The sequence below is a fragment of the Arachis hypogaea genome, chromosome 2 (assembly GCF_003086295.3).
Source record: "Arachis hypogaea cultivar Tifrunner chromosome 2, arahy.Tifrunner.gnm2.J5K5, whole genome shotgun sequence".
In the NCBI taxonomy this organism is placed as follows: domain Eukaryota; kingdom Viridiplantae; phylum Streptophyta; class Magnoliopsida; order Fabales; family Fabaceae; genus Arachis; species Arachis hypogaea.
Window position 1 is genome coordinate 13333967 of NC_092037.1, and position 63728 is coordinate 13397694.

The window sequence follows — 63728 nt, forward strand, 5'->3', positions numbered from 1 at the left end:
TGAAGCAGGCTAGAAAGACTGTTCTCGGCAATAAAAAGACAAAATTTAGAAAGAAAATGGACTATCTATATGAGATACATAGGAGCAATCCAAGGAGCACAGCTCATATAGACATTTTACCCCAACCACAAGGTCCAAACTTGTTTGAGAGAGTGTACATCAACTTCGATGCTTGTAAAAGAGGTTTTAGGAATGGGTGCAGGCCATTTATAGGGATGGATGAGTGTTTTTGAAGGAATATTATGGAGGCCAGCTTCTTTCTGCAGTGATACAAGATACAAATAATCATGTATTTGTCATCATATTTGATGTAGTCAGGATTGAGAACAATTAGAATTAGAAATGGTTTTTGAATTGCCTACAAAATAATTTCGGGACAAACATATTATTTGAATGGCATTTGACGTCTGATCAACAAAAGTAAGCAACCTAGCCATATCTTATATATTTCTATTATGAATTGTGCTTAATTGACATATTTCATTCAATATTGTTGTCTCTATACGGTCTTGTAAGAGTAATGAACGAAGTTATGCCAAAAGCATATCATAAGAACTATGTGTTTGAAAGAATTATTAATTAAGATTTAAGGATAAACAAGTGCAGGGATGTATTTGAGAAGCCACGAGGAGCACAACTCCAGTTCAATATTCAAGGCTGTCAGAGATAGGTTGAAAATTGTAAGTCATAAATCAAGGAAATATATGAGTAAATTTGATCTTAAGGTGTGGTATAAGGCATTCTTTAGTCACTATCCTAAAAATGTTGTTATGACAAATAACATGCGTGAGTCTTGAAATGCGGTTATAGTGTGGGCTAGAGAGAAATTGATTCTGACACTCTGTGAAGAATTAAGGGTTCATCTTATGAAAAATGACCACACATAAGAGGATCCTAGGAGCATATAAAGAAAACTTGGCACCAATGTAGCAAATGAGGTTGGATAAATGGAATAAGCCAAGAAGTCACAAACAGAATGCTCAGTGGTAGGGGTGTCGGCTCGGTTCAGTTCGGTTTTGGACCGAAAACCAACCAAACCAACCTGATCGGTTCTACAATGAGATCAACCATTCGGTTGGCTGCTGTTTAAAAAACCAAACCGAACCAAACCGCCAGCGGTTCGGTTCGATCGATTTTTTCAATTTTTTATCACCTAATAATCAAAATTTAAAATACCATAAAATGAAGTTTAAAATCTTCAATAAACTAGAATAACAAGAGTACATCACATCCAAATCCAATACAAATTCAATTTAATTAAACATAAAACAAAGACAATTAAAAATGTCTAGCAAAACAACAAAAATAAACATACTTTAAACCAAAACATTCACTTTAAAACAAATAAAAACCAAACAGCTACCATACTTAATCTGAATCCACACCAGACTCATTCTCATCTTCTCCAGTTGGTGCAATTTCTACAAAAATAAAATAAGAAAATCAATATAGATTATAAACATAATATAGATTATAAATTATAAACATAAACCATGAAAGGAACTACAAATTTCTTTTTTGCATACCTAATTCAAGTTTCTCAAACTCTTCAATAAGCTCCTCAAAATCAGTTGTCATTGGAAAAGCACGAAGCTAATTTTGTGTGCATATCAATGCCTCAAATATCTTTGGAGTTAAAGAATTCCTATAGTTGTAACAATAAATTTGGTTGCTAATAATACTAAAGTCAAAATGATATTTGTTATAAGAGTATATGCATATTGTTTTTTTTTTTCAAAGAAAGCATATTCATTAATAAACAAAGATGAAACTAGACTACTATAAAAAGGTGCAGACAACCTATATATAAAATAAACCAATAGCTAGTATATAAATTCTTTAGAGCATGGATACAAGCACATTACACTATAAAATTTCAAATTCGACCATTGTTAGTGGACAATTTTAATTCTCTCTTCATTTCTGTCTGTGATCATTCATATACGTATATTGTGTTATAATGCAGCATTGTTGCTTACAAAGTTGCCCACATTAAAATCTTCCACTATTGAGCAACAATAATGAATTGATGACTTAAATACATAAGAATGCACTCAACAATAAGAAAGAATAGCAATGACATTTAATATCAATAACACAAAATAATGCAGTACATGATTTAATGGATGAGCTTAATTAATTGAAGTTAAAATAACTTCTATCTTTTAATACTATTGTTTGTGCATATGTGTATGCATTATCCAATTGTTTGAATAAAAAAGGATCAAAAGCTTTAATAGTTATACTCTTTCACTTTTTGCTCAATCCACCAAACAAGCATCATTGGATTTAAAAACAACATAATCTAACAATGGATTGTATTCTTCCAACAAGCAGTGGATAACAACTTCAACACCTTTGTTTCTCAACATACAATCAGAACCTCACATAACAGTACAACTAGCTAGTTTATTTGCATCATTTAATACTCGCTAACTGCCATACTTTATTTTGAGATAATTCAACACAAATCTACTAAGACATAAGCAACTGATACACAGCTCATAAACAAAATCAAAGCAGCTCATAAACAGAATCATAAGTAATTCATTTTTAAAGCCAATCAACAAAATTTAAATGACCACAAACAATCAGAGACAGTTACACATATATATTCAAAAAGACACTAAAAACAATTATTCAGGTTAAATCAAGTACAAATATTACTAAAAATTCTACTAAATCAAGTACAAATATCACTAAAAATATTGCAGACTAGGATTTTGTTGACAATATATACATTAATTACTGTAAAAAAATTATAACCAAGCACAAAATCTAACCTTCGAAGAAGACATCGTTCTATTGCTTTTTGGGTTTTTGCAGGAGAGGGACTGGTTGCTTGGCCACTGGAGCCTTGCTCGGCGACTGGATTGCTGCTCGGCGAGGGACTACTACTCGGCGAATAGTTTGCTGCTTGGTGACGAATTGGTTGGAGTGCTGCTCGGCTTTGGCTTTGTTGCGACGGCGATGAATGAACGACTTCGAGCGACGATTGGCGACTTCTTTGACAGTGGACAGCACTCTCTGGCTCCCTCAGCCTCTCCTTCTCTCAAGCATGGAGGTCGGAGGTGGAACCGTGAAAGAATGGGAGAGAGAAGTGTTTTGTGGGTGACTGGGTTTAGGGTTCACGTAAAAGGAGAAGAAGAAAGCTAGGGTTGTGGCTGAGTGGCCCTTTTATACCTAGGTTAAAGGGCAACTTAGTAAAAACACACACTACTGAACCCTCACTCTTTGGTTCGGTCCGGTTTGGTTCAGTTTCAGCAAAGGCAACCGAAAACTGAATCGAACCGATCGATTTAGTTCGAAAAGAACAAAAAAATCGGTTTTTTCGGTTTTTCAATCGGTTGTTGAAAAATTTGGTTCGGTTCTGCGATAATTTTCGGTCCGGTTCGGTAACTTACACCCCTACTCAATGGTGTGGTGATAATGACAAGGTGGTATTTGAAGTCTCAAGAAATTTATATAAACTTTGACTTAACCTGAAATATCACACATGCACCTGTAATTTGTGCCAGCTTACAGGTAAGTTGTATACTCTTTCAGTATTCTATTTGAGCAACAATGATAAAATTTAGCTTTAAAATTTTAACATTTCTTTGAGACATTGTGTTTTGTGGGCGTACCGTGTGTTCATGATGTTGCAGCAATATCAAGAGTAGAAGTTAAATTAGCCGAAGACTTTGTGTTTGCATTCTTCACCGTGGAAGCTATAAAAACATTTATGACATTTGTGTCAACTCTGTAAATAGTGAAGAGTTATGGGAATTAACTGAATAATTGAAGCTTGATCCACCCAAAATTGTAAGGCTTGCTGGTAGATCAATGAAGAGAAAAAAAGAAGTAGTTCAACCTCCTACACTAGTCAATGGCAACAAAGTCAAAAGGTCCTTCTACGTTAGCTACAACAACTGTGAAAAAATGGTCACTACTTCAAAATATGCAAGGGAGCTCCTAAAAATTCTAAGTGGTAGCCAAAAAAAAAGAGATAGAAGAAAGTCTGTTTGAAACTTGCACCAGTTAATCAAGACGGAAACAACACTGAATCTGTTTTCAGATGTTGATCTTGCACCAGTGGCTACTCCTCTAATTCAGGTTCAATAGTTTATAGACTAATTTCAGTCAATTTTTATTCCTGTAATTTTAGGTTAAGGGTTATTATAACATGTTTCATGTCTCAGGTTGAAACTTCTGGTTTGACTCACAACAACCCCAAGGCTCAAAAGCCTACTTCAGATGAAATTAAGGTAAGATATGGATGCTTATGTTGTGAAATGTGATTGGTACTTAATAGTTGTTCATATTTTTTGCATCTTGGTTTTTAGTACAGAATCAGACTAAAGCTAAGAAGAATAAGAAAAAGATGCCAAAGAGACCACATGTCCCACAAGATGAACAGAAAAAAATCTCAATCACTCAGTTTGCTCCTCCAATGATAAATTCTCTTCTCCACTCATTTTAGCCTGCTATATTATTGTGCAACTTATTTTAGAGGAACTAATCAACTCTTGTGCATGTTATTGCATAGCAATCTCTAAATGAATCTGCACCACCAATCTAGCCAATTTCCGGATTCAGGCCCAAGCAAAGGACTTTTAGGCTACCTGCCCCTCTAAATCTATGACCATCAAACGTCTATGGACTTACTCAACCTACACCAACTCAGATTCAATCACCTGTAACAATTAGGCCTGTCTCGACTGAGACTCCATCGAGCCAACCTACCATTACATTAAGAAATCCTGAGGCCATTTTCAAAGAAATAATGATTTCAGCAAGTGGAGGAACTTTCTCAAAGTTATTCAAGTTCATTCCAACACTAAATTTCAGGCCACCTACGCAAACTTAGTTATTTAAGATGGTTATCTCATAATTCAAGGAATTTAGTTATTATGTTTTTAAATGTTTGTCTTTTTTTGTTGTTACTCTTAAATTTGAAAAACTGGTATTTAGCCAAGACATAGTTTGTCATACATTTTAAACAAAACCTCACATAATTTGTGAGTTATATTTTGAAAACTTTGCTATTATGAAATGATAATATCTTATCTTTGTATAAATGTGTCATATTATTATGTTTTCTACTACTTTAATTCTTGATTTTGTCAATCAATGATACATAAGTAACTAAATGTGAAAAATAAGGATAATTTAATACACAATCCCTATTAATCCAGGATCATAGTTTATTATAATTTTATAGTCAAATCTTTTCTTGCACCCTCAAATTGTACCACTTACAAACATTAAAATTACACTAACAAAAGCATACTAACATCATGCACTAGTAACTAAACTAAATTTTTTATTATTATAATGCCTAACAAAAATAATCCAAATACTTTTCATATGTTAAGAGCACCATTGTAATTGTTAATATTTTTGCATTCGACCATCTTCATCTCTATCTCTACAATCGTTTTCTCCATTTTTTATTGGGTCTACAACTCTATGTTGTGTGGCCACTTCATCAATACCAAAAGAGACAATATACTCATCTAGCCAAACAAAGTATTTGCAATGTGGTGTGTTGTTCTATAATAAAGATATCTACTGCTAAACTCCAAAAATCACCAAATAACTCAGAAAATCTAAACAAATAAAACATAAAACTTACCTTAAAATAAGAACAAAAAAAAGTCTCCTTAAATTCTGTGAAATATCATATTCGAATAAGATGGCATACATTTCACAAATGCACATTGAAAAAATAAATTTCTTTTTTCTCATCCTCGGCACTCCTTTAAGACTGCTTCCACCAGTACTCATCCAAGTGCTCCAACTCTTCTTAAACCCACTATATCTTTCTCGCGAATGCATGAAAATCAGTATTTGCAGTATCCATATCCACTGTTGTAGAGTCTTCTCACATAGATTGAGGATGAAAATCCTATCCTTTCAATTATTTGAAGAAAGGCTCTTATGAGTGCCAAGCGACGATGTTTGAGTTGTAGAGAGGGGATTTTTAGTCCCTACAACTATTCTTATTGATACATGGTATTTGGCATTGACACATCAGACTCCACCAAACACATCAGACGGGCAACCCGTTGCTAATCGCAGGGGTCGATTTGTCCAATTTTATTGATGGCGGGAGCTTGGTTGAGATTTAAGGATGATTAGAGTGCGATGTCTCACGAAGAAATGGTCAGAGACCGATAAATATATTTACCCATAAATAAAAGAGTAAGATTGGTTGTCAAAGCCTCTATTAACTAGAAGAGAAACGAAACAAGCTTTATTTTAACGTGAAGACAAACAATTTTACAATGAGAACACACATATGTATATATGTATACATTCTTATATTTTTAAAAATGTTAATACTTACCCTAAGTAACATTATTCATGGATTTGTTCGTGACCGTAAAACTAGGCTATTATAGATATTATTAGAGTCAATAATTAGGATAGCAAAACAGATCAAACATATCGAACCGATATATTGAACTTACCCAAAAGATAGGTTGGACTAGAATTTATAACCCATCAAATAAAAAAATATTTGTCAAATATACGAGATTTGGCGGAATGGTACGGGCTGGCCCGTCAAGGCCAAAACTTTTTTTTACTTTAATATAAAAGAATGATTACTATTATAAAAATGAATAACTATACGATTTTTAAAAATATTTTATTTTTATTTTTTTATTATTATTTTTTTTGTTATTAATATTGTTTATTTATTTTATTCTCTTATCTATGTACTCAAATTGTGTGATTTATTTTTTTAAATAAAGATAATTTTATTAATAAAATTATTATGAATAATTTTATTGAAGTTTTTTAAATTTAGAAAAAAACAGTAAAAAAATTATAATATAATTTGATTTTTTTATTTGTATTTAATTTTTTAATTATATTTTTTTAGATTATTTTTATTATTTAAAAAAAATTAAGCAGATTAAGCCGTTGATCCGCCATAAAATAGAACATATTAGCATTTTAAGTTCACTTTAAAATTCGTCCCATTATGTATATATGTATACATTCTTATATTTTTAAAAATGTTAATACTTACCCTAAGTAACATTATTCATGGATTTGTTCGTGACCGTAAAACTAGGCTATTATAGATATTATTAGAGCCAATAATTAGGATAGCAAAATAGATCAAACATACCGAACCGATATATTGAACTTACCCAAAAAATAGGTTGGACTAGAATTTATAACCCATCAAATAAAAAAATATTTGCTAAATATACGAAATTTGGTGGAATGGTACGTGCTGGCCGTCAAGGCCAAAAATTTTTTTTACTTTATATAAAAGAATGATTACTATTATAAAAATGAATAATTATACGATTTTCAAAAATATTTTATTTTTATTTTTTTATTATTATTTTTTTTTGTTATTAATATTGTTTATTTTATTTTATTCTCTTATCTATGTACTCAAATTGTGTGATTTATTTTTTAAAATAAAGATAATTTTATTAATAAAATTATTATGAATAATTTTATTGAAATTTTTTAAATTTAGAAAAAAATAGTAAAAAAATTATGATATAATTTGATTTTTTTATTTGTATTTAATTTTTTAATTATATTTTTTTAGATTATTTTTATTATTTAAAAAAAATTAAGCAGATTAAGCCGTTGATCCGCCGTAAAATAGAACATATTAGCATTTTAAGTTCACTTTAAAATTCGTCCCATTATGTATATATGTATACATTCTTATATTTTTTAAAATATTAATACTTACCCTAAGTAACATTATTCATGGATTTGTTCGTGACCGTAAAACTAGGCTATTATAGATATTATTAGAGCCAATAATTAGGATAGCAAAATAGATCAAATATACCGAACCGATATATTGAACTTACCCAAAAAATAGGTTGGACTAGAATTTATAACCCATCAAATAAAAAAATATTTGCCAAATATACGAGATTTGGCGGAATGGTACGGACTGGCCCGTCAAGGCCAAAAAATTTTTTTACTTTATATAAAAGAATTATTACTATTATAAAAATGAATAATTATATGATTTTTAAAAATATTTTTTTTTATTTTTTTTATTATTATTTTTTTTTGTTATTAATATTGTTTATTTTATTTTATTCTTTTATCTATATACTCAAATTGTGTGATTTATTTTTTAAAATAAAGATAATTTTATTAATAGAATTATTATGAATAATTTTATTGAAGTTTTTTAAATTTAGAAAAAAAATAATAAAAAAATTATGATATAATTTGATTCTTTTAATTTATATTTAATTTTTTAATTATATTTTTTTAGATTATTTTTATTATTTAAAAAAAATTAAACAGATTAAGCCGTTGATCCGCCGTAAAACAGAACATATTAGCATTTTAAGTTCACTTTAAAATTCGTCCCATTTTTTGGACTAATCTTGGCAGGACAGGTTATCCAGTTTACCACCCGTATTAATAATAGGACAATGTGCTGACAAAGACATTAAACTCCATTAGAAGATGAAATACAAAGCTTACACTAATTAGAGAGCAAAATGAAATATGCTTTATAAATATAATCTTAATTTCCAAGCCAATACGTAAATACGAGCTCTGCAGCCTATAGTAGTAATATCCGAAATTCTCTCAAAAATTTTATAGTAGTTTTTTTATTAAAATTATAATAATTTACATTTTCTTTCATTAGCTTAAATTTTTTAAAAAAATAATTTTATAACATAATATTAAAGATTCTACTATAGAAAAATTTAGAGTTTGATTCATATTTTTTAGCAAAAAAAATATATCTATTTAAACTTTTAGAAGAATTGATTTGACACTTTCAATGCCAATTTGAGCTCATAATATACATGAATCCCAACACGATTCACATCTTCTTGTGCAGTAGCGGAATAAAAAAATTTTATAAGAGGGCGGCTAAACTAAATATAAAATAAATTAAAAATAATATAATCAAAATTAACAAAAATATAATTTATAATATATATCAAATTAATAATTATATTATATAAAAAATTAATATTTAACTACATATTTTAATATTTTAATATTTTTAACTTGTTCGGTGATGTTTTACAGAATTAAAATTATCAATTATAATTTTATTTTATTTGGATCACTTTAATTTATAATTAGGCTAGCTTATTATTTTTGCTTTTGTCCAACCCATATTAATTATAAGTTTATTACATATTCAATTATTTATATATTATATTCTTTTGTTTATTTTTTTTTAAATATTACTTGCTACTACTATATTACAATGCATTATAAATATTAAGTTATTAGCATAATATTTTTTTAGCGTCTAATATATTAATATATATTTAATCCATAATACATATATTTTATATAATTAACAATAATACTGCTACTAAATTGTTCTAAAAAACTTAAGTGGGTCATGTCTACTTTAGACCCCATAAATTTAGGAATGTCCACATATCAAATCTAATATTATGTTCGAATTTAAAATTGGATTCGGATATATTCGTAAAATATAAAATTATTTTAAAAATTTTATTTTTATTAAAAAATATCAATAATTTTTTTTTATTCTTTTAAATATGTTTATTTCTAAAATATTAATAAACATATTTTTTTAATAATAAAAATAAAATAATACAACATATATGATTAATATTAATTAAAATAAAATATTAAAAAAATAAATTTTTTTTTAGATTTTTAGATATCTACCTGAAATTCACAATCTGATTCTATTAGTGTGTGGATCGGATCATATTTATAATTTTTTTAATCGAATTCGAATAAATACCGGAAATATATGGATTAGGTCCAATCTATGAATACCTATGCATAAATCTACTCTGCTCTTGTGTACAACATTAGAGTCCTCCTAGTTAGCGATGACAAAAGGGAAAGTCTGCCTCGCCAATAACTCGCCATCTGACGGGCTGGCTCGTCCCACTCTATCTAGTGAGGCAGTGCAAATTCCTCTTTCACTCTGCCTAACGGTAGACTGGCTGGCCAAATCCGCCAAATCTTTTTTTTATTTATAAACTATTAAATATTAAACAGTATATATAATTTTACAACCATTTTAATATATTTATAATTTCTAAATTTACAAACATTAAAGTCTTTATAATTATAAATATGTAATAAACATAATCATAAACCAAGCTTTTTAAACAAAATAATAAAAACTAACATTGTTCAAAGTAAAACAAACATTATCCAAAACATATCATTAAACATCTTTAAATTTATAATTAATCAAACATAAAATATAATACAAAATATAACTTATAATATCTTCAATTATCATTTTCATCCTTTTACAGATCAACATTATAGAAATTTATAAAAAACGGTCCTGATTAAAATACATCTGATCTGCCGAAAAATTTCACCCCACCAAAATCCGCCAAAACTCACAAATTAGGCAATACGAGTTAAGAGAACTTTTTAATAAATTATCTAAGTCAATCCGATAAATTTCAATCTATTTGTCACCCCTACTCCTAACAAAAGATTGGCGCATTTAGCTTACTCATGCTTATTGGAAGAGCAACAGTTATATGGATAGGGTGGCTAATGCAAACCGCGCACCATCAGGTTTATTACTTTAGTTAATTTATATTTTATTGTTCCTAATTTTCTTTCGTTAGTTTTAAATTTGAAGCTGATAGAACGGGTATCTCTACTTTCAGAATAATAGTTGTAACTTATGCCTAATTTGTTTTCCTTAAATGGCATGTCCGGCCGATTGATATCTAAAAATAAGAGAAAAAAGATAAATAGATGTTTAATTTTTTAATTTAAAGACATAAATTTTTTATTAATTAAAAATATAAAAACGTCTCTGATCTTTTAAAATATGAGACATTTAAATTTTTTTATACAAAATATATAAGGATAAATTAGTCTCTCAAAAAAATTTAAATATTTCGCATTTTAAAAATTGAGAGACGTTTTTATATTTTTAATTAGTCAAAATTTTATTTGTCTTTGAGATAAAAAATCAAAGACCTATTCGTTGTTTGTTCTAAAAATAATGACACAAAGGATGAATATAAATAAAGTACACCAATATTTGGAAAAATTGTTTAGCCATTATTTGGAAAGGTTTAGAAGTAATTTTTTTAACTTTTAATTTATGAAAAGTCATAATATTAATGTTTTTAAAATTAACTTGTGACTTTTCAAAAGTTATTTAAAATGCTTATAAAAAAAGTTAAAAAAATTTTATAATAAAAAATTTTTATCACTTTTTTTTTAAATAAGTAATTCTATAACTTAAAAACTAAACACAAAATAATTTATGTATTAACTACTTTTAATATAAATTTTTATATTTTAAAATTTTAATTAAATTATTTATTCAAACTAACTTTAATCCTACATTTTCAGAAGATTAATATAAATTAAAGGTAGACCGTCATATTTTGAGTAATAATTTAAGATTGTTCAAAAGTACATAGTCTAGGAAGAATGATCTCGATGACAATGTTATAGAATATATATTTTTTCATTGTTCTGGAAATAGAAACACACCAGTCAATTCAAAGTTAATCGAGAATCGGTCATCTCATTAATTTGATTTAGACAAAAAATCAATTGCAAAAAAAAACGATCAAAGAATCTACAAAATCAATAAAAGACCTTAAAAAATCTGTTAAAAATTAATTTTAAAAATCCTTTCCTATATATATATATATATATATATATATATAATTCATCCCCAATTAAAACTTTTGAACCTTTAAAATCTTTGAACTGTTTATTCATTCGGTTTAATAATCAGTTGAGTTTTTAGAACATTGTATTTTTCTAATAAATACTTGGAAAGTTTATAATGTTGAAATAATTAATTACAAATCCATGAATCACAACTCAACCACTTATGGTAGTCACATGATGATAATATATATCAAGCTATATATAGCATAGGTTTGGGACCAAGTATCATGATCTATCATAAAAAAAAAAAAAAAAAAAAAAAAAAAAAAAAAAAAACACAATTTTTGTTTGTTTTAAGTGTCCAATGCAATGTAACACATGTTTTAATTGTTACCATATAGAGCAAGCTTTTGATGATGATCACTTAAACAAATGAATAAAAACATTTATGCATTTTTACCCTAGATATGGTGTGGCACCGGCTACAAATACATCCAAAATTTAATAAACATATAATATGAGATTAAGGGGGGAAAGAAAACAAAATGAAAAGGCTACAAAAAAAAAATGATGAAGCATATAGGATGGTCCCCTTGCTAAAATGTGGATTTTTCTTATTAAAATGTGGATTTTTCTTATTAAAATTAAATGTAGGAACAAAAAGATTACACATAACGTTTATCAGAGGATGCACTTATCCGTTGCTTTATTTATGCTTCCATGATTAGGCCGGGACATATATAATAACGGGATAATAATGTCAAAACAAATCTGACCAAAATTTTTCCTAATTTAATAATTCTTTACATAATAATAATAATAATAATAATAATAATAATAATAATAATAATAATAATAATAATAATAATCTTTTGAAAAATCCCTTAATTAAGTCTTGAAAAAACTTATGAAATTCCTAAGTTTGACAGAAGTTGATCAAGTTGATATTTTGATAGAATTTCTATTTTGGGAGGTTTCGAAAGTGATTTTCTAAACATTAGAGAAGTTAAAACATTTTCAGAATTTGTAATATTAGTAAATATATGACACTATTATATAATAGCACCCATGTCCCCCTACTCTTACCACTTTCTATTAGTGCTCTAATTTGATGTTCGAATAAAAAGACATAATACCTACAAGACATAAAAGTGAAGCATATGTGCAAAGTATTGCACGACAAATAGCTACAAGACATAATCACAATTATTTGAAAAGATGAAGATGAATGTATTTGTGCATTGGACATCCCAAACCACATCAAAAGAAGGCTCTTCAATCATTCTGGGTTAGGAAAGTCAATTAATTAATACAATTCTGTTTACCCCATGACATGATCAAATTGATCATTCAATCTAAGAAAAACCAAGATTGACTTGCTTCGGTTGAAAATCTATTCCGATTAAGGGTTTAAGGTTTAGAATTTTGATAAAACTTTTCATAAACCTTTTGTGCAATCTTAAATCAAATTCCCCACAACCACATGGGCAATATCATTAAGAATGACTTAGATTTGAGTATTTAGTTAGCTCAAAACATCGTTTGATTAATATAGCCGATCGATCATATCTAGTGAGAAAATGGCCCTTATTTTTTCTCTCTAGTTAGCTAAAGAAATAACAATGAAATACACATGCTGATAAACAGCCAGATATCAAGAAAAGGATGAAGAAATTCAAAGACACCTAATTCAAAATCACAAGTTTCAATAATCAACATTTGAAAATTCAAAACAGAACCACCAAACATATTGACCCTCAAATCAAGTAAACAAACACTGCAAAAATTGAACCTAAAGTTTATTCTGAGTATGGAAACACTATCCATTATTATTCTTGTTCTTATACATTCTAAGTTGTAATCTACCATACTTTCACTACAGAGCTATACAATGTACACCCTGAGTGCAGAAAAACTAGTTATACAATGTACACTTCTATTCCAATTAAATGGCATCAAGAAAGGGAAAAAAAATTTGAAAGAAATTAATGAATACATCTGTATGATCTATTATCTAAAAATACCTTCCTCGCTGCTCCATGGCAAACCTTTAAGAACATCTCTTAAGGCATAGTAGTGGCTATCGCATTTGTGATCAGTTATCAAATTTCCTGAAAGAATTATCTTCTGGAAATGCTCACCAGGTTGCCTCTTGAAGAGTGTGAAGAAATCAGTACCCTTTTTGGACTCCAAGTTCCTCCGCAAATAGTAAACAGAACCAGGTATAAACAATTCCTCAGGTAACACAGGCTTAGTTTCCTTGACTTTCGTGACAGCTGAATTTTCCTTTGCAGATTTTCGGGGTGAAGGCACCACTTTAGTAACCGGCAACTTCTTAGGACCAGCTGTTGACACAGAATAAAGCAGCGCGTTTAAGTATTATGCAACAAAGGCAATTAGAGAGTGCAAGTAAATATTAAAAAACCAAGAACAATTTTAATGTATAATTTCTTCCTCTTCTTTTTTCATGTGTGATTTTGATGCAATATCTAGTACCAATAACATTTTTTGTTTTAGTTTAAAGAAGTCAAGTATTCATGGCTAAGCATTCTTCCTTTTCTTCTTGGATATTGCATGCACATAAATTTTCATTGACTATAAGAAGTTGAATTAGTTCTTGACATAATCAATTACATGTTAGGGCGACAAACTAGGATGATAGGACATGGAAAACGGGATAAAATATAAATTTCAGGGGATTAAAATTGTATTTCCAGAAGAGGTATAAGGAAGAAACTAAGTTAAAATTTTGCCATGGTACATGTCCTAACTCGTTAATAAAACTACCATGACCATCCAAAGAAATGACAACATATTAGGATGAATGTTAATGGTACAAGATTAGTATGGTAATGTGCCACTATCCTTTCTTTTTTTCAATTCTGATTTATTTTCAGAGAACATTGATTATAAATAAAGAAAGCCACCAACAGCACCAAATGCTTTGATGTTATAGGAAAGGCAGATAGGTTTAAGATGTTGGTATCATAAAATGAGAAACAAATAAAACAAAGTTTTGAACCAGCACTGAAAAATCTCAATAACCTGAACTTCTGATTCGCCTGAAATTTGCATAGTCAGCAAGTTTGTTAGCTACATCTTGCACCGAGTAGACAACCTGCTTGGCATTTGCAACTAAATCTATGACGCTTCTCCAATCTTCTTTCTCAGCTACACTCATCCTGAAGAAAATGCAATTCAATTAAATCTTTTGTTAGGTAACTTCCAAACAAATATAAAGAGAAAAAGAGAATCTTTCATTAAAACATTTTATTGACCGAAATTACAATTGTTCTGAGTGCCTTCCTTAGTTTCCTGTATGTCCAATTCCTTGAAGGCTATAAACTAAATGTTACTCACCAATCAGTTTGAAGGATTTCATTTCGAAGCCTTGATAAGGCACCTACACTCAATCTAGGTATAATATCATCCTGTAAGTATCCACAAACAAGAAGTCCTGTAAATATCCACTAACAATGAAAACACAACAGATAAAGACGAACAAAACTTGGCAAAAGAATGTGATTCATCAGCAGGAGTTGTGTAAACATAATTACTTTTGTGCAGACAAAATATTGTAACAGACGCTATAAAATGCAATCACACACCTGCATCACGACTGTCGTAACAAAGCCAGAGCAGATTTCAGCAAGTTCTTTGGAGACACATGGTGGAGTTCCATATCCAACAGCAGATACAATATCAGGACTAAAACCCAGCTCCTTCGATGATTTTCTGTGGATCATTATTGCTAATAAAGAAGCTATAGCACCTCCTAGAGAATGACCGACAAGTCGTAACCTAAATCCCTGTTAATGAGTTAGTCACACTTTATAGCATGAATAATAACAATAAACTAAGAAATGGAAACCAAAATAGGAATTTAACATCAATCCCACCTGATGTTTCTCCAAACATTTTCTTATGACGTCAATTTCATGATGAAGAAACCAACGAGCAGATTCAGCAGTGCCAAAGTGGGTTGAAAAGCCCTCAAAAGTGACTTCCCGATCACTTGAGGAAAGAATGTCAGTGATAAGGTCATATACAGTTTGTGTGCCACGGATACCTAAAATTACAAGCCTTTTACGAGGATCAACCCCTATATAATAGCTAGGTGTCATTACGCTGGAATTTCTAATGAATTTTATGATATTCCTTTCTCGGAGCATGCTGTTCCTTGCAAGAGCAGCAGGACTGTCCTTATAAGCACTTTTAGCCAATTCAAGATAATAGATGAGATCTTGAACCTGAAATTCAATAATATTATCTTAATAAGAATGGATGAGGCAGTGAATCACAATCATTTCTAGCCTTATGTTAACAATAACAGTATAAAAGCATATAAGTATCTTATAATATCACATGATCTTGTATGTACTTCTGCCTCTAAAATACAGTTTCGGCTTAACTGTTGATTCTGATGATATCTCAATGCCTTTGATATCATCAAGTGGATGTGCAGAAGCTTGACGAAGATAGATCAGATACAAGCCAATCGTAAGGTCACTCAAACTCCAATCCTGGATTCCAAGCTTGCTTTGTTTAATGCAGGCAATGATTTCCATAAGGGATCGTTTGCTTGGTGGGGGTTTGTTTCCAGTTCCATTTACTGCAATATGTAAAATCAATTCAGCATTGCATTACTTTAATGAAAACTGTAACATCGGATTGTCTTTCCTTCACTCATAAAATGTGTGATCATTTTCATTTTTCAGAACAAATAGTTAAGATATTAAGAAATTATATAACACATAATTTAACTAAGTCATACCTTTTTACAGACAAATCATTAGACTGAAAGATACCAACAATGTTTACGGAATATCTCTCAAAGTTAACATACCTGTTGGCATAGCCCATTTACAAAATTGCACAGCTGGTTCTATAGCCTTTGTGAGCCAAGCTAGCTCCAATTTCCACTTATTATTATCTGGGGGATCTTCGTCATCAGAACTGTCTTTTCTAACTTTGTAACTGTTATCTTCCTTCTTCTTCTTAACTTCAGATTTGAAACAAGTCTTCCGCGCTTGTTTCCCTTCTTTTAGCTTATCTTCTTCTACCTTATCTGATCTTGGCCGTTGTAACTGAAGCTGGTAAAAAACGCTATGCATATAGTTCCAACACGGCTCTTCTTTACTGAAAAGAAGTTTGGCAGAATCTGCACATTGTATGACAAATTAATAAATTAACAGACACAGACAAACGAAGGAAGATATTTCTTGGTATCAGTTCTTCAAGAACATTTTGGTAAGAGTGTAGCACATTACTGCATGAATCCCTTAACCAAACTGACTATGTAAATGAATCAAAGATCATCTCACAAGAATTGGCAAACTATGTCATAGGTGTGGATTAAACTATCATAACTGATGACGTGATACGTTAATATGACAAGATTTCTATAACCTAACATAGAGGATTGACATTTGTATTCACATAATGTAAAAATGAACAAAAATTGCATAATTTAACAAACCATACCTAATTTTGAGAATCTAAAATGGTAGAATTCCCCCCGCCCCTGCCCACATTTTGTCTTAACTATGAACATTTCAGCGTTATATAGGTATCTAGTCATAAATCATGTTCACATCACTAAAACATTAAAAATCTGAATCCCTTTGAATCATTCCACTTATGGTTTTTCATTTATCCACCAAATAATTCATCACAAATATCCAAAAACAATTACACTGCTGAATCTTTTAAGTTCCAGAGCATGTAAAAGGTGCGAAAGAGAAACCTATAATTCCTTCATAGCAACTCTATAATGGAAACAAAGAATGCTGTTCTTGTGCAAACAAAAACAAGTTGTGGCCTATTCCGGAAAACTCTATCACATGCAGCATTGAAGTGAAGGATAGAAATAATTTTTCAAAGAAAAAAAGTGAGCTAGAAAAATTAAAAAGAATGAGAAGCAGAAGAAGGAAAAAGAACTAACAGATGTTGCGGAGCAGATTCTTTACGTTCTGGCGATACATTTCTTGAAGAAGATGGAAGATACACAATTGAAGAAACGAATTGATTTAGAAAATCAAGAAGAAGAAGAAGAAGAAGAAGGAGGAGGAGGAGGTGGAAATGGGTTCTTGAAGCACCGCCAAATGAAAAAGCGTAGAGTGGAAACCTCTTGAATGAATTGACTGTGAATTGAAATCCCTGCCGAGTTAACAAGAAACCAATTATTTTTAGATAAAGATTTCGGTTAAATAATTTAACAGATTTAATTAAATTATTATTTAATAATTTTAAATTATTAATTTTGTATGAAATTAATTGTACTTAAATTTTTATTTTATTTTTAATCAATAATTATTAATTAATTAAAATAATAAGAGGCAATTATTTTTTTAAAAAATATTAAAATATTAATTTTTTTATAATAAAATAATTAATCTTTTTACAACATAGTTATTAGTTTTTACCGATAAAAGGGGTCTTAGAAAGACATATATCAGCTGAATATCAAAGAACATAGGGTCCGAGAAAAAATGGTCAGTGGATTGGTGATGGAGGTCGGCAATGATAGGAAAATTCGGTTTTGAGAAGACAACTGGGTTCAGGGTGGTCCTCTAAAAGAGAGTTTTCCAAGACTCTTCTCTGTATCAGGACAACAGGGAGCTGTCATTAGGGACTGTGAAATTTGGGATGGACTGGAGTGGATCTGGAATTTTTAATGGAGGAGGGAGTTATTCTAATGGGAGCTGAAACTTGTCCATTAGCTTCATGAGCGGTTAAGGCCAGTAAAGTTATCCTCTGAGAGCGAGGATAATGTAGTGTGAAAGTTTGATAATAAAGGTGTTTTTTCTACGAAATCCTTTATGGAGGTCATACAGTCAGAGACGCTGTCAGACGAGATCACGAACTATAATTTCACTAGTGCACTCTGGAGAGACTTGGTACCCCCAAGAATCGAGATTTTTGGATGGTTTGTGCTCATTGGTAGAATTAATACTAAGGAGAGGTTGACTAGACTAAGAGTTATTAATAGTGATAATAGGTGTGTCTTGTGTAATAAGGGGGTAGAATCTGTTGAGCACTTATTCCTTCTGTGTGAGGTAACATGGCAGCTGTGGTGTTTTTGGCTGCGGTCCTTTGATAGGGAGTGGGTTATTCTTGGAACCATTAAAGAGCTGTTTGTGAGTTGGAGTGCCATGGCCAACAGACGACAAGGACAGAAACTGTGAATGACGGCGTTCTTTGCAGTGATTTGGAACATCTGGTTGGAACGTAATGCCAGAATTTTCAATCATACAGGAGTAAGTATGGAGCTCATTCAAACAAGGACATTGTCGAGCTACTCTGAATGGCAGGGCAGAGATCCGTTTGGGGGTTGAAAGCAACGCGGGTGATGCCAGGGGATTGGTTTTTTAGTTTCAATAGCTATGCTTTTATGTTTTCTTTGTGTGTTTGCTCCACGTTAATGTGTTGAGTTTGTTATGCTTAAAAAAAATAATAATTAAATTGTTATAAGCATAAAAAATAATGGCCACCAATTAATAATTATTAAATTTTTGTAATTTTATTTATCTTTCTAGTAAAAATGTGAATCTAATTTAATTATAAATAAAAATTAAATTGTCCTTAAATTTAAAAAAAAATAACTATATAACTTTGATCATAGAATTGATTGATGTGCACCAAATTCTGAGTTAATCCATCAATTAAAAGCACATTAGAAATAAAATGAGTTATATTTATCCACATTATTTATAACCGAAACTTTGGCTTAAACTTCGTTTGTGAACTTTACTAAGCCACTATTTTTTAATTTTTACTATGAAATAATTGAAGTGTCTCTTCTCTTTAATCATGTGCATCGAACATTCAGTATCTATATACTATTTCTGTCTTTTGAATAGGGTAAATACGAGTTGCGGGTATCTGATTATCCGTCTGAATTCAAACCAATTTAATTAAATTGGTTTTGGAATTAACGGGTAATTGGATTTAATCTGAACCAAACTAATAACTCTTTCTAATAACTGATTTAGATAACGGTTTTGGGAGTGTAGAACCTGAACCAATCTATAAATCCGACCATATATTAATTAAATAAAAAAAAATTAAAATATATTTATGTCATTTAATATGTTTGGATTTTAATGTCTTTAGTGTTTAATATGTTTAGATTTTAATGTATTTGGTATTTAATATGTTTGGATTATTTCTATTAATGTTACATATTTATTGTATTTACAGAATTTTTAAGATACAAATTTTGTTTTTTTATGAATTTCTGTTTTATCAGATACCCAATTACCTGAACCGAACCAATCCGTTTTTAATCGATTTGCTCGGATTTGGTTTGGTTCGGGTACACATACAAAAAAACGTAAATCCGAACCTAACTGAACCAATTACAATTCAATTGGTTCGGTTCTAATTTTACCTTAAACTCGAACCAACCCAACCCGTGCTCTGCCCTACTTTTGGATGTTTGAAATTTTAGAAGAGTCTAAATTCGCAACCACTTTTATTTTAGGTATCCAAACTAGTTTGGGTTTTGGCCCAGCCCAATAAGAGTCGGAAGTTCATTTAACGAACTAACGACTCGATGAATAATTGACCCGTACGTAAAAGTGACTCGTGTACCACTTCACAAGTTTCCAAGCAGATGGGCTCGAAACAAAAGATCTACCCGAGTACAGAATATAAATAAGGAGAGACCTACTTCTCTCCAAAAGTCCATCATCTTTTACCCTAATTAGTTACCTCATTGTACGAACATTGACTTTAGTATCAGAGTATCCTTGCAGGTGACCCCACCCGCCGACCCACCAATGATCGAGCCAACCTTGCTTCTCCAGAAACTCGCGTTAAAGCCTAAGTCTCTCACCCATCCTTTGCTCTCAACCCGTCAACCATCTGATCCCCCGTTTCGGCAAACAACCGAACAGCTTGAATCCTTATAAGTTATTTCTTAAAATTTTCTATTTGAACTTTCTTAAATTGTTCTTTTTTAAAATTTACCATAGTTCTATTTTTTTAAACTAAAAACATTCTTTAGGGTCTTATCCAAGTTTAACAGATGTAATAGAATTTGACATTTTTTTTAATAATACTACATATTTAATTCTTTTCGTTAACCAAATTTAATTAAATTAGTTTAACATAATAAAAATCAGTTATCTAAATTTTATTGTTTAATTTAGTTAAACTTTAATTCATAAAAAAACTTAAATGTGTAGTATTTTTTTTTAATTTTCACCTAACTAAGACCAAATATAATATATGATCTTTGACCACCAAATATCAAATCCAGACTTTTAGGGCTATTTACCATTTTAGAGCCATTTATGTTCTGGGATATTTTTTGTTTCTTTCCATTGTGTTGTCTTTATAGGATAGTTTTTGAGATTGTAGAATCTATCTTCTAAATTTCTATTGAGATAAGTTTCAAAGTGGTCCCTAAAGTTGCACTCGAGTCTCATAGTAGTCCCTAAACTTAAAAGTTACCCATATTCGTCCTTGAAGTTGCATTCCGGGACTCAGATTCGTCCTTCCGGCACATTCCGTTCACCTTGCACCACCGGAAAGCTGATTTGGACTCCTCCGTGACACGTTGACCAGGTAACGGCTAGCTGACGTGAATTAGTAAACTTTTATGGTGCAATTTGGTCCCTAAATCAAAATTAAAAAATTTAATCCCCAAATTTAATCATGATTCTCTTCTCTATAGTAGTAACCCCTCTCTTTTCTTTTCTTCTCTTCTCTTCTCCATATGGATGTGAAAGAGACTACAAATTACAATTTCATTGAAAGCACGCATATGTTTTGTTAATTAAAAGTCACATACTATGTCTTTGTATTTAACATTTTATGCACTCATTTAACTCTAATTTAATTAAAATGTTTTACAAAATTCAATTTTATATTTTTATATGATTTTACAAAAATCTATCTCTTGTATTTATGGAATTAAAAAGTTACATCATTATTATTATATACTACATTACATTTCCTTTCTAATCTTATTCCAAAATAATCATGCATCATCTTAACTTAACTGTCATTCACATAATATTAATATAAAGTGTTATATTATGGCATTTCAAATCGTATGACATCTTCATTAAAATGACGTGTCTAATATTTTATTATAATTAAATAGGTATTCCAAATTAATTAAAGGTAATATTAGAGAAACAAAAAAAATAGCAAAAATTTACCTAATTTAATATTTATTATGATTTTATTATAATTAAATAGGTATTTCAAATTAATTAAAGATAATATTAGAGAAACAAAAAATAGCAAAAATTTACCTAATTTAATATTTATTATTTTAGTCTCTAATTAATAAAAACCTAATTAAGCAAAATAAATATAATTAACTAATTTAAAACACTAATTTGATTATATTAAAATATTAATCATATCATCTTTTTGTTTGCAAATATCATGCTGACATTTTAACATTTTATATTAGCATTAGAGATAAGTTGAGATTCACAATTTATGAATTTAGGAATCAATTTAATCATTTTTAAAAGTCAACAAATTTTTATGAACGTTCACAATTTTAGAAACTAAACTTTGCCTTATTTCTTTAATTATATATACCACATAATTTTTTTTATGTTATAATCTCACCATCTTTCTTACAGAAAAAAAAAGGGATAAAAGCGGTTAAACTTGTTCAAATAATTGTTGGTAAGAAGACTCTAGTTGTTGTTATTGTTATAAGATACTTCAACTAAAAATAAACAAAAAGAAAAATCTTGTAAATTTGAGAGATGAAGATCTATGCCTATAGAGAAAAGAGGGATTACTGTAGAGAAGAGAATGATTAAATTTAGGGATTAAAATTTTTTATTTTGATTTAGGGACCAAATTGCACTATAAAAGTTTACTAATCCACGTCAGCTAGCCGTTACCTGACCAGCATGTTAAGGAGGAGTCCAGATCAGCTTTCCGGTGGTATCAGGTGGACAGAATGTGCCGGAAGGACGAATCTGAGTCCCGGAGTGCAGTTTCAGGGATGAATATGGGTAACTTTTAAGTTCAGGGACTACTATAAAACTCGAGTGCAACTTCAGAGACCACTTTGAGACTTATCTCAATTCCTATTTCAAGAGTTTTTATTTTTTAAAGCTCATAAACATATAATTCTTTTTTTATAGTTTCATTTATATTTATCAGACTTGAATATTCTTCTTTAAGAACAATTATCTCAAAAAGTAATTATTTGTTTTTTTTAAGTGTTATTTACTTTTTATAGATCTTCAGACTTTGATAGGTTCGTTGATCTTAAAAATTTTAAAGTTTTTAGCCTTTTAAGCTTGAGGTATGCTTTCACATTTTCTAAGAGTTGAAGATCTTGTTATTAGTTTAAATTTGTGAGATTTAACAAAGGAATTTCCTACAATATCATAAATTTGTGAGATTTAATAAAGGAATTTCCTACAATATCATAAATTATCATAAATAACAATTTGTTATGAGTTTAAAAATTAGTCTTAACTCAATTTTTTATTTGACCATTTCTCAAGAACTGTAAAACCTGCAATCACCATAGTCCATATAATGATAAATAAAATCGGATATAGCTATCAGAAATTATTTTTCATATGGAAGATGTATTGGTGTTTTGGCTGAATATTGAGGAGTGAAATATTTTGCTGGAATGTGAATATTACGGTCAACACGCAAGAAACGTGGTATCGCTGTCCGTCAGAAGCGCGTCAGCATTCCAGCAACACACCGTGGGCGCGGTGACGCAGCGCGCATGCAGCTCCCAGGCAACACACAAGGAGCGTGTTTCCTGCATATCAAGCAGGCTTTGCAGAGTTCTGCACCTTTCCAATGTGCTGCAGCAACACAGAATGAACGTGTTGGAAGCTGTCTGTATGCAGGAGACAGCTTCTCCACCCCAATAAACAACAAACGTTGCTCTTGGGTTTTATAAAAAGAGCCCCCCTCAATACATGCATTAGAGTGTGTTAGTGTTAGTGTATGTTAGAGAGAACAGTTGTTGTGTTAGTGTTAGTGTATTTTAGAGAGAAGAATTGATGTTAGTGTAGATTAGAGAGAAGAAGGGTTGCGAGGAAAGAAAGAAGAGTGCTAAAAAAATATATTAGTTTATATTTATTTAAAAAAATAGTACGTAATTATATGACACGCGAAGAACATATTATAAATTATTTGGATCATCCAGTTTATGTAAGTTGATAAGTTATATTCTTTTTAAGTATTTAATTTTTTTAATTTTTGTTATTTAACATATAAAAATATAGTAGAATTATTATTTTTTGTATTTTATGAATATTTTGGAAAAAACATTTTATTTGTAAAATATAATTATATTATATTTTATTTTATACAAGCTTGAATATATAATTTGTGTTATAATTGGAATAATTTTCTGTTATAAAAATACTATAATAGAATATATATTTTATAATTTTGTTATGAATATACTAATGAATAAATAAATATTTAGATTTTTTGAAAATAAATATCCATATCGTCGAACATGTATTTTCAAAATTTTAATAAATTAAATATTATAATAAATATGTAAATATTTATAAAATATATTGTTATTAAATATTAAAAAAATAAATATTTTGAGTTCGGGAAAAAAGTCAATCATTTATATTTATTTATTTAAAAAAAGAAGTGTAAGTATAAATATTTATTTATAATATTTAAAAAAATAAATGTTAATATATAATTTTTTTATTATTTTTCTTAGAATGAAATTATTTTTCCGTGAGTTTAATAAACAAGTTGAATATTAATAAATGAATAAATATTTTTTTAAATAAATATGGTAATATTTGTTAAATATTATAATAAAAATGTGAAGATTCATAACAATATTTATATTGAAGTCGATTTATTATTTGTAAGAATTATTATTTATTTAAACTAATAAATATATTTTTGTGGAGTTAGCTTAATAGGAATTTGATGGTTCGTAAACTGGATTCGTCATAGACGTGAAATCCGATAGTCGAAAACCACTTACGCTCAACAAGATTCTACTACGTTTCTAGGATTGGGGTTATAAGAGGATTGTACCCTTTATTAATTGCTCTGGTGGAAAGGTGGAGGTCAGAAACTCACACCTTTGTATTGCCGGTGGGTGAGGTTACTATGAAACTGGAAGATGTCGCACATATATTTGGCCTACCCATTGATGGAGAGCCTGTGAGCGGACGGACAGATAATAGTAGCAACTTCTTACAGAGCCAGAGCATCACGATATTCAGTCGTGAACCAGATGTCAGTAGTTCTTCAAAGTCCTATATAAAGCTGGGTTGGGTTCGACGTATCAGAGACGCAGAACCGTTGGATACTGAGTAGTCCGTTAGGAGATACGTCAGATGCCAGATTTTCTATTTGTTGGGTTCGACTCTATTCACAGATAAATTTGACTCTATGGACCATCATCGCCACCAGCACCACTCGGTCCATCACGCTGAGGACATCGACTCCGACTATGACCCTAAGCACCACAAAGACGACATATCCAAGGACCACGCATGTCGCGTAAGTCCATTTCATTCAAATATCAAGTCAATTTTGGGCGATCTTTCGACGTTCGCCTCAAGGCGGGATTAGCGACCAATGTGGTCCTTCATAAGCAGGCCGTGTATCGGGATCGCCTAATGGTGTGAACTCAAATCTATATACCTTACGAATCTCTGTCATCTAGTACACATCATGCACATACAACTGTTAATCGAGACGCTGGTTAGCATAACAAGTAATAACATGGTGACATGGTAGTCGTTCCACCTGAAAGTGCCCACAGTCACAGGTCCGTCGTGCAAGATCAGCAACTAACACCTTTCCACTTGTCATTTCGCGTACCTCAAACACCTCATTTTGTTTATCAAACAGGTGCACAACTATATTCCCAGCCTGTTGCATATTTGCTTCTACCCGCTGTTGTGCAAATACGGAGTAAGTAAATCTAGCACGCTTGTGTTCTGAGTCTCGATACTCTTCCGCGTAAAAAGTTCATTTAACCGATAATATGTTGCTCGGATGAGCGCCAACACAAGTAGATTTCGGGCACCCTTTAACACTGAGTTAATGCACTCGACAAGGTTCGTCGTCATATGGCCCCATTGATGTCCCTCGTTGAATGCCAATACCCAATGTCGGAATCCAAAGGCATCGCACCACCTGGCATATGCCTTGCCTCGCTCTTCCAACCTCTTATAGTTGATGTTGTACTCTTCCGTCGTTCTTGAATACCCTATGTTGACAACAAGTTTTTGCAAGTGAGGGATTTTGAATGCCCTTAAGAAGTTGCTGCCGATGTGCCTTATACAAAACATCCACCATGCTCTTGGAGGTTGCCAATCACCTCCGGAACGATTTACTACTGCCTGAATTGACTCATGTTGGTCTGAGATCATACCCACATCGTCTCTTCTAACAACATGCATTCGCAGATTCCTAAGAAAGAAGTGCCACGCATCAGTTGTCTCTCCTTCCACTAAGGCAAAAGCGACAGGCACAATGTTCTGGTTCCCATCTTGTGCAACAGCAACTAGAAGTGTACCTTTGTATTTTTCGTATAGGTGTGTGCCGTCAACCTGAACTAGAGGCTTGCAATGCCTGAACGCCCTAATCTATGGATTGAAACTCCAAAATACGCAATGAAATATTTTTACACTGTGCGCCTCCTCATTTCCGTTATACAGTGGTCGTGTTTCTATTTGGACAATTGAACCAGGCATCTTCTGAACCATTACCAGAGCCACCATGGCAAAGCTTTGTAAGAATCCTCCCAACCACCGAAAACTTTGGCTATGAACTTCTACTTTGCCAACCAAGCCTTTCGGTAACTGATGGTATAGTTGAACCTTGACTAGACTTCCGCTATTATAGATTTCACCTTGATGGATGGGTCAGTCTCGACCAATAGCCTTATAGCCTCAGCAACGGAATCCGAGTCCAACTTGGAATGATCCTGTGAAATCTTTCCCATTGTGCATGTGTGCCTACTGTTGTATCTGCGTATCTCCCAACAACCCTTTTTCTATATCAAGCTGGCTCGGATAAGCCAGTCGTACCCACGCCCAAACATCTTTCATTTTGCATAGAACGTCTATGGCTCAGACTCATACACATTGTAGTCAACTCCTCTAGAGATAGTGTAACTTCTAATTACTACGACGACCGGCTTTCTAGAACTATATTCCATTCCAATCCTGAACTCTCAGTTCTCAGGATCAACAATGCCTACAAAAAGCAGAAATCATCATTCATTAATCAATCCACAATATAAATTAACAAAAACGTATTATTCAGTCATCACATACCTATGTTTGCATATTTCGAAAATTCCAGTGCATGCATGGCGTCAAGATCTAAGTTACGCACAAAAGGTGGAACGTTCATCGGTTGACTACCCGAGGGATGAACCATTACATTCTCCATTGCTGCCTCAACTCCAACATCACCATCCTTGTCTTCATCGCCGGCCTCATAAGTTGTTTCGATGTCCTCTTCGCTATCACTATTCATTCCTTCGTACACTGCAGCTCTATCATCCTCTATATCTAAATCAATTTGAATCTCATTCGCCTCTACATTTTCAAACTCAACATATAGCTCAATCTGTGGCTGTCGCATCTAAGTCTGCCGGTGAATTTGAAACATATTCTGCATACTCGTTTCGTCAATGATCAGCATGATATCAAATTATTTAGACTACCAAAAACTACAACCTGATTCCGGTACAAAATTCTGCTCACTCTCCTTAACATACCGTTCTCCATACTTTGACAGAGACCGTTCTGAAGCTCCATTAACGTCATGGTGCATGGAACCACAAACGAAAACGAATTCTGACACACAAATCTCACTCCCTCATGAGTATTCCGTATTATCTCACCATTGCGATACACTACCAAGTTTGCGGTACCCTCCATTTCACTACCAACACAGTCAAAGAACACTCTCAGCACACTCTTCTTCGCAATGAAAATGGTACCTGATATGGTCATCATTAATACGAGTTATATATCTCGGACTCCTAACCGTTATAGGCAAGCACCATAACTCGTCATCATCCGTTATTACTCGGACTTGATGAGCTATAACTCGGTAACGTTAACATTTTTACAACCGACGTCTCAAAACGGCACAATAAGAAACCGATGATTTATTGCTGAAAAGATAAACGGACGAGAAGCTCTCCATATAAAGGGGGGAGAAATATTTCGTTAAGGTAAGTTTTTTTTACTGAATTCCGAATACTGACTTAAGCATCGGAGTGCCTTTGCAAGTACACTCCCCCCCCCCCCCGTTTTTCATTGCCCGCATTCTTGCATAACAATAACAATAAGAAGCTCGAACTCAGAAGGACAGACGTTCAACATTCCAGCCTATAGCTCGGCCGATCCCGAGGAGTGGAAGCCGATCTTTTTCCCAGGCAAGATCAATTGGCGCCCACCGTGGGGCCAAGGAAATCATATTTTTTCTTTTGGTCCCATCGCTTCCATCTGCATCCATGACTGACGTACCGCCTCCTTCACTGTCCGAACTCATGCGAATGGTAGCTGAGCTGCAACAAGCTAATCAACGAATGGCTGACGAGAACCAAATAATGGCTGCTCAAATTGCCGAACTAAATCATGCTCGGATTGAACACAACGATGCTCGTAAGGCGGAAGACGAGGAGCATCAGTCCCAACCGACTCATGTTTCAGAAATCGCTCGACACAAAGAGCAGCAGCCCGAAGACAAGAAAGAATAGTCCGACGACGTTGTAGGCCCCTTCACAGAAGAAGTAATGAACTTCGAATTGCCGAAGAGGTTCACTCTGCCGTTGACCCTCACGCCTTATGATGGACTCGGAGACCCGAGGAAGTTCATAAAGAAATTCCGATCAATAATGATTGTCAATGGTGCATCAGATACAGTTTTATATCGTTGTTTTCCGAATTATTTAGACGGTTCTGCACTTGATTGGTTGTGTGCTTTACCTGCAGGTTCCATTTTGCGCTTTCATCAGTTGGCGAAGTTATTTGAAGAACATTTCGCCGGATCTGCAATATACTTGCACGACTCCGATTACCTGAACACTATCAAGCAAGGACCAAACGAAAGATTAAAGGACTATATGACTCGCTTCACCAAGATCGCAATCAGCATACCAGATCTCCACCCCGAGGTCCATCTGCACGCAATTAAAAGCGGCCTCCGACCCGGGAAGTTCCAGGAGACGACCGCAGTAGCAAAGCCGAAGACTCTAGCAGAATTTAGAGAGAAAGCAAAAGGACAAATTGACATCGAGGAGCTCAGACAAGCTCGGAAGTCTGACAAGTCACACTTCCGTGAAGAAGATAAGAGCTCATCCATTAAGAAAAGTTTTAAACTAACACCTCGATTCGATTCTTATACGCAGTTTAACACCAAGAGGGAAGACATAATCAAGGAAATCTTGAACTCCAAACTAATCAAGCCACCGAGGAAAGCCGGCATATACCAAGATGCAAAAAACGTGGACAAATCAAAGTACTGCACTTTCCACCAGAAACACGGCCATAATACCGATGATTGTGTGGTCGCCAAAGATCTTTTAGAACGACTAGTAATACAAGGACACCTTGACAAATACATTGGTGGTCACATCCAAAAGCGCGGCCCTAGTTCCACAACAAACGACCTCTCTGAACAACACCGAGGAAAAGAGAAGGCATCTTCAAGCCAATATGAAAGACCACGAGGTATAATCAATTGTATTTCAGGAGGATACGCAAGTGGAGGATACTCAAACTCGGCAAGGAAAAGATTGTTCAGAGCAATATGCTCGGTAGACGGACCGAAACAAGATGTAACAATCACTAATCCACAACCAGAAGTCACTTTCACACATGCCGACTTTAACTCCAACATACAAAATTTGGACGACCCTGTGGTAATCACCCTCCAGCTAGGAGATCTATTAGTGAAAAAGTACTCTTAGATCCCGGGAGCAGTGCCGATGTTCTGTTTTACTCCACATTTCAAAAGATGAAGCTCAGCGACAACATGCTACAATCCACAGGAGGAGACTTGGTCGGCTTCTCAGGAGAACGGGTTCCAATACTCGGGTCAGTGTTGTTACAAACTACACTGGGTGAGCAACCTCTTTCCAAAACTAATGATATTCAATATTTAGTAGTCGATTGTTTCAGTCCATATAACCTTATCCTCGGCCGACCTTTTTTGAATAAGTTCGGCACCATTGTATCTACAGTTCATCTCTGTGTAAAGTTTCCACTGCAGGACCACCAGGTTGTCACAATCCACGGCGACCATAAAGAGGCACGACAATGTTACAACATCAGCATGAAATTCCAAAATCGCTCAACGCAACAAGTCAACAACGTCGGCCTAAACCAAAAGGAGCACACGCTAGCCGAACTGGACCCAAGAGCTGATTTCCTCGATCGCCCAAAACCCTCCGATGACCTACAAAAAGTGTATTTCAACAATGACTCTAATAAATTCACATATGTCGGTACCTCACTCAATGCATCTGAGTTGCAGGCTATAACAACCTTCCTGCAAGAACACGCCGACCTTTTCGCATGGACACCATCAGACATGCCCGGAATCGACCCACATATCATCAATCATAGACTAGCAATAAACTCGTCAATCCGACCAGTGCAACAGAAGAAACGTAAACTCGGCGAAGAAAAAAAGAGAGCGTCACTGGAAGAAACACAAAAGCTCATCAACGCCGAATTTATCAAAGAGATCAGATTCACCACCTGGTTAGCCAATGTGGTAATGGTAAGAAAACAAAACGGTAAGTGGCGCATGTGCGTCGACTTCACTAATTTAAACAAAGCATGCCCAAAGGATTCTTATACTCTGCCATCCATAGACTCTTTAGTAGACAATGCGTCAGGCTACGCTACTTTAAGTTTTATGGATGCATATTCAGGGTATAATCAAATAATGATGCACCCCTCTGATCAAAATAAAACACTTTTTATCACTGATTTCGGTAACTATTGTTATAAAGTTATGCCATTTGGATTAAAGAACGCAGGTACAACTTACCAACGCCTTATGGATAAGGTGTTCGCCAAACAAATCAGCAGGAATATCAAAGTTTATGTCGATGATATGGTCGCCAAAACAAAAATCGAAGATAACCACATCAGCGACCTTACAGAAATATTCGGCCAGATCCGCCAGTACAACATGCGCCTCAACCCCGAGAAATGTGCATTCGCAGTTCAAGGGGGTAAGTTTTTGGGTTTTTTGCTAACATGCAGGGGAATAGAGGCAAATCCAGACAAATGCCGAGCAGTGTTGGACATGGCCAGCCCTAAAACAGTAAAAGAAGTTCAACGCCTCACAGGACGACTCGCTGCACTTTCCAGATTTGTTCCTTGCCTTGCCTCAACTTCTATTCCTTTTTTCCAAACAATTAAAAAGAAAAATAAATTTGAATGGAACGACTATTGTGAGAAGGCATTTTCAAAATTAAAAACAACACTCTCACAACCGCCGATTTTACAAAAACCCCTACAAGGGGAGGATTTATTTCTATATCTGTCAGTTACTGATTGGGCGATAAGCTTGGCCCTTGTTACAAAGAGAAACAAAGTTCAGCATCTAGTATACTTTGTCAGTAAGACCCTCCAGCATGCCGAACTCAACTATCCAAGGATTGAGAAGCTCGCACTAGCACTGATATTCTCGGCGCGACGTCTCCGACCTTATTTCCAGAGCCACGTTATCCATGTCAGAACCGATCACCCACTAAGACAAGTGTTACACAAACCAGAAATCGCAGGTCGACTCATAAAATGGGCAGTCGAACTATCTGAATTCGACATCAGATACCAATCCCGAGGACCGATCAAGTCACAATTCCTAGCGGATTTCATCGCCGAGCTTACAATACCATCCGAAGAGGATCATGCAAAACAGTGGATCTTATATGTGGACGGTGGTGGACGAAATTGTGATCATCAATATTGGCTCTTTGGCATATACACAAAAACTATTGTGTCTCTTGGTTAAATTCACAACTCCGTTCAACTAACGAGCAAGTGTACTGGGTCGTCCAAGTAATAAACCTTACGTGAGTAAGGGTCGAATCCACAGAGATTGTTGGTATGAAGCAAGCTATGGTCACCTTGCAAATCTCAGTTAGGGAGATTAAAGGGTAATTGTGATTATTGGAATGAATAAATAAAAAGGAATAATAAAAAGGGATAGAATACTTATGCAGATTCATTGGTTGGAATTTCAGATAAGCGGATGGAGATGCTGTAGAGCCCAGGGACGCCTGCTCTCCTACTGCTTCTACTCAATCATTCTTACTCCTTTCCATGGCAAGCTTTGTATAGGGGTTCACCATCAACTGTGGCTACTTTCTTCCTCTCGGGGAAATATCCTATGCGGCTGTCACTCGCACAGCTAACCAGTCTGGAGGCATCACCCATGGCTGATGGCTACATCCCATCCTCGCAGTGAAAACTAATGCTCACGCACTCTGTCACAGTACGGCTAATCACCGGTTGGTTCCCTCCCCTACTGGAATAGAATCCCTCTTTTGCGTCTGTCACTAACGCCCAGCAGGTTACAAGTTTGAAGCACGTCACAGTCATTCATTACCGGAATCCTACTCGGAATACCACAGACAAGGTTAGACTTTCCGGATTCCCAGGATCCTACTCGGAATACCACAGACAAGGTGAGACTTTCCGGATCCTCATAAATGCCGCCATCTATCTAGCTTATACCACGAAGATTCTGTTGGGGAATCTAAGAGATACACATTCAAGCTCTTTGTTGCATGTAGAACGGAAGTGGTTGTCAATCACGCGCGTTCATAAGTGAGAATGATAATGAGGGTAATCTGACTCATAACATTCATCATGTTCTTGGGTACGAATGAATATCTTGGAATAAGAATAAGAGAGATTTGAATAAAAGATAATAGAATTTCATTAATACTTGAGGTACAGCAGAGCTCCACACCCTTAATCTATGGTGTGCAGAAACTCCACCGTTGAAAATACATAAGCAAAGGGTTCAGGCATGGCCGAATGGCCAGCCCCCAAAACGTGATCACAGGATTCAAAATACAATCCAGGATGTCTAATGCAATAGATAAATGTCCTATATATACTAGACTAGCTACTAGGGTTTACATGAGTAAGTAATTGATGCATAAATCCACTTCCGGGGCCCACTTGGTGTATGTTTGGGCTGAGCTTGATCAATCCACGAGCTAAGGCATTTCTTGGCGTCAAACTCCAGGTTATGACGTGTTTTGGGCGTTCAACTCCGGATCATGACGTTTTTCTGGCGTTTAACTCCAGACAGCAGCGTGTACTTGGCGTTCAACGCCAAGTTACGTCGTCTTTCTTCGAATAAAGTATGGACTATTATATATTGCTGGAAAGCCCTGGATGTCTACTTTCCAACGCCGTTGAGAGCGCGCCAATTGGAGTTCTGTAACTCCAGAAAATCCATTTCGAGTGCAGGGAGGTCAGATTCCAACAGCATCAGCAGTCCTTTTGTCAGCCTTTCTTCAGAGTTTTGCTCAAGTCCCTCAATTTCAGCCAGAATTTACCTGAAATCACAGAAAAACACACAAACTCATAGTAAAGTCCAGAAATGTGAATTTAACATAAAAACCAATGAAAACATCCCTAAAAGTAGCTCAAACTTACTAAAAACTATATAAAAACAATGCCAAAAAGCGTATAAATTATCCGCTCATCACAACACCAAACTTAAATTGTTGCTTGTCCCCAAGCAACTGAAAATCAAATAGGATAAAAGAAGAGAATATACTATAAATTCCAGAATATCAATGAATATTAATTTAATTAGATGAGCGGGACTTGTAGCTTTTTGCTTCTGAATAGTTTTGGCATCTCACTTTTTCCTTTGAAGTTCAGAGTGATTGGCGTCTCTGGGAACTCAGAATTTCGGATAGTGTTATTGACTTTCCTAGTTAAGCATGTTGATTCTTGAACACAGCTACTTATGAGTCTTGGCCGTGGCCCTAAGCACTTTGTTTTCCAGTATTACCACCGAATACATCAATGCCACAGACACATAACTGGGTGAACCTTTTCAGATTGTGACTCAGCTTTGCTAGAGTCCCCAGTTAGTGGTGTCCAGAGCTCTTAAGCACACTCTTTTTGCTTTGGATCACGACTTTAACCACTCAGTCTCAAGCTTTTCACTTGGACCTTCATGACACAAGCACATGGTTAGGGACAGCTTGATTTAGCCGCTTAAGCCTGGATTTAATTTCCTTGGGCCCTCCTATCCATTGATGCTCAAAGCCTTGGATCCTTTTTACCCTTGCCTTTTGGTTTTAAGGGCTATTGGCTTTTTCTGCTTGCTTTTTCTTTTTCTTTCTATAATTTTTTTTTCGCCATTTTTTTTTTCAAGCTTTTGCTTTTTCACTGCTTTTTCTTGCTTCAAGAATCAATTCCATGATTTTTTTCAGATTATCAATAACATTTCTCTTTGTTCATCATTCTTTCAAGAGCCAACAATTTTAACACTCATAAACAACAATATCAAAAGACATATGCACTGTTCAATCATTCATTCAGAAAACAAAAAGTATTGTCACCACATTAATATAATTAAATTAAATTCAATAATAATTTCGAAAATTATGTACTTCTTGTTCTTTTGAATTAAAACATTTTTCATTTAAGAAAGGTGAAGGATTCATGGAATTATTCATAATCTTTAAGGCATGGTTACATACTAATGATCATGTAATAGATAAAAATATAAAAAAAATGAAAAGTAGGAAAAAAATTTAGAACAAGGAATGAGTCCACCTGAGTGAGGGTGGCGCCTTCTTGAAGATCCAATGGTGCTTTTTGAGCTCCTTTATGTCTCTTCCTTGCTTCTGTTGCATGATCCCTAGTGATTTTGGTGTTTTTATCATTATTTGCTCCCAATAGTTGTGTGGAGGATAATTTATCCCCTGAGGTATCTCAGGGATCTCTTGATTTGCAGCCACATGTTCTACCACTGAGCTATGACGGCTTATATTAGTCTTTCCATCTCCCATGACTCAGAGGTGGAAGCTTTTGTCTTTTTCCTTGTTCCTGCTCATATAGGGAAGAAGAGAACAAGAAAAGAAAGTGGAATCATCTATGTCATAGTATAGAGATTCCTTTATGTTAGTAGAAGAAGAAAGGGAAGAAGAGTGAAGAAGAATGGGTAAGGATAGAGGTGGTGATTTGAGATGAAGAGAGGTGAAGAGAAGTGTTAGTAATTAAATAATTAAATAGAAGAAGAAAAGAGAAGAGAAATTTCGAAAATAATTTTTGAAAGAGAGGTTAGTAATTTTCGAAAATTAAAAATAAGATGAGATTAAAATTAAAATTTAAACAAAAAGAATTTTTGAAAAAGAGATGAGATATTTTCGAAAATTAGAGAGGGAGAAGTAGTTAGGTGGTTTTGAAAAAGATAAGAAACAAACAAAGAGTTAGTTAGTTGATTGAAAAAGATTTGAAATCAAATTTTGAAAAAGATAAGAGGATAAGAAGTTAGATAAGATATTTTGAAATCAAATTTTGAAAAAGATAAAATTTTTTTGAAAAAGATAAGATAAAAGATAAAAAGATAAGATAAAAATTTTAATAAAAAGATATTTTGAAAAAGATTTAATTTTTAAAAAGACTCAACTAACAAGAAACTACAAGATAAGATTCTAGAACTTAAAGATTGAACCTTTCTTAACAAGAAAGTAACAAACTTCAAATTTTTGAACCAATCACATTAATTGTTAGCTAATTTTCGAAAATTTGATATAAAGATAAGAAAAAGATTTTGAAAATATTTTGAAAAAGATTTTTGAAATTTTCGAAATTTATAAAAAAAATGAAAAAGATATGATTTTTGAAAAAGATTTTGAAAAGATAAGATTTTTAAAATTGAAATTTTGACTTGACTTGTAAGAAACAACTAATTTTAAAAATTTTTGACCAAGTCAACCCAAAATTTCGAAAATTTGGAGGAAAATAAGGAAAAGATATTTTTTTGATTTTTTGAATTTTTAATTATGAAAGAGAAAAACAACAAAAATATTCAATGCATAAAATTTTTAGATCAAAACAATGAATGCATGCAAGAATGCTATGAATGTCAAGATGAACACCAAGAACACTTTGAAGATCATGATGAACGTCAAGAACATATTTTTGAAAAATTTTTAATGCAAAGAAGACATGCAAGACACCAAACTTAAAAATTTTTAATGCTTGAAAAATATGAATGCAAAAGTGCACATGAAAAACAACAAAAGACACAAAACAAGAAATCATCAAGATCAAACAAGAAGACTTGTCAAGAACAACTTGAAGATCATGAAGAACACTATGAATGCATGGAATTTCGAAAAATGCAAGAAAAATTTTTAAAAGCATGCAATTGACACCAAACTTAAAAATTGACACAAGACTCAAACAAGAAACACAAAATATTTTTTATTTTTATGATTTTATGATTTTTTTGTATTTTTATTTTAATTTTTTCGAAAATATAGTTTGGAAAAACGAAAAATAAAAAGAAAAAATTTTAAAAAAGATTTTTGAAAAGAAAATTACCTAATCTGAGCAACAAGATGAACCGTCAGTTGTCCATACTCGAACAATCCCCGGCAACGGCGCCAAAAACTTGGTGTTGTTGCCGGATTAAAAACTTGGCACCATTGTGGGTTGGAAACAATTGTTTGAATTGTTGTTCGAAATTGATTGTTCCCCGGCAACGGCGCCAAAAACTTGGTGGACGAAATTGTGATCATCAATATTGGCTCTTTGGCATATACACAAAAACTATTGTGTCTCTTGGTTAAATTCACAACTCCGTTCAACTAACCAGCAAGTGTACTGGGTCGTCCAAGTAATAAACCTTACGTGAGTAAGGGTCGAATCCACAGAGATTGTTGGTATGAAGCAAGCTATGGTCACCTTGCAAATCTCAGTTAGGGAGATTAAAGGGTAATTGTGATTATTGGAATGAATAAATAAAAAGGAATAATAAAAAGGGATAGAATACTTATGCAGATTCATTGGTTGGAATTTCAGATAAGCGGATGGAGATGCTGTAGAGCCCAGGGACGCCTGCTCTCCTACTGCTTCTACTCAATCCTTCTTACTCCTTTCCATGGCAAGCTTTGTATAGGGGTTCACCATCAACTGTGGCTACTTTCTTCCTCTCGGGGAAATATCCTATGCGGCTGTCACTCGCACAGCTAACCAGTCTGGAGGCATCACCCATGGCTGATGGCTACATCCCATCCTCGCAGTGAAAACTAATGCTCACGCACTCTGTCACAGTACGGCTAATCACCGGTTGGTTCCCTCCCCTACTGGAATAGAATCCCTCTTTTGCGTCTGTCACTAACGCCCAGCAGGTTACAAGTTTGAAGCACGTCACAGTCATTCATTACCGGAATCCTACTCGGAATACCACAGACAAGGTTAGACTTTCCGGATTCCCAGGATCCTACTCGGAATACCACAGACAAGGTGAGACTTTCCGGATCCTCATAAATGCCGCCATCTATCTAGCTTATACCACGAAGATTCTGTTGGGGAATCTAAGAGATACACATTCAAGCTCTTTGTTGCATGTAGAACGGAAGTGGTTGTCAATCACGCGCGTTCATAAGTGAGAATGATAATGAGGGTAATCTGACTCATAACATTCATCATGTTCTTGGGTACGAATGAATATCTTGGAATAAGAATAAGAGAGATTTGAATAAAAGATAATAGAATTTCATTAATACTTGAGGTACAGCAGAGCTCCACACCCTTAATCTATGGTGTGCAGAAACTCCACCGTTGAAAATACATAAGCAAAGGGTTCAGGCATGGCCGAATGGCCAGCCCCCAAAACGTGATCACAGGATTCAAAATACAATCCAGGATGTCTAATGCAATAGATAAATGTCCTATATATACTAGACTAGCTACTAGGGTTTACATGAGTAAGTAATTGATGCATAAATCCACTTCCGGGGCCCACTTGGTGTATGTTTGGGCTGAGCTTGATCAATCCACGAGCTAAGGCATTTCTTGGCGTCAAACTCCAGGTTATGACGTGTTTTGGGCGTTCAACTCCGGATCATGACGTTTTTCTGGCGTTTAACTCCAGACAGCAGCGTGTACTTGGCGTTCAACGCCAAGTTACGTCGTCTTTCTTCGAATAAAGTATGGACTATTATATATTGCTGGAAAGCCCTGGATGTCTACTTTCCAACGCCGTTGAGAGCGCGCCAATTGGAGTTCTGTAGCTCCAGAAAATCCATTTCGAGTGCAGGGAGGTCAGATTCCAACAGCATCAGCAGTCCTTTTGTCAGCCTTTCTTCAGAGTTTTGCTCAAGTCCCTCAATTTCAGCCAGAATTTACCTGAAATCACAGAAAAACACACAAACTCATAGTAAAGTCCAGAAATGTGAATTTAACATAAAAACCAATGAAAACATCCCTAAAAGTAGCTCAAACTTACTAAAAACTATATAAAAACAATGCCAAAAAGCGTATAAATTATCCGCTCATCAGACGGCTCTTCAAATAACGGAGGCTGTGGTGCAGGAATTCGTCTGGAGGCCGACGATGGATTCATATTGGAACACTCAATACACTTCGCTTTCGAAGCGAGCAACAACCAATCCGAGTATGAAGCACTACTCGCCGGACTCCGACTCTGTTTAGATCTTCAAATCTCGACGATCAAGGTATACTGTGATTCATTGTTAGTCGTACAGCAGGTAAACGACCTTTTTCAGGTAAAAAGTTCCCCTACTCTCTAAATACTTGCTATTAGTAAAAAAGTTAAACAAAAAAATTTTTCAAATTTGAAATAGAACATATACCATGCGAACAAAATCAAAGAGCGGATATCTTATCTAAGCTCGGCAGTACACAGTCCGAGCTATCTACACTGCAACAGTTCACAATAACATTACCCACTGTTACTCTGACAAACGTGTTAAGTGTTTCACAGGTAACAGATTGGAGGAACGACTTTATACACTATTTACAAACAGGTAATATACTAGAAGGGGTCGAGAGCGATAAAAAGTTCCGACGGCAAGCATCTTCCTTCACAATCCTCAATGGAACACTATATCGACGAGGTTATACTCGGCCTCTACTCAAATGTCTCAACAAGTCAGAAGCCGACATAGCTTTGGCAGAGGCACATGAAGGAATCTGTGGCACACATACAGGAGCTCGGAGTTTAGCATTCAAGATCCTCCGAGCCGGATTCTTCTGGCCGACTTTAAAACAGAACAGCCAACAAAAAATCAGGTCATGCAACAATTGCCAAAGGCACGCACCACTGATACACATACCTGCCGAGGAATTACATCATTCCGACATCAGTTGGCCATTTAACCAATGGGGTTTAGATATACTCGGGCCTTTCCCTACGGCACCGGGCCAGGTAAAATTTCTTATTGTCGGCATTGATTATTTCTCCAAATGGGTGGAAGCCCAACCTTTAGCAAAAATAACATCACAGCAAATGATTTCATTCGTGTGGAAAAATATTATTTGTCGTTTTGGCATACCTCAACATATCACAACTGACAACGGACGCCAGTTCGCCGATCAGAAATTTCAAACTTTTTTGTAGAATCTCAAAATAAAGCAACACTTCGCCTCTGTTGAACATCCTCAAACAAACGGACTAGCTGAGGCTGCAAACAAGGTCATCCTTCATGCACTAAAGAAGAAGCTAGATGACGCCAAAGGACTTTGAGCCGAACTAATACCTGAAGTCCTTTGGGGATACAACACCACCCCACAAACATCAACAAAGGAAACCCCATTCAGACTGGTATATGGCTCGGAGGCCATGATTCCCCTGGAGATCTCCCAGGAATCCATCCGAACTTACATCCACAATCAAGACGAAGCCCGGAGAACCGAGCTCGACATCATTGAAGAAGTAAGAGACATCGCCACTTTGAAGCAACACGCAACACAGCAAACAATCGCCCGACAGTACAACAAGTCGGTTAAAACCAGATCATTTGTGAAAGGAGACTTAGTCCTCCGCAAAACCGAAGCTGCTCGAAAACCACCCTCACATGGGAAGCTCGCCGCAAACTGGGACAGTCCATACCGAATATCAGAAGTACTCGGCAACGGGGCATACATACTCGAATTAATCGATGGAAAAGTATTACCCAATACCTGGAATGTTTCATCCCTAAAGAAGTTCTACAGTTAAAAATCAGGGACAGGCTGGTACTCTTTTTCCTACTACCAAGTTTTTGTCCCAAAGGGTTTTTGCTTGGAGAGGTTTTAACGAGGCCAGCCTACCTGAAAGTTTGTATTCAAACAATTATGAATTTACCACCAACATCATCTAATTGCAGTCAAATTATGCAATTTGTATCTCCTATCATTATCAATTCTCAAAATAACTCGGTAAATACCAATGCTCGGCTATATATGCAACCTGCCATTACTCGGCAGTACATTCAAACAAGAATGATGGACTCATCAAAATCATTCCTGTCAATAAACAAAATGCTTTACCACAAAAAGGAGAGCACTAACTTCCAATAAACATTCAAGCAATTCAAAACCAAGATATCAATGTTTTTTCAAGGACTATCACTAATCTATCAATGTTCAAAATATCTACCGACTTACAAAATAAAACCAAAATACCAAACAAAGTAACAAACTAAACATTTTCTGCTTGATCTTCAGCATTACCATCATCTTCAACCATCTTGCCATCACGCACAACTTTCCCCGGATCCATGCCGGACAGGTCAGCTTCCAGTGCCAAAAACTTTGCTTGTAACAAAGCCCTTTCAAACCCCTCAACAAAAGAATCCAGAATTTCATTAGCCTTTTTCTTCTGCACATCCTTTAATTCAGCAGTTACCTCAATAAGACGAGATTGTACGCTCGCCAAATCACTCTCCTTCTTCTTCAGATCTTCCACATCCCGAGCATAATTATCTTTCGTCTCCTTCAATAACTTCTCGGCCTCAATTAGCCGTACCTGAAGCTCGGCAGCAACACTTTTACTTTTCACTAACTCTTCCTTCAAAACAGAAACCTCCCCTCTATCTGCAGAAACTTTCTTACATTTCAACTCTTGGCTACGCCCAAGACTGGCAAGACGAAGACCAACAACCTACACAAAAGAATACAAAAAGCTTGTAAAAAATTCAAAAAACACCAAGTGAGGCAGAAAAGTTAGCCCATTACCTGCATATACTGACCAATCGCCATGTCTCCAACCTCGTTCGCAAGCGAAACATCGGCCGACGACTGACAATACTCGTCCACTACAGCCATATAAGGATATTCTCTCCCCCAGACAGAAAACCCCTCACTTTGTTCAGAAATTTCGTGAAGCCTTTTTTGGTTACCCATAAAGGCTTGTATCTCCTCGAGAGGAACCCCAAACGACTTCTCCTCAGAGTCATCAGACAGGTCAACAAGATCGGACTTCCTCTTCCTTTTAACAATAACCTTCCTCCGACCTTGCCGAGGCTGGGTAACCTCACCAGTCCCAGCAATTTTCTCAACATTAGAAGATGAAACTTCCTTCTCCAAGTTCTTATTCTTGAAACGTGTCCTCAAAGACGCAGCTGAAACCCCAGGATATTTACCACCTACAAAAAATAAGGAGCATCAGATATCTGAAAAGAAATAGCAACTACATCACAAACAACCCTATCACTCACCTAAATACTTTAAAACAGCATCTTTATCCTCTTCCCACTTCAGAAGCTCATACATTGAAATCAGGTCTCCCCGACCGATGTTCTCAACAAGAAACTCAATCAAACAAGCATTTCTCGGAAGAATAACTTCGGGTCCGAGTATATTCTGAGGTTCCGAGCACCAATATAATGGGAACTTTTCAGCCATATTTTCATCTACGAAAAATGGAAAATCCTTTTCCAAACCCCTAACCTTAAAGTACATCTCCTTGAAATCTTTGAAAGAAGACTTATACAACCTGAAAATGCCAAACCCAGGGGTGCTGTTGAAATTTATCCAACCCCCCTTCCACACCCCTTTGGCTTGGAATACTGAGAAGAAAAGGTCAACAGAGGGTACCTGCTCCAGAAATTCCATTAGAATTTCAAAAGAACGCAAGAACGCCCACCCATTTGGATGAAGCTGCGATGGAGCACAATTCAACTGTTTAAGGATCTGACACTTGAAATCTGTAAAGGGTAACCTCACTCTCAGTTCTTCCAGAACACAGCTGTGCATGTAGAAAAATTCAAAACCACTCTCACGGTGATAAACCCTATCATTTACACTACATGGCAGTAACTCAACCCCAACTCCAGAACCAAGCCTCACCAACTTACTTACATCTACCTCCCTCACGGCAGCCTCATCACAAAATAACGACACCCGAGACCTCACATCATCCCCAACCCAATCGTAAGACCAATCTACTTTATCCTTCTTCTCCTTCTCAAACCCCATCAAAAACACAATAAAACAAACATGCAACCAACAAACAGAAAGAAGAAGAAGGAAGAGAAAAAAAATCACAAAAACGCAGACATAGCCATACCTCTCTTGCTCATTCTTCACAGAGAAGGAGAAAATCAAAATGCCCAAGTTCCAATCAGTAAAAGTTATTAATCAAAATAAAAACGTTTCAAATATCACCATTGCATCAATCACACGAAAGGACGAACGGAACATTGGAAACTACCAAAACATTAATGAAGCACCCACTCATTCTCTCTTCTCAATAAAAAACAAACACGTTGTCCAACGTGGCAAAAACAAAGTCCCTTTAATGAAGTACGTTGAACTGGGGGCCCACTCAGAAATCCACTCAACCGAGTTATAACTCATCACAAAAAGCTCAACCTGCTTCATTAAAAAACTTTCCACAGGCTAAGCTTGGGGGCTGTGATATGGTCATCATTAATACGAGTTATATATCTCGGACTCCTAACCGTTATAGGCAAGCACCATAACTCATCATCATCCGTTATTACTCGGACTTGATGAGCTATAACTCGGTAACGTTAACATTTTTACAACCGACGTCTCAAAACGGCACAATAAGAAACCGACGATTTATTGTTGAAAAGATAAACGGACGAGAAGCTCTCCATATAAAGGGGGGAGAAACATCTCGTTAAGGTAAGTTTTTTTTACTGAATTCCAAATACTGACTTAAACATCGTAGTGCCTTTGCAGGTACACTCCCCCCTCCCCCCCCCCCCCCCCCCCCCGCGTTTTTCATTGCCCGCATTCTTGCATAACAATAACTATAAGAAGCTCGAACTCAAAAGGACGGACGCTCAACATTCCAGCCTATAGCTCGGCCGATCCCGAGAAGTGGAAGCCGATCTTTTTCCCAGGCAAGATCAGTACCGAACTTTGCCTTATATAAAGGGGAGCATTCAGCACGCCCTCCACATGTTGCTTTATCAACCAATAGAGTGAGACACGTGTCAACACGCCCTACCCGTGCTGACTCAGCACGCCCCCCGATGTGCTAGAGCTTCAAGCAATCAGGCCTCGCCACGTGTCAGCACGCTCCTCACGTGCTGACTCAGCATGCTCCCCATATGCTGCTTGCCAATCCAACCAGGCTTCCCAACGTGTCAACACGCCCTCCACATGCTACTAGTCAATCCAAGCAGGCTCTGCCACGTGTCTTCCACGCCTCCCACATGCTGCATGTAACACGGCCCCTGTGTGTTAAACCTTGCACTTGACACGCCCACCAAAGTATAAATACACTCACTACACTCATTTCCAACTAAAACAGCACCCCTAACTTCATAACCAAATTCTTGAGCCTATAGCTATATATACACCTTTCTATATGATGCATTATAATATTTTCCTTTTCATTTTATTCAAACTTAAACTAAAAATCAACGAGACCACCACTTATGGTTAACCCATATTGTCGACGTCATTAAGTTTAACAAGTATACTATTTTTTTTTTAGATTCACAGATAAACTTTAATAATTCAACGGAGATTAGTTTTTTTTATTATTATTATTTATATGAAATTGTTACATGTTCAAAAGTGACCAATTCTATTCCTACAACACTAGAAAAAAATATAATTATTCATAATTAATATCCAAGTAAACGATATATACGATATTTTCAATTTTTTCCCCGACAGGGCGACAGTTAAGGGTGGAAACAGGCCAGACCAGGTCAGGCTTTAATGAGTACTGAGCCTGGCCTGTTGTTAAATCTGGCTTGGCCTGAAACATGTCAATAGACCTGTTTTTTTTAATAATAATTAAATTTAAGATATAATTTAATTTTTAAAATTATAAAATATAAAATAATAAATTTATGAATAATATTGATACAAAATACATATATATAATTAAAGAGACAAATGGCTGAGTGGATAAAAGTATTATTATAACATAGAAGACCCAAGTTCAAATCTTTCTAATAGCATTTTTACTAGTATAATAAAATTCTCTATATATATTTGCAGGCTCAGGCCGACCTGACAGACCCAACACCCAACAGGCTATTTCAAAAGTCTAGGCCTGACCTTTTAAAGAATATAGGCTTTTTTAATAGCCTGAGCCTGGGCCTATTTCCTATCAGGTCAGGCTAGACCCCTGGCCTGACCTATTTCCACTCCTAACGACAATTTGTATGAAATTTTCATTAACTTCTAAACTATATTTAAGCATATTTAAATTTTTGCAGATTTTTATTTTACAATAATTTTTTTAAAACTAAGAAATATATAACACCAAAGGACACTAGATTACCCAGGTCCAAAACTTAGGTAACATTGGCTGCGAAGAACATGATTATCAGTTATCACCGTTAGAAAGCAAAAAAAAAAAAAAAAGAAAAAAGTTCTCTCATGAAGGCATCATGTGATCTCGTTATGTGTTAATGTTCACTGTTATTTAGAAAGTGAGATTAAGTATGAAACTGAAAACGTATAAAATTAATGATAAAAATCAAGACATCTAAACATCATATGAAACTTTCACATGAAACAAACTTTCCAAAACAAAATAGTTTTGAAGGCATAAACAAATCAGGAATATAATACTCAATGTTGCTGAATAATTTCTTCGGCTACATTCCCCAGAAAAATGTAACAAGGGATGGAACTTTTATCCCTTTACAAATTTATGGTACAAATCCCGGTAATGAGTATAACCATACAAAAGGGTATAAAATTGAAACGAATAAAAATTCCCCCCATTTGGTGACAGCAATTTGTTTTGTGAAGAAAAAAATGGTCCTTTTTTCTATACGTCATCTTGTCTTTTGTATTTAAAAAGATGAATAATTGTGTTTTAACTATTTGGGGCTGATTTCTCCCTCTGATACCGTTGAAGAATAAGGCTGCACAAATTAATAGTTCGTGCATCAAGAAGACCATGATTCCATAATTTGATAGAAAACAGTCTCCAACACCTGCCAACATGACCAAATTTTTTATTATTTGCAAATCTTGAAACATCCAAAAAATATGATGATAATGAAGCATGACATTTTGATTAGAGTCATAAAGATGCTAAAAGAGCAAATAATAGAGCGCATCAATTCTATCAAAAATGAGAAATCAAATAAATGCATTGAAAGTGTCAATTTATTCTTCCATGAAATCCAGATTTATGTCTCTCACTCCAATATAAAACAGCTCCTTTCAATATATATATATATATATATATATATATATATAGAGAGAGAGAGAGAGAGAGAGTTGAGGTAGTTTGATTTGAATTTCGGTCTATCTCACATTTGTCTTGCAAAATTTTGTAAGAAATAATTTTAAAATGGTTATTGTGGGAGGTTGGGAGTCAAACCTAGTCTCTTCAAGTAATACTCTTTATGGATTCTGCTAAGATAAACCCTAAACCCTAAACCCTAATCGCAATTATAATATAAAATGAGAGCACCCTGATACAAGCAAAAGGAAAGGCTAGTTACCAAGGCAATATGGGGCACTCTAGAAGCTCGAAGCCATGAACTTTTACAAAAGCTTCACATGCCCATGGAATATGACCATCAGCTAGCACCCTGCCAAATGAAGAAAATAATTGATGCTAGAAAGTTTGCATTCAAACGAAAAAGTCTATCACCTTTCCCTTTAAAACAAATCTGGAAGGTGAAATGGGGCCATAAACAAAATAAGGAAGAAGCAACTAATGGTGAGCAAATAGAGTCAAAATGAAAAGCACTTACCGTTGCTTTCGAACAAATGAGTTCCACATATGCATGAATTTCTTCTCAGCTTCGGTCACGTCCACAAAATTACCAAGCATCTGCAAGGTATCAAAATGTTTCAATGAATCCTCAAAACATAATCAAAGTATGAAGAAATACTAAAAGGTGCAATAGATTTCATATTTCGACCCCAGAGCCTCAACCTAAACCTATACAATGATCAAGCAGAAATTTAATCATCAAATTAGAATCACAAATGGTAAGCTCTCCTAACAAGGTCTAAACCATCTAATTTAGGCGCAGATGATGTAAATCCAGACAACAATCTGTTAAGAAAAAAGTATATAGAGTAATTAGTAGACTCTAATGGGTTAAGTAACTAGCCACAGGGCCATCCAATTATATCCACAAAGCTCTAACAAACCATTCTTGTACAACAAGAGCTACATTTTCGGAAAAGGTAAAAGAGACTACAAATTCAAAACAAAGGATCACAGATATAATCGTGCATACCCTTCGATCTTCAAAACTTGCTACTTCGTCATCAACTTCATCCTCACTATCTTCTTCTGATAGAACTTCTTCAAGTTCCATTGGCTTGAAGGAAAAGGATAAAAAATAAATGAAAATGAGAAACTATTTGTGAGACATAAATAAGCATTAAAGGGCATGTAATTACACATTTTGATTTTCTTTTTTGAGAGAGAGAGAGAGAGAGAGAGGAAACATTTCTCTGAAATATGTATGATGATTCTGAAGTTCTCAATTGAGGAACTTCTCATTTATATACAACTATACAAGCAAATCCTATCTTGTGGAGGAAGCTACTCTAAGGGTAGTTTGGACCTTTCGGTGTTTAGTTAGTTAAAGCTGGTACAGCTGTCATCCCAGCTAGGAGGAGGTGGTTATTGCTATTCCTAGTTCTATATGCCTACCTGAGACTTCCCAGCGTATCTATTAAGAACTTTTCATTTTGATAAACATATCAAGTAAAAAAAAATGTTTTTGATAAAATTTTCTATTCAAATCTCCAATATTAAAGAATCCATGGTCTAAAATCACATTTATTATCCAACCAATTGCAAACAAATAGAAGAATTTCCACAGGGAGATCACGGAGCACTCTATATAGGCCTCTCATCATACTTGGCTCGTGGTTTTTCAAGATGCTTTATATGTGTGATGTGAAGGAAATTGAAGTGCCGAACAGTAAACTAATAAATGTCAATCACTTATTACCTGGTATTTGTGAGAGTGATAGAATTTTCTCTTGCTTAACTGGGAAAGGCTGAAATGTTTTCAAAGAACAATGTCAGAACTGTGTACATCAAGTAATTTACAGGAAAAAAATTATAATCGCATGTAGAGAGTGATATATGACAACTTGTTCCAACACTTCCTATATATACCAGTCCAAGTATCATAGGCAGAACAGTTATATTCCCTCTTAGTAAATATTGAGAAAAACTACAGCTCAATCCCTGAAAACTTCTGATAGTAATACATTTGTAATAAAAAAACACAGATTTTGGTCCCTGAATTTAACGAAAGATATTAACACAGTAAATTCTGAACTTAGAAATAAAGTGGCAAATGAAGTTCATGCATAAAAAATTACAATTAACAGACAAATGAAAGATAAACAAAACCCAAATAAATAAACAAAATCCACATACAACTAGATTCCAAACATTACATTGACCAGTTGCTGCAATACATTAGTTGTATAAATCAATTAATAAAGCAAGCTAGTGCTCAAGTTGAGCGAGACACCTTTATTGGCATTAAAGGCATTGCCAATTTATCAGAAGCTTTACATCTTACTCATGTCACTAAAATATTAAGTCAAAGTAAAATTGAATTTACAAGTGGAACATTTTCAATAACATAAGGATTGTAATTTCAATGTAGGGCCAAATGATTTTGTAATAAAATTATGCATCTAACAATATCCTAAAATGTAAGATTTCATTTATGTATTTTCATATCCCAAAGGACATACATTTGTGGGTCAATGTTATAACGCTGAATTGTTGACTTCCCTGTTGTAGCATCTGGTAACACTGCAGGATTCTCATATGTCGGTGGTTCAGGCAGGACACAATCTTGATGATGCAATTGTACAATAGCATTTGAAACCCCTGCAATGTCTAGCATTTCATGGCACATTCATCACACTATAACACTAATGCTACCACAAATATCCCATAAGATTTACTCTTTCCCCTTTTTATCACCAAATATCCCACAAATATTTGGACCAAGAAGTCACATTCAACAAAAAAATATGAAAGACCATATCAGAAAGTTAACAAGCATTTCTATTTCTAAAGGGGAAAAAACAAAGGGAGGTTTAAACTTTAAGTTGGAATCAAATAAATTATGACTAGTTATTGGCTTATTGCACATGTGACCATTGGGTTTTTCAAGAATGTCAGGACAGAGATCCTATAGACTTGCTACTCCAGATTGCACAAAATTACATCACTCACACTCATCTGAACCAGCTTGGATGTCAAATCAGAGCCATAAAAAGGGGAGATGACGTCCTCTGTGGTGGTATTTCAATTGATCTTTTCCCTTTTTAAGACAAGGAAAGCAGCAATAAGGTAGGAGGAGGTTTCCAGGCGAATCTCACAACAGCAATGAATACATACACAAGCAAAAATTCTATTAAAGGATATACCCGCAGTGTCCTCAAAAATCCTATGCAAGCCATATATTCCCCTAATTTCTACCTTTAATTTGTCAAAGACCAAATTTTCATGTATTTCAATTCTGAGGACTTCTGCTGTCATGTGGACAAGTTAGTGCAAATAAATAAGATTAGTGCCTTATATAAGTTTTGGTAAATACTACTTTCTGCCAGGATGATTTTGCATTGTTGTTGATAACTCAATAGTTAAAAGTTTTAAATATCTTGAGTGCATCATACAGGATAATGGAGAGATTGAACAGGATGTAAATCATAGGATACAAGCAGGTTGAACAAAATGGCAGAGTGCGTCTGGTTTTATATGTGACAAAAAAGTACCTTTAAAACTTAAAGGTAAATTCTATCGCACTACTATCAGACCGGTTATGCTTTATGGTACAGAGTATTGGGCGATCAAAGGAAAACACGACAATAAGTTAAGTGTGGCAGAGATAAAGATGTTGAGATGAATGAGTGGTCATACGCGATTGGATAGAATAATGAAGGAAGATATAAGAGAGAGAGTTGGAGTAACACCTATTGTGAAAAAGATGGTAGAATCGCGTCTCAGGTGATTTGAACATGTGAGAAGAAAACCAATAGAACACCCAGTCAGGAGGGTGGATGAGATGGAAGATGGACAAGGGGTGAAAGGTAGAGGAAGACCTAGGAAGACCATCCATGAGGTGGTCAAACGAGATCTACATGTAAATAGTTCTTTTGTAAACATGATACATGATAGAGCTCAATGGCATCATTTGATCCATGTAGCCGACCCCACCTAGTGGGACAAGGCTTCGCTATTGTTGTTGCTGCTGTCGTTGATAATTCAATGCAAAAAGTGGCTCTCATCACTTTGACTTATGTAACAACCATCATTGAATTAAAGAAAATGTTGAATTAACTGTCATTTTTCTTGGCTAATTAAAATTAGTTGCACCACTTAGTAAAATACTTGAAATAGTTGCCATACATACCATCAGCTTTCTCCAAAAGATCACCCTCTCCAGTTGGAATTTCGGATTCTAAGACAAGTGGATCCGCAGCCTTTGCTTTTTCAGAAGGTTCATCCGCTGGCTGTATTCGCTTAAGTGGTTTGGCACTAAAATAGGTTTTAGATTACCAGTTTACGAAACAAAATGCATCTATATGAAAGTATATGCAGCCAAGCAAATCTCAAAACAATGCAGAAATGAGAATAGCTTACCAAAAGTTGATAGTGTACAACTTGGGATCAACAATATTTGCAAAAATCTGGAGGGAAATTAATTAGTAAGTTATTAAAGTGAACAAATCATTTTCAAATGAATTCATACTAAAAGTTCAAACAGTTTTGTCATGCTTACTTCCATGTTTCTAGGAACCTCATCTTCTCTAAAGCACAAAATTATCAACATTTATAATTTTGGACATTATACATAGCAAAGTAATGAAATCCTAGAAGTTAAGAGATGAAATCCAATAGATATTATACAATACTTATAAAATACATGATTTAATACAAAATAAAAACATAATGTAATATAAAAAAATATTAGTTGAAGTATAAAAGTAAACAATTTATCATAAATTTTACTAAAAGGTATACTTCAAATATAAATATATAACTTCGGGGGTTGGGTGGTCAACCTGAACCCAACCCGAAAATTACACTAGTTGAAGATTGCAAATCCGAACTTTACAAAAATAAGTTTTGGGCCAGGCAGGCTGGATATGAACACTGAAGAGGCATTGCACATTATATTCAGTTCTATTGTAAGAAATATAATAAAACCATACAAACTTAAATTTAAAAACAAATTGACGTCAAACTGTTCTAACCTCAGATTTCCAGTTATCAGTTTTCACAGACACGTTTATCGTCGGACAGTCCTCCCATGCCTGCAAAATGATTTATAATTGAAACTAACAGTTTAATACAGCTCAAAGAATGTAAGCTTGCCAGAGATCTGAAGAAGACTGACCGAAAATTCATAGTTGAGAAGATCATGAGATGCGAGCAAGTGATATTTTATCCCCTACAAACAGAACATGTCAGAAACAAAAAAATAATTTTATAATTATCACATCAAAAATTAAATGTTTAAATTATCAGTCAAAACTCAAAAGCAGTCTAACCTTGTAGCTTGCACATCTAACCAAACATAACGGACAGGAGAAATCTTCAGTGACTGCAATTAAAACTTTCTGTTATTAGATAATCAGATTGCCAGCATGCTTTGACATTAACAAGGTAACAGATATCAATGTAAAATAAGAATCTAAGCTTAAATATGTTTTTGGTTGCAAAAAATATGGTCAATTTCAGTTTCAATCTCTTGAAAACTTTTAGATTGATTTTGATCCAAATTATTTTACCATGTTTGGTTTCAAACACTGTTGTGCTAAATTTTGGTCCCTGTAAGTATTTCATAACTTTTGTTTGGTGATTAAAAAATTAACAATTTACTTTTGCTGCTTATAAATATTACCACTCGACAACTAGGCTAACAGAATAGGTATCAAAACACAACATTTGGAAAATATGTGGATTGAAACTAAACCAAAAACTTTGTAGAGATTAAATCCAAAAATCACTGTATTAATCAAGACTAAAATCATTTTCTTTTAAGATATCTATATATCCCACAGTTAGCTATGCATCTTAAATAGAACCCACAAACAGCTATACTACACAACCATAAATATGTAATCAGCTACATGGATCAAACTACATTGATTATTACCCAAAAAAAAAAAAACGACCATGAAAGCAACATTCATTACCTTCCGTTCTTTGCAATTTATCATAGTAATACCTGTAATATAATTTTATAAAACAGAAGAACAATCAGTAGCAAAATTTCAGCATTTCTTCTAAAAGCAAATAACATGAAATGCAAAAGAGATACAGAAAACATAAGAATAAATGTGATCTTCATTACCACTGTGTATTTGCCCCGTTAAAAGACCACTAGCATAATCCCCATAAAAGAACCTGAGATTGTATCATAAAGAAGTTAAAATATAATACCTGTAATTAAATTTCACATTGCCCTCCTTCAACCTGAATCATATAAGTTGGTAAGAAGTTAGAATGAAGACCAATTTATTTAATATAAAGTACAAGACAGTTCCAATCAAATAAGAAGAAAATACATGTAAATTTTATAAGACTGGTTTGGAAACCACACTACTCATAGTTACAATTCAAATATCTGCTTTGCGTTCAGCAGGGTAAATCAACAGAAAAATGAACTAGATAGTGCAACAAAAAGTTAAAATAAATAAATAGCAAAGAACTAGCACTTGCAATCCGCCCCAATTATTCATGGAAAAGAATCTTATGAGAAAATGGTAATTACCGGATGATACGAGATAATGATGGCGATGCTAGTGCAGTTATGTTTGTATAATGGGAAGATTTCTCTTTAGCCCCACATTGTTGGGCATACATTTTGATTTGCAATTGCTTTGATGTACTCCTTAGAAACCCATTCTCAAAATTATTTGATACTTGAACTGAGATGCTCTGTTCCTTATATCGAACACCATACTGCAGCATTAAAAAAATTGTAATATGGCACATCTATCTTAGTTGGAATGGATAAAAAGGTTTGAAATTGCTAACATAAAATAGTACAGTCAGAATAGAATATGCTTTAATAATCAGCACAAAGAAAGAACAATAAAGACAATATTAACTCTTAGCACCACATACCTTTAGAAAACAAGGATGCAGATCAACAGTTGACACAGCCTCAGCTTGAAGTCCCAGTCTTAAATTTGGAGATTCATCCCACGACTGAAAAATTTTTTCCAGAGATACTTTCCCACATAAGCAGTACTGTCCATCTCTTGCTATCAAGCACAGAATAAAATGAAAAGAAAAGATGAATTCTAGCACTGGAGTGATCAAGTTCACAAATTACCCATTTCATTAAAATCAACACAATTTTTTTGTTTGAGGAAGGGGGGGTAGAGGAGGTGTAAATCTGTTACTACACCTTGAAACATTGGACTTCTTTTCTAAAACAAAATCACTACAACAAGGAGAATATAATTACATAAGAGTTAAGAGGATAAGGATCCTTGTTAACAAGAAACAAAATACATAAATAATCAATATAGCAAAGGTGAACAGAGCCCCTCAACATACCTGTAAGAGAATTTGTAAAATGATCTATTCAATCTTATGATCTTTAATAAACCATTAGTTACAAATCATTTCATTTGAGAATTAGGATATTATTCTTGTCAAAAACCAAAATAAAAGCTTATGCTATTAAGTGCAATATGGGTTGTTTATCATCTCTTACACACATCAAGCCTCAAACTAAATTTTTAAGCACTTGATTGAATAGGTTATTATGCAATGGGGTTTGAAGCGTGTCACTGTGTGTGTGCACGTGTTGTGTGTCCATGTGGCTCAACTAGCAGTAAGGTCATATCAATATGGTCATTCACAACTAAATTTCACATTTCATCTGTAAGCAATAAAAGCATATCTCACATTCAGATGAACTTGGATCCAAAGGCATCAGGCTTGCATTGAGCCCAGATGAGGAATTTGGGTCCTCCACTGCAAGTGAAACAAAAATTAGTAAGAATTATATTGTACTTCATGTGTGCATGTGTGTGTGTGTGACTGTGTGCACGTGCATATTATGTGTGTGATTAGACAAGCACATGCATACCAGCTGTGAAAAACAACAGAACAAGTGACCCAGATTTAGCTGTCAGAGCTAGCCTATGAATGTCGGGGAGCAAAAAGTTTGCTTTGAGGTGAGTATCACCAGTATCACCATCAACTTCAGAAGGATCTCGAAGGATGAAAACCCGACCAATGCGATATTCAGCAGAATACCTCTTTGTTTTTGTAGTTAAAACACGATGAAGCAGAAACATTTATTAGATAAAGTATATGAACTAAGAAACTAAATAGTGAGTAATATTTATTAGCTCAGAATAACATACAGAATTCCTACCTCGGCATCCTCATCCTTAGAAGCCAGCCTTGCTAGACAAATATACAAGGGAAACGAAACTTGAGTTTCATCTGTATCACTCAGTAAAGCTGTCAATTGTATCCTAATATTGAAATGTAATTCATCAGTATCACAAATAAGATACTTTACCTAGGTAGAATGAAAGAAAATTAGGCAAAACCAGACAAAAATTATGGCTTAAATGAAATCATTACAAACTACATAAAATTCAACCAAATGTATAAACAGGTACATATCCATAGCCGAATATGAAGATTAAAAATGGGATCACAAGGTTTACATAATGTACATCTCATTTATCTTTACATAGAATCCCATGCTAGAAAAGATTACTAGTTGCTCTTTGAGAAAGCATGTCATATGTCTGCAAGAACTACTCAGACACAGTTGGAAAATCCTCATCCCATTTTACTGAGACCTTTGGAGCTATACCAACACTGACTTTTAGGTCTTTGTATAGATTGGACAACAAGAAGGTTATGTTCTAATGTTGATTTATGGCTGAATGGTGATCAGACTCACAAACATGAATATCCATCGGTTCTTATTAAATCAAAACAAATGATCAAATATATAGCAACCCAAAACCACTAAATGACTCCTAGACTTCACAAAAGTTTCTGTCTAAACTCAATGTACCACATCTACCCTGTAGGCATATGGCATAAAATCACATCGCATAAATTGAAAAAGAAGGATGTAAATAAGAGAATGAAGACTATGTATGATAGTTCTTACCTCTTCTTTTGCCTAGCCTTTATCTTATACTCCAAACATCTCTGAAGAAATGTAGGCTACACAATAGAAAAGCATATTGTTAGAATAAAACATGCAAAGTCATTGTCTTTAAGGACCAGAAATCAGCATAACATGAGGAACCAAACAGGATAATTTTTTCAATTTTTTTCTTTTTCGCAAAAATAAGAAGAAATATTAACAAGAGAATGAAATAACCAAGTCTGAGGTAAGCAAGTGACACGGCAACTAGGCAAGTAAACAGCAACTGCAAGAAATCCTTCTAAGACATCAGGATGGGAAACAATAATGCTACCTAGAATAAAATCCACTCTATGTTCATGCAACATATCCGAAGAAAAATTTATAAATAATCACATTGATATAATTAACAATGGCAGATAATTTTAACCAATCAGATGGAGTACATTCCGTAAAGCACGTCGCCGAAGAATGTTGTAGAATTCTACGGGCTTGCAATAAACTGCAAAACTCTCTTCTGCAGCAAGCTCCTCTTCAGCAGATAAATGCCCATGAGCATCTGGATAGCTTATTTGATTTGTGTTTCTGGAATATCTGCACAGGCAAACAGATATAAACATTGACTATGCTGCACCACTTTTCTGAAAAGACACCTGCATTTGTTTCTCTAGAACAGGAAACTACCAAGAGAACATCAAAGAATGGTCATAAGAGAACATACGATGTTTCGCAAGTTGCAACAGGAAAGCCTGGCATCGTTAAAGAAGTTTCAGATATATATAACATTTATCTGAACCTTTGAATCTTTGAAACTTTCTCAAGCAGCAAACCTGCAGTTGAAACTGCAGCAAGAGATCATCACAACCACGTAACAGATTATAGTCCTCATTTATAATAAAAGAAAATAGACCAAATATTTAACCCGCAAATCTATTTTCCATAAAATCGCCTATCCTATTTGAAATTGAATGTTTTCTGTTGTTTATTGCCACTGAACAAAAAGTTTGGATACCACAATAATTTCTTTTTTAACATAAACCATATGAAATCCTGATCACTTGAATGTAGAAAGTAGAATTACCTAATATGATTCAATCACTAAAAATCTTCGTATACTATTAAAAAGTAGCAGATTAAATGCGGATTTTGCTGCAAATTTCGGTCAAATTTTGTAATTTTGTTTTCTGCACTTTTTGCTGCGAATTTAAATCCGCAGCATATGAGTTCATGGATAACTGTTGTTGTGAATTTTCAAATTCACGGGTAATTTAACTGTGAATTTCGTCGTAAAAAACCTGCGAAATCCGCAAATAATTTCATGAAAAATCAGACAATTTCGTCGAATTTTTTTGCAAATTTAGTTGCGAATTTTTTCGCACATACTAAATTAACAACAAAATCAGCAGGTACAGGTGGCAACAAATTCCACAAGTAATACATTCATAGCGAAATTCGCAGCTAATTTTTGCAACATACTCCAAAAATTGCAACTAACTTTTGCAGCAAATTTTGCAAATAACTAATCGGCAGCAAAATTCACAAGTAAATCTGCAGGTAATAGATTCGCAAATAAAATTCAAAACTGAATTCGCAACAAAATCTGCAGCTAAGGATAAAATGAAAAATTGATAAAAATTTTATTTGTAGGTAATATCAATAACAAAATCCGCAAGTAAAATTATCAACAAATTAATTTGTAGATAACTTCCTCCTTATTCATTATGATTAATTTGATAAATCTATATACAACTACTAAAATATAAAAATAGGCATCAACAATCAACATTCAAGTAAATAGATGAGTAAAAAAACATTAAAACTAACATAGGTAAGTCTAATAAGTATCAAGCCTGAAACATCAACTAGCTAAATTGACATTATACTAAGATAGACAATATACTGTCCAAAGAAAAATAAACTATATAATATGCAAATACGACATGTTTACTAATCATCAGAATCTTCATACTCAACCTCCTCGTCATCTTCGTCAGCACTTTCATCAGTACAATAATCAGGTCACTTGATTCACTTCCATCACCTACATCATTTTGCAAATGTGAAGTAGTTGCTAGTCCTAACTTCTCAGTTAGCAAATTCAATTTACTACATCATAATCACTTACTTGATTGTAGATCAATCCACAACAAGGGTAACTTGATTGTTTTCTCCCTCTTTTCCTTGTAAAAATTCTAGTTCCTTTCTTCTGACTAGGGACAACAATAAGGGTAGCTAAGCAGCTTTCATATTGCTTAGTGCACAGAACATGTAGCAAGGTAATATAACATTGTGTTGCTTGATATTTACATAGTATAAGAACAAATACTTGAATAAGGATGACTGTAATCAACTAAGTATTTATTTCCTTGTTATTTAAGACAAATGAAGGTTATTCGAACTATGGCTCTAGCTTAAGTCAACCCAAAGAAACCTCAATTTGGATTTAAAGACTTGAATAAAGATGACTCTAATCTGCTAAGTATTGTATACTTAACATGAGAAACACCACATGTAATATGATGCAAGAATTATGAGGCATTAAAATTTTGGTGAAATGGTAATTAAGATGGGAAGGTGAGTATTCATTGTTGTCACTACTCGTTACATTCGAGAGAAAACAAGTCATCATAGTTCACAGATACAATAAGGAAGCAATAAGAAGAAACAAAGTAAAGGCAAGACAACAATTTATATTTACAATTTCCTAGTCTAATCTAACACTTCTAAGTTCCTACACATGATGAATTACTATAACATCAGTATTTTCTAGTCACACTTCTAGATACAAAGAGCCATAGGCATTTCAGAAGCAAAGTTCAATTGCAGTGAAGAGTGAAAATTCTCGGCATAACTTCTCTGACTCTAATCAAGAAACTCTAGTTCCGAAAGCAAGGAAATAAATAACTGTGTAATGCAATCACAAAACCAAGATAACCACAAGCATATTTTTGCAACGCATAGTGCACAGAACATGTTTGATGAAATTCCCCACATAAAAGAGGGAAGAACAAAAACAGCACAATCAATCTTAATACTAACATCACAAGAATCAATTAGTATAGAATAAAAACAATAATATATAAGATGGATGGAATAACAACCTTTGATGAAAAACAAGGAAGGAGCACAACAACTGGAAAGGGGGACGGACCGGCGAGCCTACGGCGGCGGCGGCGGCTATGTAAAAGCGAGAGACAGACAACGCAACGGACCGGCGATCCTGATCAGCGGATTCGTGAAAGCGAGAGAGACCAGGCGGCGGACCTGCGGGGCTGCTCGGCGGTGGCTTCGAGATGAGGAGGAACGCGGCTGAGGAGGGATGGAGAACCTCGTTAGGGTAAATTCTCTGATTGAAGAACCATTTTCATTTGCTTTTAATTGAAACTTCTATTTTCTTTTAGAATATAAGATTTTTTTAATTAATTTTTGAAAAACTTTATCAAATTAATATTATAAAAATTAATCTACCTATGGCTATTAAGCAAAGTTAATTCCCAAATCCTCATTGGATTGGTTTGGATGAATTTTCAGAAGTTCTTAAATAATATTTTTAAAAAATACATTTTAAAGATCGGATGTTATTTTATATTTGAATGTAAACTTCTATTATCTATTAATATCTATTAGAAGAAGATCCATGCAATCTACGGTTTGAAAATTTCTGTTTCCTGTTTTAATTTTCTTTTGTTCAGTTCTTTAAATGGTCACTTTTTACAATAATAAAAATATTTTTATTGTTTAATTTTTTAATTAAAAATAAAAGATTTATTTACTCTATTACTATTTAAAATACATAAGTATTTTTTCTTAATTTTTTATAATTTGCAGATTTTTTTCAATTAGGATTATTCATTCTTTTTATTCTTATTTTTTAAAATATTCACTTTAAATGTTAACATATTATTTGATGAGCACTTTTAAAATTGTCTAAAGAGATTACATTATATCTTATTCAACTTCATAAATTATATGACAATGAATACAATTTAAAAATATAAATAACATAATTCAGAAGATAAACATGAATAAGAACATTAACCAATATAATATAGGAAGGTTATTGAAAGAGCCTAGCAGCGGAAACGACAACAATGTCCAACACAAGAACAATATGGAAGCACTCACAACACAATATGGCAGCAACTATAACAAGCAAATATAGCAAGTAAAGCAATAACAAGAACACACCGAGATTTTAACGTGGAAAACCCCCTCAACGTGAGAGGTAAAAACCACGGGTCGTCCAGACCAATGAAATAACTCCACTATAATCAAATGAGGTACAAGAGAGTCTCAAACAAAGCACAAAAAAATGTGCAAATAACCAGCCAAAACATCAATGCACCAAAGCTCACAAATAATAGGCAAGAAGATGAAATATACCCAAAAAACAGAGCTGATGTCGAAGCCAATTTCTTCCTCTGCAGACCTCCAATTAAAATCTTCACCGTTCAGAATGAAGAACAAGATGTGAAGAATCTACAGTCCAAATTTCACGTCGATCCAACGGTGAAAGAATGAGAAACTGCCGTTCCAAAATTGCTGCTCTGTGTAAAACCGGGAAACCTAATTTCTCTCTTGCGAAACCAATTTCTCCTACTGCAAACCTCCAATCAACATCTTCACCGATCAGAATGAAGAACAAGATGATAAGAACACGCAGTTTAAATTTCAAGCCGATCCAACGGTGAACAACTGAGAAACTGCCATTTGAAATTTACTGCTTTGGGCAAAAATGGGAATTCTGTTTTTCCCTCTTCTCTCTCACTTGGTGGCTATTCTCTCTCTCTCAAAAAACCTCAAAAAACTAAATTAGGGTTGTGACACTAGGGTGAAAGAATACACCCCCAAAATGTTGGGCTTGGGCCTCACAAAGGAGAGAAAAACCCAACAAATCTCCCCCTTCTCGACTAGGTGGAGGCCCTCGCCATTCCGGCGATCAAACAACATGTTTCAAACTTTTCTCTTGACAATGCTTTTGTCATCATATCAGCACCATTGTCATCAGTGTGAACTTTCTCAAGTTCCAACAACTTAGAATCTAACACATCCCGTATCCAGTGATACCTAACATCGATATGTTTAGATCTTGGATGAAAAGTAGAATTCTTGGCAAGATGAATAGCACTTTGGCTATCACACAACAAGACATAACGGTCTTGCTTAAAACCAAGTGCTGCAAGAAACTTCTTCATCCACAACAACTCTTTACATGCTTCAGTTGCTGCAATAAACTCTGCCTCTGTGGTAGAAAGTGCAACACACTTTTGTAGCCTTGACTGCCATGAAATAGCTCCCCCTGCAAACTTGACCAAATAACCTGAAGTAGACTTTCGAGAATCAATATCTCCTGCCATGTCTGCATCAGTAAAGCCAACTAGCAAAGGTTTCTCACCACCAAAACTCAAACTCAAGTTAGTTGTACCTTTGAGATATCTCATAATCCATTTAACAGCATTCCAATGTTCTTTACCTGGATTAGAGAGAAAACGACTCACTGTACCAACCGCATGAGCAATGTCTGGTCTAGTACACACCATAGCATACATCAAGCTTCCAACAGCTGAGGCATAAGGAATTTCATCCATTGCTTGTTTTTCCTCATCAGTGGTTGGACACTGCTTGGTACTCAACTTAAAATGAGGAGCAAAAGAACTAGCAACACATTTGGCATCATTCATGCCAAACCTTTGAAGCACCTTCTTTATGTACTTCTCCTGTGACAAATAAAGCTTCTTGGAATCTCTATAACGAGTAATAGTCATGCCCAAAATCCGTTTGGCAGGACCCAAGTCCTTCATAGCAAAGAACCTGCTCAACTGTTTCTTCAACTCATTAATCCTCAAAGCATTCTTGCCCACAATCAAAATATCATCCACATAAAGCAAAAGAATGATAAAATCATCATCAGAAAATTTTTGCACAAATACACAATGATCTGAAGTTGTCTTACGGTAACCATGCTTCCCCATAACAGATTCAAACTTCTTGTACCACTGTCTTGGAGCTTGCTTCAACCCATAAAGACTCTTCTTAAGCTTGCACACAAAATCTTCCTTTCCTTTAACAACAAAGCCCTCCGGTTGCTCCATGTAGATTTCCTTATCTAAATCACCATGAAGAAAAGCTGTCTTCACATCCATTTGCTCAATCTCTAAATCAAGAGACGCTGCTAATCCAAGCACAGCACGAATGGATGACATCCTCACAACAGGAGAAAAGATCTCCTCATAATCAACACCTTTTCTCTGGCTAAAGCCTCTAACAACCAATCTAGCCTTATACCGAGGCATAGAATTGTGTTCTTCATTCTTGATTCTGAATACCCATTTGTTCTTCAAAACTCGCATACCCTTCGGTAGCTTCACCAACTCATAGGTATCATTCTCAAGCAAGGACTTCATTTCTTCTTGCATAGCTTCAAGCCATTGAGCTTTGCTTTCATCTTCAACAGCCTCTCCAAAGCATTCAGGTTCTCCCCCATCAGTCAACAAAACAAACTCATGTGGAGAATACCTTGACGAAGGCTTCCTCTCTCTTGTAGACCTTCTGAGAGCATTTGCAGGAATTTCCAAAGTTGGTTCTTCATCTTGATCATCATCACCAACTTCATCAAGTATCGGATCAACTGTTCCATCTTCACCTGCACCTGTATCATGCTCATTATTTTGAGCTTCAACTCTACCATCTTCTACCAAAGGCATAGAGGGAGTAATATCCAAGTCAGAAAAATCATCACTAGGCTGAACCATTGGCTTCTCCGCATGATCAACATCCTTCAATGTTTGGTCTTCAACAAAGACAACATCTCTACTTCGAATCACCTTCTTGTTAACAGGATCATAAAACCTGTAACCAAACTCATCCATGCCATAGCCAATAAAAATACACTGCCTAGTCTTTACATCAAGTTTAGATCTCTCATCTTTAGGAATATGAACAAAAGCTTTACATCCAAAGACTCTTAAATGATCATAAGAAACATCATTACCTGACCATACCTTCTCTGGCACTTCAAATTGCAAGGGAACACATGGTGTCCGGTTCAAGACATGAACAACAGTGCTCAAAGCTTCACCCCAAAAGGATTTTGCCAATCCAGATTGTGACAACAAGCACCTAACTCTTTCAACCAGTGTTCTGTTCATCCTTTCAGCCAAGCCATTCAACTGAGGAGTCTTTGGAGGAGTCTTCTGATGTCTTATACCATGCTCTTTACAATAAGCATCAAATGGACCTGAGTACTCACCACCATTGTCAGTACGAATGCATTTCAACTTCTTCCCAGTTTCTCTTTCAACAGAAGCTTGAAATTGCTTGAACACATTCAAAACTTGATCTTTGGTCTTCAAAGTGTAAACCCATAATTTTCTAGAATAATCATCAATAAAGGTTACAAAATAGATAGACCCTCCAAGTGTTCTTGTCTTCATCGGCCCACATACATCAGAATGCACCAAGTCAAGTATCTCCGGCTTCCTTGAAGGTGGATGGCTCTTAAAAGAGACCCTGTTTTGTTTTCCAGCAAAACAATGATTGCACTTTTGCAAAGCAACCTTACAACCAGATAAAAGATTCCTCTTGGATAACATATTCATACCCTTCTCACTCATATGACATAATCTCTTATGCCATAAATCAGTTTCATCAACAAACTCAGCAGCATTAACAACATCTTTCACAATCTTTGCTTGAGTTAAATAAAGAGTAGAGTGTCTTGTACCTCTAGCAACAACCATGGAACCCTTGGTGAGCTTCCAGCTATCACGAGAAAATGAGCTATCCAAATCTTCATCACACAACTTACCAACAGAAAGTAAGTTCAACCGAATATCCGGAACATGCTTCACACGCTTCAAAGTCAACTTGGTACCGTTGGAGGTTTCTAAACAAACCTGTCCAACACCAGCACATTTTGCAACACCTTGATGAGCCATTTTCACATCACCAAAATCACCAGGAGTATAGGACGTAAACAAATCCCTCCTAGATGTAACATGAATAGAAGCACCGCTATCAATCACCCAACTAGTGCTATTATCAACAAGGTTAACAGATTCAAACTCCTCAACAACAAGAAAATCATCATGAGTTACATTAACCTTGTCTTCCTTGTTACCATCATCTTTATTTGTGCTCTTGTCTTTACTTGCCTTGGCTTTCTCCTTCTTTAGCTGCCAACAAAATCTCTTCACATGTCCCTTTTGACCACAATGATGACATTCAATATTCTTATACTTTCCTCGAGACTTGCTTCTGCTTTGATCTCTACCTTTAGGACCTCGACTTTTGCTTCTCCCCCTAGACTCAGAAACAAGAACATCTGAATGTGTAGTCGATGTACCTTGTGACTTTCTTCTCATCTCTTCATTCAAAACACTGCTCTTGGCAAGATCCATAGAGATTATACCATCAGGAGCAGAATTGGACAATGACATTCTGAGAATTTCCCACGAGTCTGGTAAGGAGCCAAGAAGTAACAATCCTTGAACCTCTTCATCAAACTTGATGCCCATGGAAGATAACTGATTCATAATTCCTTGGAAATTATTCAAGTGATCTGTCATTGATGTCCCATCTGTATACTTCAAAGCCAACAACTGCTTGATCAAAAACATCTTGTTATTCCCAGTTTTCCGAGCATACAACTGTTCAAGCTTAATCCAAAGGGTCCGAGCATGTGTCTCTCCAATAATATGGTTCAACACATTATCGTCAACCCACTGCCTAATATATCCACAGACTTGTCTATGCAACAAAATCCAATCATCATCAGACTTATCATTAGGCTTTTCTGTACCAAAAACTGGTTGATGAAAATTTTTGACATAAAGCAAATCTTCCATCTTTGACTTCCACAAATCATAATTAGGACCATTAAGAGTGATCATCCTACTAGTATTAGTATTAGCTTCCATTGTTCACAGAATCACAAGCCCAGAAAAATACCAACAAGCTCTGATGCCAGTATGAAAGAGCCTAGCAGCGGAAACGACAACAATGTCCAACACAAGAACAATATGGAAGCACTCACAACACAATATGGCAGCAACTATAACAAGCAAATATAGCAAGTAAAGCAATAACAAGAACACACCGAGATTTTAACGTGGAAAATCCCCTCAACGTGAGAGGTAAAAACCACGGGTCGTCCAGACCAATGAAATAACTCCACTATAATCAAATGAGGTACAAGAGAGTCTCAAACAAAGCACAAAAAAATGTGCAAATAACCAGCCAAAACATCAATGCACCAAAGCTCACAAATAATAGGCAAGAAGATGAAATATACCCAAAAAACAGAGCTGATGTCGAAGCCAATTTCTCCCTCTGCAGACCTCCAATTAAAATCTTCACCGTTCAGAATGAAGAACAAGATGTGAAGAATCTACAGTCCAAATTTCACGTCGATCCAACGGTGAAAGAATGAGAAACTGCCGTTCCAAAATTGCTGCTCTGTGTAAAACCGGGAAACCTAATTTCTCTCTTGCGAAACCAATTTCTCCTACTGCAAACCTCCAATCAACATCTTCACCGATCAGAATGAAGAACAAGATGATAA

The 63728-nt window shown here is 34.6% G+C and overlaps 3 protein-coding genes across 17 annotated transcripts; all 3 read right to left on the bottom strand.

The window, feature by feature from the left end:
* Positions 1-13376: 13376 nt before the first annotated feature.
* LOC112738054 (uncharacterized) lies at positions 13377-17778 on the bottom strand. The gene is made up of 8 exons (XM_025788318.2): positions 17543-17778; positions 16445-16759; positions 16011-16210; positions 15498-15848; positions 15207-15407; positions 14959-15029; positions 14644-14780; positions 13377-13943 (listed from the first exon to the last, which is right to left on the bottom strand). The coding sequence occupies exons 1-8, from the start codon at positions 17580-17582 to the stop codon at positions 13609-13611; spliced, it is 1650 nt and encodes a 549-aa protein (XP_025644103.1). The 5' UTR covers positions 17583-17778; the 3' UTR covers positions 13377-13608.
* A 7712-nt stretch (positions 17779-25490) lies between these two features.
* Positions 25491-26551, bottom strand: LOC140176561 (uncharacterized). Its single transcript, XM_072208086.1, has 3 exons — positions 26459-26551; positions 26235-26303; positions 25491-26192 (listed from the first exon to the last, which is right to left on the bottom strand). Exons 1-3 carry the CDS (start codon positions 26549-26551, stop codon positions 25491-25493), a joined length of 864 nt encoding a protein of 287 aa, XP_072064187.1.
* An 18057-nt stretch (positions 26552-44608) lies between these two features.
* LOC112738057 (polycomb group protein EMBRYONIC FLOWER 2) lies at positions 44609-57727 on the bottom strand. 15 transcript variants are annotated; one of them, XM_072215336.1, is made up of 25 exons: positions 57635-57727; positions 57268-57475; positions 56292-56376; positions 56141-56207; positions 54888-55008; positions 54613-54760; positions 54188-54243; positions 53429-53531; positions 53138-53309; positions 52954-53022; positions 52162-52301; positions 51806-51996; positions 51475-51507; positions 51228-51259; positions 50580-50632; positions 50426-50479; positions 50283-50342; positions 49669-49715; positions 49439-49563; positions 47769-47907; positions 47006-47054; positions 46280-46363; positions 45785-45864; positions 45530-45619; positions 44609-45013 (listed from the first exon to the last, which is right to left on the bottom strand). In XM_072215336.1, the coding sequence occupies exons 5-25, from the start codon at positions 54950-54952 to the stop codon at positions 44893-44895; spliced, it is 1911 nt and encodes a 636-aa protein (XP_072071437.1). In that variant the 5' UTR covers positions 54953-55008; positions 56141-56207; positions 56292-56376; positions 57268-57475; positions 57635-57727; the 3' UTR covers positions 44609-44892. The 15 variants fall into 15 exon arrangements, with proteins under 15 accessions (XP_072071437.1, XP_072071422.1, XP_072071444.1 ...); XM_072215321.1 differs by having other exon boundaries at positions 47769-47916; XM_072215343.1 differs by lacking the exon at positions 56141-56207.
* Between the last annotated feature and the right edge of the window lie 6001 nt (positions 57728-63728).

What these genes read in the sequence shown, in the direction of transcription:
- LOC112738054 (XM_025788318.2), bottom strand. Translation starts at nt 17,582, where the DNA reads ATGTATCGCCAGAACGTAAAGAATCTGCTCCGCAACATCT. An exon ending in GAATCTGCTCCGCAACATCT is followed by an intron (nt 16,760 to 17,542) that starts GTTAGTTCTTTT and finishes TACAATGTGCAG; the next exon opens with ATTCTGCCAAACTTCTTTTC. An exon ending in AATGTTTGGAGAAACATCAG is followed by an intron (nt 15,408 to 15,497) that starts GTGGGATTGATG and finishes ACTCATTAACAG; the next exon opens with GGATTTAGGTTACGACTTGT.
- LOC140176561 (XM_072208086.1), bottom strand. Translation starts at nt 26,551, where the DNA reads ATGGGAAAGATTTCACAGGATCATTCCAAGTTGGACTCGGATTCCGTT. An exon ending in AGACTGACCCATCCATCAAG is followed by an intron (nt 26,304 to 26,458) that starts GTGAAATCTATA and finishes GTAATGGTTCAG; the next exon opens with AAGATGCCTGGTTCAATTGT. An exon ending in GAAATGAGGAGGCGCACAGT is followed by an intron (nt 26,193 to 26,234) that starts GTAAAAATATTT and finishes TTCAATCCATAG; the next exon opens with ATTAGGGCGTTCAGGCATTG.
- LOC112738057 (XM_072215321.1), bottom strand. Translation starts at nt 54,952, where the DNA reads ATGTTATATATATCTGAAACTTCTTTAACGATGCCAGGCTTTCCTGTT. An exon ending in TCTGTTGTTTTTCACAGCTG is followed by an intron (nt 53,023 to 53,137) that starts GTATGCATGTGC and finishes TTTCACTTGCAG; the next exon opens with TGGAGGACCCAAATTCCTCA. An exon ending in CTGATAACTGGAAATCTGAG is followed by an intron (nt 49,716 to 50,282) that starts GTTAGAACAGTT and finishes ATTTCCCTCCAG; the next exon opens with ATTTTTGCAAATATTGTTGA.